Genomic DNA, 72,089 nt, shown 5'->3' with positions numbered 1-72,089 from the left:
TTACCAGATTCCTAATTAACTGTTTAAACTTTTCCTGTATTAAGCGTCTCAAAGCTGCGACTGGAAGACTTGGTTTTATTTGCCTGTACATCTTAAAACTTTAACTGAATACTCGTGAAAACTATTATCGGATTCGAAAATCAACGTTCTAAATGAGGATAATACTTTGTTTAGTAATTTTACAGTCTGTTTCCTGTAGACGATTTTCTTTCACTTTCTATTTCTCTCAGTGTTGAGTTTTGTTGCTGCTGTTGTTGTCTTTACTTATTTTCTGTGTCATCTAACAAACAAAGTATATTTTGTTGCCTTGAAATACACTCTCTTCCTTCGCCAGTCTCCGAGATTGTGTATCAGATTTTAATAATCTGCTCTTGCTATACTGTTACTTGTAACATTTAAGTAATTTCTTACTCCAGAATTACTGATGAAGTCTATATTCCATCAGGTTTTCTAGTAATTAGTTTTATCGTTTTCGGCACCACACTGCTTATTGGTTTCTTTCGTTACGGCTACAAGGTTCCTTATAACATATGAGTCAAACAAACAAATTATCCAAAACACAGTTAATCTCACTTATGATAATTCGAAACCCCTGTGTATTTTACATAAAAAATTAAGACTATCACCTAAGTGTTTATCAGTTTTTTTCACTGAGTGTGATAATAGAAAAAATATATACTGTTATTCTGTATTATCCGTAGAACCAACAGGGTGTGAACTGTATAAAAACAATTATTTCCAGTCGCTTTATTTTCATATGTTTATTCTTCTCACCTTTAATTAAGAACTGCATGAACTGTGTGTTTTTTGTTATTAAACCAATAAAAATATAAGTAGCCAAAATAATAGTTTCTGTTTTGTAAAAATAGCACTGAAAGACGGGCGGAAGAAAATCACAAAATCTAAAGGTTCGTGAAACATGGATTTCTGAATTTTAGTTTTTTACATATGATGAGTTATATTCATTGGCTTAAATTAGATAACTGTATGTTTTAAAACTCATGCTCATGGTTGTTAAAGTATTAATGCGCTGATTTTATGAGTTTCGAGTAATTGGAGAAATTGTTACAAACTCTCAAAACGTACGTGCTTCTCATTTCACTAATCATTATTATCACATACTACGACTCACGCCATATTAAGGTGAAGAAATCTCGAGGAATGTAAAGATTCGAATATAGTAAAAAAATGAAAACTATACATTTATAAAGATTGTTTAAAACTGGCTTTCATTTCTACATTAAACATGACTGGTCTGTCAGAAAGTAAATTTAAAACAGAAAGAATATTTTCCATACGATATATTTACTGTTTACTCCATCAAAATATCACCAGAGTGTAAAAAAAGTAATCCTGCAACTTGTCTGCCTCAAAATAAATGCCATAATAAAAAGAAGAGACGTACAGGAATCTTCTTCAGTTGCTCCGGTTTATAACCAATTTACCATTTTTACACAGCATCTTAAATAAACATAACCCCTTAACGCCAATTTAAGTAAGAGGCATTTTGCTTGGAAGACATTATATATATATATAACCTATATAAATTCTAATTCACGTGCCATTTTCGAAAACATTAGAACTAAATTATCAGATCTCCTAATTTTTTTTTTTCCAGTTTATAAACCTAAGTTTCATCGTTAATTTTTTGTTCGTTTCATTTTTTTGGTGCCCTTTTTATCGTTCATCAGTCATAAACCGCGACGAACAGTTAGAAAGGACCAGAAAGACATGGTTGTTTGTTTAAACTGTGTCGTAATAATATAAATAAGTTGTTTTACTGTATAAGTCCCATTAGAAAAAGATTTATGACACGATAGCCTCTAAATAAAGTATAGACCTGTGCTCGATTTATTTTAACTCACCTAAAAGCTCATATAATGGAATTTAAAAATTCAAATTTCAAAAGTATTCCTTACCTTAAAAACAATCAAAACTTTTTTATTGTTCCCCGTTTCTTTCTTTCTTTGTAGTTAAGCATAAATCTGCACAATGGGCTTCCTGTGCTGTACCAGGGAACAAGGTACTGATCTATGTTTTAATATGTTTGCTGGGTAGTACAAACTTGGTGTTTGTTTTCTACATGAGGCACAAGAATTATAAAGCATCTTCAAGTCTTTAAGGTTTGAATAAGTTAATTTACCTTTTGACATTAAGAGTCTCACGATTGTTTTGAGTATAGTCTAAGTAGCTAATATTGACCTGGACTCATCATAGAAAACACATAACAAAAATCGTTTGAAATTCCGCACAATACTAGTTCCTTTTTTTCTTTTTTACAAATGAAAACATTTTTCCCAGAGTTAGTAGAAAAACTTGGGTTATATATGCACTTACTGTAAAGCTATTCCTATATCTTCCCTTTTGAAGCAAACATTTTGTGCTGCAAGTTGAAACATTGCAGTTCCTCACTTTTGAAAAGAACATTCCTAACTAGTACAGCGGCAAATCTACGGATTTACAATGCAAAATCAGTGGTTTTATTCCCCTTGCTGGGCTTACCAGATAGCCTTATATGACTTTGCTATATGAAAACTCACACTCCATGAAGATTAATATATGTATTTCTTCTTTAAACAAAATATTATCGATCTTCTTTAGCAGTGAAAAGTTTTGGATAACCGATCAATATTTTTTTTTTATTTTTGGTTTAGAATTTAGACCGGACGTTACTGATTTTGTAAACAAGGAAATACGTGGTATAAATTATTTCCCAGAAAACTTCACTATCGCATATACGACGTCCGCCCGCCAGTGAGGCAGAAGTAATTTTATAGCCATATGTCCCAAAAATCTGGGGTTTGCGATCCTTACGGTCAATAGAGTGTATATATTTCACTGTGTAATTTTACTGAAAGAAAACAAAAACTTCCAGCAAAACTGAATACTTAAGATTTATTTTGAACTGTTTGCTCCCTTCACTACAGATAACTTATTCGTTATAGAAATAAAAGTCTATTTTAAGGTGTCCGCCTATCCTTATGTTAAATCTAATTGTATATAAAGACTTGTTTACTTTATAAAGCCAGCCTGTTTAATAAAAACTTTCAAAACTTCCTAGTAAGCATATTTTGGAGGTGTTAATGCCATTACATATATTGTCTTACTCGTTATAACAAATCACTTAGCTTATCATTCTTCATAAATTCTATTAATTAATACGTTAAATTTAAGGCACATACACGTATAAGGATGCAGTCTTCTGATATTAATTAAAGGCTTATCTTAGCAAGAAGTTGTTTATTTGTTTAGAATTAAATATAAAGTTAGACAACGGACTATCTGTGCTCTGCCATAGTTCTGCTTGGCCAGGTGGGTTAAGGCGTTCGACTCGTAATCTGAGGATCGCGGGTTCGAATCACCGTCGCACCAAACATCCTCGCCCTTTTAGCCGTGAGGGCGTTAAAATGTGACGATCAATCAGGCTATTCGTTGGTATAAGAGTAGTTCAAGGGCTGGCGGTGGGTGGTGATGACTAGTTGCCTTTCCTCTAACCTTACATTGCTAAGTTAGTGATGGCTAGTGCAGATGGCCGTCGTATAACTTTGCGAGAAATTCAAACAACAATCTTTTGTGTCCTGCCCATCAATTGTGTCAAAACCCGGTTTCTAGAGGTGTGAGTCCGCAGGCATACCGTTATTCTACTGAGAGGCCATAGCTAAAACATTCTGTACTTTAATGAACATTATTAAATACAATACGACAGTTTGTTTGTGTAAATAAATGTTGCAAGAAATCTCAAAAATGCTACATATGCACAGTCGTTCCTTATTTTGAATCGATAGATCAAAGAGTATTTAGTTACACAACAGTATACCTGTAGCAAAAAATCTTATCAGAACCGTTGCATTACTTTGTTTACAAGTGATATTTTTACAGCAATGTTTGTCTGTTGTTTAGTGCTTGTGACGTAGAATTCTGGTTTATATTCAGGAAACTTTCTACGCTATGTAGCTTCTTCTGTGACAATAATTATTTGTAGCATCGGGACTTTAATGTAGCAAACAACGTAATTCAGTCCTTTACTTCTTACCATTGCCGTTGATCTATAATTCGTCAGCTATTTTGGGGTGGTCAGTTTGAAAGGTATTAAATGTAAATACAAAAATCTATTCACTAACAAAAATTATCGTAGACCACTAATTAATTAATGTTAACCAAATAGATATTTCTATTTTTAATAGATTGAAAAAGTGAAATAATACTTTATTCTCATGAGAATACTACTTATTTGACAGTGAAAAGTGAACAAAAAGCTGTTTTGTTTTTTACTTTCATTTACGTTTCACTTATTTCAAAATGTTATTATTTTAAGTATGTTTCATACTCTTTCGATCCCCATGTGGCTCAGCAGTAAGTCTGATAGGGTATAACATTAAAGAGCGGGTTTCAGTATCCGTTATGGGCACAACACGTATAGCTCGTTGTTTCTCAACTAACAAACAAAATTTTCCTTGCTCCATAAAAAAATGAATGTCAATTTCACTTATTCAGAAACATTTCTAACTTTACAAAACGGTTTACCACATGTACTAAAATTAACCTTTAGAACTTATAATAACGCTAAACTTCAGGGTTCAATTTCTGTCTTAGATACAGAATGCATATTTCACATTTTCTAGCTACAACATTTCTGTTATTGTTTGTGTTTGTGTACTTGTTCTACCCCCCTCCCGTGACACAGCGGAATGTCTGCGGACTTACAACGTTATAAGCCGAGTGTCAATACCTGTGTAAGCAGAGCACAGACAGCCCATTGTGTAGCTTTGTTCTTAATTCCAAACAAACTTTCTCGTCCTTTCGGTAATTTGTATTTTTAAAGTTTATAAGCCTGAATTTCAAAACCCTGCGTATGTTCGAAAGATTTCAAGTCCTTGTTAAACAGCGGGCAATCTTCTAAAACTTAAGCGATGGCTTATTTGAAAAAAAAACAAAACTATGCCTTCAACAAGCAATTTAAGCTTGTTTAAGAAATTCGTTTTGACCCTCGTTTTTCAGTACTGTCTTTATATCACAACCTAAATTACGTATATCTGTTGTAGTAACAAAATAAAGAAGTAACCTTATTTGTTGTGTTCCAATACAAATAATTTTAATAACCACAATCTCAAAATGTATTTCTTTATATGTCTGTGTAGCCTTTATACTCGTATAAACTATTTTTTTAGCCTTTTAAATCTAAGGTTCGGTTTAAAATTATTCGAATCTATAGAGCAACAGAAATTATTGATATTGATATGGCGATCACCGTATCGATCGTTTTCTTGCATCTTCTTCCATTTTTTAGCCAGTTAAGAAAAGTTGGAATAGGACGTGGTAAAAAAAAATTAACATAGTAATTTTACAGTATAGATCTGAAAATAATTTGCCATCATTCATGGCTAAATTACTGATATTCACAAGTTCGAACATTAGATGTTACCTACACGAATGTTATCTGTACATTTTGTTGCAAACATTTAGTCACTAAACATTCCGTTGCCTCTACATTGTTTCTAGGTCAACTTATGAGGGGTGCATTATTGTTACACCCATTTTCTGTGACATAACAATTTTTTGTTACGTTCTTCAGGCAATCTTTGCAGGAAGATCGCCGCGGGTAGTACTATAAAGACAGCTTTGGGCCCGGTGTGGCCAGTTGATTAAGACGCTCGACTCGTAATCCGACGGTCGAGGTTTAGAATCTCCGTCAAATCAAACATTTGCGCTCTTGCAGCGGCGGGACTTTATAATGTGCGATAAATCCCACTATTTGTTGGTAAAGAGTAGCCCAAGAGTTAGCGGTGAGTGGTGATGACTAGTTACCTTTCCTCTGGTCTTACACTGCAAAATTAGGGACGGCTAGCGCAGATAGACCTCGTGTAGCGCTGTGTGACATTCAAAAACAAATTGGACAGTTTTTTGCATGGTGTATTGGAGGAAAAGGTCTAGTGCACCTGACCCTCCTGGGTATTCCACATAATTACCCAAATACCAACACAGAGGAAGCTTTGCCTGATATATGTGAAACCATTCGCAATGGCCTTATGCCAATTCCTTCAAGAAGATAGGTCTCATTTTTCAGACAACCATATCCATCAAAGAGGAAACTTTTGAATAAATGTTTAAAATTTTTATTTCTCTATGAAATAATTTTTTTTAAACTTGGAAACTTTGATCCGTCTCTGAGCAAAGAGGGTGAAATGGTATCCTCCGGTACTTGAATTAGGTAGTGGTGAATCTGGTAACAAAATTCATTAATCAGAATCCCCCGGTAGTTACCGCTAAAATCGGGGGTTTGATTCCCCTCGGTTGACTCAGCAGTTAGTCCAATGTGGCTTTGCTATAAGAAAACATACACATACACAGAGACACATAAATCAGAAGGAAAAACAAACACACGTAACGAAAATTTTCTTAAGGATGTGACGATGTCCAAATCTATCCGTAACGAAATGTTCCAGACTCATATAAATCACTTGTAAAATAAACAGTGACATCTCTATCTATTTCAACTCTTTTAAAATTCTAGATACTTTCATCAGCTAAAAGATGTTCCACCTTCCCTAAGTCGTCCTTCCTTTTCATAAGGTTTATTTCTTCATTTGAAACTAAATCTAACTGAAGTTGTCATTATTTCCGCACTATGAAGAAGACAGTAAGTACACGACAATTTCTAAACTGGGCAGACAAGTTACCTCGTGGGAAATTAACATTCAGATTTGTTGTTAAACGTCCTTTTAGAAAAGATCCGATTATTTAAATTTCATCGAAAAAGTAAAAGCAACACTCTATATTTCTCTTTCGTTGATAAAAAACAGATTAAAGGTATTGGAAGTATTTCGCTAATGCCACCTCAATCCGAGATCGCAAATAAATTCAAACCAGAATTCCACTGAGGCTTAGCTCTTAAAAATAACTTTTATAGACACGACGAGGAGGAAGCAATGCCAGTATTACATTTTCGCCCTTATTGCAGTTTAAATTGACACTATTGTATTGTAAAACAAAAAGAAACTCTAAACGGTTTAAGCAAATAATTCCTTTTGCGATTGTGTATGTGTGTTTTTTATACCAAAGCCACATGGGGCTATCTGCTCAGCCCACCGAGGGGAATCGAACGCCTGGTTTGAGCGTTATAAATCCGTAGACATACCGCTTTAATAGCGGGGGGTGAGCTTTTACGCCATAATATCTGACGATGAGCCGTTAAAACTAAAAATGTCCATTATAAATGTGTGATGTTCTTCTGCTGGAATTATTAATGTTTTCAAATAATAATTTTTTAACAAAATTCCCAAATTCAAGGAAAAATGTTTGTATGAATATTTTAACATTATTAAATTTTAGATAACTATTGAAGAAAATTTAAACTCTGTCAGAACTTTAAAAGAAAGAAAATTTTAAATTTCCAAATCGAGATATTGGATATATTTTTTATTTTGTCTTCTCTTTCTTTCTTTGCCCCCGGTAAGTCTACGGATTTACAACGCTAAAATCAGGAGTTCGATTTCCCTCGGTAAGCTCAGCAGATAGTCCGATGTGGCTTTGCTATAAGAAAAACATACACATTCTTTTCTTTTCGCCCCTCAGTGGCACAGCGGAATGTATACAGACTTACAACGCTAGAAATCAAGTTTCGATACCCATGGTAGGCAGAGTACAGGTAGCCAATTGTATAGGTTGTGTTTAATTACAAATATACTTTTTTTTAAATTTATTTTAAGCCTTTGTAAATTTTACACTACGATTGAAGAAACGTTTTAGAGATTTTCAAATACAGAAGTTTTAAATTCCCAAACTGCAAAGTTCAAAGCGTTTACGTTTTTTTTTAAATATAGTTATATTTTAATTCTGGATGATGACAAATCTCTCCTAAGCTTTTGCAAACATTTTCACCGGAATTTTTTTTAGCTTAATTAAACCTTTAAATGGTTGCATTGTTGTCGTTTCCACATGAACGTGTAATCGGAGAATTTTGGCTCTGCAAACAAAGGACCATTCCTTATATGGACCATTTTAGCCCTAAAATACAGTGGATGGTAAAGTATTAAAAACGTAACTGACAGCAGTTGGTGCTTTTGGTAGTTTCAATGTCCCCTTACCTCCCAGCATATCAATATATACTTTACCATTCACAATTTTCTGGCGTCTGATATTCATAATATTTGTTCCTCGAAATTGACGTGCAAGCATGCCTTAGCGTGGAAATTGTGACTACTTTGGTCGAAGAGAAGAATCCATGTTACCTCTGCGAACACTATGTGATTGTGGTACCCTGTTGGAATAACTGAAGAATAATGGGAACAAATATTTAAAAAAAATTGTAAAAAACCTGTGGGAAACATCAAATAAAAGCGTCAAGATAAGGTTTGTCTAGTGACAGTTTTTCAGCAGCACCATCGAGTTGTACGCCATCAAAACTTAAAGAGTCCTGAGAAGTTGAGAAATTTCATTCCCATTTTAAGTAGCAGGATACTGAGTCTTCAATGACTTTTTTGTGCTGATCTTGGACATATGATGGTCATTGTGGATTCCAATATTTAATAACTAAATATTCTTTCACATCACATCTTTGTGACACAGCAAATTTTTTTTAATTTGCGATTGTGGTTGTGTTTATCATTCATTTATTATTTCCTTCTATCGTTTAGTTTGTCTATTAATTTGCAATTGAATTAAAACGATAGATCGCCTTCTAGGCTGTTGTTTTTGTTTTTGAATTTCGCACAAAGCTACTCGAGGGCTATCTGTGCTAGCCATCCCTAATTTAGCAGTGTAAGACTAGAGGGAAGGCAGCTAGTCATCACCACCCACCGACAACTCTTGGGCTACTCTTTTACCAACGAATAGTGGGATTGACCGTCACATTATAACGCCCCCACGGCTGAAAGGGCGAGCATGTTTAGCGCGACGAGGATGCGAACCCGCGACCCTCAGATTACGAGTCGCACGCCTTAACACGCTTGGCCATGCCGGGCCCTTTCTAGGCTAATCATTTGTATTTTGAGTACATACCTTTATATGATGAAAGTGATACCAGCTTTCCTGGCGGTGAAATACAGCTACTATTAACATAGCATAAGTGTATAAATATTTATGATCACATGATGTTGTAATCCCATGAGTTACTCAGCGAATAAATACTTTACAAGAAACTTCACTTAGAGAGAGAGTCACGAGATAGTTTGTGAAGTACTGCTGTTTGTCACTCGACATTATTATTATTATAGAAATGTATTTTTAAATAATATATTTGCTATACTTTTTTAAATTAGTTTTGTTATTTCTGGTTCTCTTTCACAAATTCCATTATTTGAAACAATATTGATATTATTAATATTTCTGATATATTGTTTATTGATATTGGTGTGAAGTCTTGTCTATTAACTATGTCTTAGTAAGTGTTGAATAAATTGTCTTTTGTTATTGAAACCTGATTGTACGGAATATTTATTTTAAATCGTTAAATCTTTACGCTTATCTAGTTGTGCTTTCTCTGAGTTGTAGGAATAATATTGATATTTCACATGTATTCTCGATTTTCTCCCTTAATAATACTTTGATAAAGTAATCAAAGTTGATTGTTGCAGCTGGCACACGATGAGGTATCGTGTGTATTTTAAGGAACTAAGTTTATAGTAGGACCAAACGAGCCTTCTTTTTCAAAAGATGGCTCTAACATTTGCAAGCTCGGCAGCTTATACTCAGACTTTTAATCAATAATCTTTAAAACATCTAAAACTCTTCCTCAACCATGCTTGGTTACAAAAATAAACCCAAATTTATAGTCTTTGTTTTTAGTGACAGCGATGAGGTGGGATTATCATCTCATATTTTGATAATATGGTCGATAATGGTTGATTATATGTCATCTACATCCATGTTGTGGTTGTAAACTTGATGTAATTCGTGTGTAAACAGTCCATCATTTATACTTGTTTTTCTTAAGTTTTGTTTCACCCTTAATATCATTTTCATTTATGTTTAGTTGTTGTATGTGAAATAACAGATATCTCGTTAAACAGGTTCGATTTATGTTAGTGCAGAAACGTTTACGTGAACATTTATCTTTTGAACAGCTATGCCAGCTTGATTTTATGAAACATTCTGGCTCACATTTCTTGCTGACATTTTTAATCCAATGTTTTTTATCCACCTACCTGTAAAATCCAAAAAGAGGGACGTATCGTTTGTCCTCTGTTTTATTCTTTCTTCACAGACCAAAGAAACGTTAGTCTTCTTTGGGAATTTCTGCATTTTATTATATTTTCTATATATTAAGGGCATTTTTTATTTTCTTTAAATCGTTCTCTTTTCTCTACAGATTTTAAGAAATCCTTGACAGGGCCATCTTGGATTATGAAAAGCTACTCAATTAATTATGCATTACTTTAGTTGCGATATAATAATGTTATTTCCAGTGATGAGGGTTGTCAAAAAGCTACACATCATCACTTTTCTTATAATTTCCCTAACTCTTTCTTTTTCAAATCATTTTATTATTTTTAGTATATGTTTTTGCTTACCTAATCGTTTGGTATTTAGTTTGCTTACTGAAATGTTTTGCAACTCTAATATTTGTATTATAATTATTATTATAAAAAAAATTCAATGCTTTTTTGTTCAACTAAGAACTGTTTGGTTTAATTATTAAAATAATCGATATAATCAAAGCTTAATACAGAACAAAAATGGAAAAAAACTGGTTGTCTAGAAAGTCATTATATTCTCTTTTAATTTTACTTAACGAATGCCAAAGGGTGAAATGAATTTGAAACATTCATTAAAGTCATCATTGTTTTAAAATGTTTTTACATTTTCATAAAGTAAATTTTTTGCAGTTCTAATTACTTATATTTGTGATGTCATATTTTACTTGTCAATCCACAGACAAATGAAGAGAGTAAGTTGTACCATAAGAGCTATGTTTTGGTTTTAAAACATACTTTTATTGATATGGATAAGCTATATTTTTCTCTTATCACATTGAAATGTTATCTATTGTTTAAGCTTCCAATATGAATTCCTGTAAAAGCAGCCCATTCCAGTAATTAAAATATAATTTTTGTTTTGCTGATGTGATGAGGATAGAAAGCCTGGGGGATATAGCTTAAGTGACTTTTCTTTATCCGTAAACGAAGCGTCATCCATCAAACGAAATTAAAAATGCATACTCGAAATAGTTTGAGAAACTACATAATTTTTGTTATAATGATTTTTTTTTAATTTAGTGACATTTAAACACATGAAAAGACAGGAGTCTATTTACCAAATGTACACTACCGTGGCAAATTAATTAATGAAATTAATTGTGTGTGCATATGTCTTATTTCACTCGGTAGAAATAAAACATTCAAAACACATATGCTAACTACCTCTGTTCCAACATTTTAACCATTTACATTAATATGCTACTTAGTATGTGAAGTGTGAACAAAGTGAAATATATATAAAGTAATCTGGTGCATAAAATATTTTTTGCAGTTCTAATTCGCAAATACTTTCTATAGAGCACAAAAAAACAAAAATAAGCTGTTATTTTATATTCTATTTAAAGATTTCTCTTTTAGGTTGTCCTAGGCACTATTTCGAGCTATTTGTGAATACTATTCTTATCCCTTGTTCCTATCACTCTGGGTTGTTGTTGTTAATGTGAAATAATTTGGAACAATGAGTATGAATAGAGAAAGAAACAGATTCAGAAATAGTTAGCCTAAAACTCTTTATTTCGACTGAAACCAGAAATATACTTATTTAAAAAAATGTGGCATCGGAACTATTTTTTCTCTTGAACTAACTACATATGCATATGTATTTTTATTTCTACTAAAACTGATATATAGCCTAAAATATCTTGTTATATTTATATTTTGAAATTTCTTGTGGTTTTAAATTTCCTTATGTTCCCATTAACGCTATTTAACCATTTTCTTTTTATTTGTTCGGCAACATATTTACTTCAAAAATAGAGAAGCAAATAATGCTGTAAAATATTGTAATTACAATATATTTAGTTCCGCTAACTTTCATCGAACTAATTCTGTCACTTAGTTATCCAAAACTCACCTCAAGTTGCGAATGAATTGTTTTTATTTTGGGTTAGCGAATCTCAAATAAAAATCCAGCAATAAATAATTATAACTTTATTGAAGAGAATTTTCAAAGGGAGTTCGTGACCAGGAAGAAGAGTTTCATTAAATTTTCAAAAATATTTCTACAAATATGGTAATATTTTTTGAGAAAATACCGGCTTGAAAAGTCTGAGCTGAAAGAGCTTACATGAAAATATTACCTTTTTTTCAGACTTTTGACGAAAGTTTGAAGGACTAGAATAGGGATATTTAATAAATAGAGTAACTACTCATTGGAAAACGATTATATTTTAATTTTAGTAGCGAAAAATATAGTTACCAAAATTAGGATATACGAGCAAGCGTTCGAAAACCAAGCATTTATTCACTGATTTCTGATTTTAATTTAAATATACAGGATGAATGTCAGGAACATCTGCAACCATATGGAAAATTCCATTCATTCGATATGTTTTGGAGTTTTTGAAATTAATTTTCTAAACTACATTCATTTTTCAGAATTACTTTGAAAGAAATACTTTCGAAGTTTTAGCTGTAATTTATAACGACGTTAATGCAATAATCAAAGGAGACGAGAGCAATGACGCCATGATGAATTGTTCAATGAAAAGCTCAAAATTTAGATGACTTGGACGGCCATCCGTAATAAACTGTACTGTTGAAGATCATAGATGACAAATGATAAAGTATTTTACAGCCCTCAGAGATATTATTGGTTTTTCTTTATAAACAAAAAGAATACAAAATAATTCAAATACGCCATCTTGATCTGATTACATTTTAACTAAGCAGATAAGCATATAGTCATTTTTTAGATAGTTAAGTACAATGCAGTAAAATGTGATTAATAACTTCTGCAAGCTCCACTGTGAACTGTGCAACTTTGGTGTATTGAAGATCTCGAAAGTAATGCTCATTATTCAGAAATTAAACTTGCAAAATTGTTGCACTTTATTTATAAATCTTGGAATAAATTCTTAAAACCTGAATAATTTTTAAAGACCTGAATAATTCTCCATCTAATTCAAAACTTTATTCGAGAGCTAAGCTGCAAGCTGAACAACTGCATGAATACGATGACAATCGTGAACAATATAAGGTTGTTGAATATCTGATGTTGATTAACAATATAGGGATGGTGAATAATATTGGAATGGTGTTTAACTTTAAAGGCTTGTTTCAAGAATGGTTTTCAGTGCAGCATTAAAAAACAAGTGTTAATAAATGCTTAATACTAATAGTGATATAGTGAGAGATTTGGTTTAACGTACTGTTCTTTATTTTTATTCCAATTTCACATTTTTTGTAATCAATGGTTTCAAAAAAATGGGAACCACATCAGTTTCTGTTTTGTATGAGTGTTTTTAATAAATAAGAACAGCACAAACAAGAATTGCTTTAAATAAACGGATGTTTTACCTGTTCAGTAGACACCTCTCTACAAGTCACAAAAATTATAACGTTAAAAGCCAAGTTTTGATACCCGTGGTAAGAAGAGCACATATAGCGTATTTGCGTAGCTTTGTGTTTAACTTTAAACATACTAAAAATTAAAACCTATTCATTTATTTATATATATATAGTACAGTATAATATGTCAAAACGAGGGAGCAAGTACTACAACCCCATATAATATCATAACTTTACATTTCATAGCCAACTGAAATACATTTTGCAAAATCAAGCTTGACCAACAAAGAGGCAGAAAAATGCAGTCGAGGCAGTAAAACGTCGATAAGTTCTTTTTGGAGCCAATCAAAATTCATGTCATTCAAGATATGAATTCGTGGCGTATTCATATGATGATTATTCGTTTAAATCTGCTTGATTAGCTACTTCTAATACATAGAAAAGTTAGTGCGTTTTCATAACACTACATTTCAGCAATGTCCTTTATATCATGTTGCTAAAGTAACAAAGTATAAGTTAATATTGTTATTAGTCTCTGTACTGAAAGTGTAAAATGAATTGTATTGAGAACAAAACTGGAAAAAAATATTTGTTGATATTTTTTAGTCAGTTTCTATTTGTCTTTTATTAAAAACGTTGGTGATGTAACAGAAAATAGCCAGACAAACAGTTGAAGTTTGGATGGGCCCGGCATGGCCAGGTGGGTTAATGCGTTCGACTGGTAGTCTGAGGTCGCGGGTTCGAATCCCGATAACACTAAACATTTTCGCACTTTCAGCCGTGGTAACGTTATATTGTGACGGTCAATCCCACTATTCATTGGTAAAAGAGTAGCTCAAGAGTTCGCGGTGGATGGTGATGACTAGTCGCCTTCCTTTAGTCTTACACTGCTAAATTAGAGATGGCTAGCGCAGATAGCCATCGTGTAGCTTTTTGCGAAATTCAAAAACAAACAAAAAACAAGTTTGGATCAGTATTTTATTTCATGACAAATTTGAAAAATGTGGCTCCAGACTAAATGATCCCAACATTTACTACTCGCGACACCACTCTCACGGCTCTTCTGCACTCTCGTCACTGAAATCATAATGGGCCGGCAGTAGTCGAACTATTCTATCTGGATAAATACATTTGGCTTTTATGGCTCCTATTTCGAGATATTAAGCGTACTTGACGTGACGTGATACATACTCGCTTTTATGTAGGTTAGATACATACATATATGTTTTATGACCATAAAATATGTTTTCCACAGATTATGGGTATAAAACATATCAAAGAATAACAACAAACCTAAAAAAAAAGATACGTCTAAGTTATCAATAGATAATAATTATTATGAAAACAAATTAAAGGTTCTGATTATTATATATATTTGTTATGTTTTCCACAGATAAATGTCGAAATTCTCACGATGACACTTAGAAGTTGAATATTGAGTAACTTATCGTTGGTTGGTTCGTTTAATACAACTTTTGTCGCTTACAAGGTGTTTTAATTGTCAACTCTACTCAGAGTAAATTTCGCAAACCCTAAGGCAGCATGGACAAAAAGGACTTTCGTCTGAATTTCGTCTTCGACTTCAAACTTGGACGAAAAGCTACTGAAACTACACGGAACATCAACCAGGATTCAGCTATTGGTTTGTTACTGAATATACAGTTCAGCGTTGGTTCCAAACGTTTCAAAATGGAGATGAAAGTCTTGAAGACTATGAAGGTCGTGAAGAAAGCAATCCTTAGATGAAAACACAATAAGGGAAGCAGTTGAGACAGGTTCTCGCACAACAGTTTTATGTTAGATTGCAAAATAGCTAGGCACAAGGAAATGAAGCATTGCCAACCACTGAGTGCAATTGGAAAGACGAAAAAATTGGATAAGTGGGTTCCACACGAGCTGACTAAAGATCAACAAAATCGGCGTTATGAGACCTGTCAAGGATAACGCTCCAAAAATTGAACGAATTGGGAATCACGGTTTTGCCTCATCCACCTTATTTCCCAGGCTTTTCCCCTACATATTTTAATTTTTTCAAGCTCTTTGACAACTTTTTGAACAATAAACGCTTTCAAAACCAGGCAGCTATAAAGAAGCTTTCAGAGAGTTCATTGATCATAGAAATCTTGATTTCTACAACAGGATCATAAACAGCATCGTTACACGTTGGTAACGTAAAGTTGGTAAAGTAAATGGTGCTTACTGTGATTAAAGCATGTGTTACAACACTGGTTTATACTTTTCTAAACTTTGCAGTTCAAAACGACATTTATTTCTGGACAACCTAATAACTGCTTTTCACAACCTGTTATACAATTTAAAAATAATGTCTATTATAATAATTAAAAATAGAAACTTGCTATTAACTTGGAAACAAATGGTGAAACACGAACTATAGAACATCATTCTTTTACTTATTATTGTGTTTACTGGAAACCAATTTATGAATTATGTTACACGATACTCATGTTCAATCCTTATAGATAGGATAACTACAATTTTGAAGAATTAACAAAAAAAGTAGCTTTTATTAATTTCAATATATTAAACGTGCTTATTTGTTTATTTGTGCACATGTAAAGTGTATGCATCCGTATGAAATACATTTAATGCTGTTTTTTTATATTCATGTCTGATGCGGATCTTTCAATTGTAACAAAGGTATTGTACTTTAATAACATATAAACGTTTTGGTATGATATTGAAGATTATTTGCTAAAATGTTTCCTTCTTCAGTGAAAACTAAGTAGAATCTTATAGGGTAAATTAAAAAACAATGTGGGTTATTATCTAAGGAATGCATGTGTCAAAAGCATCATAAAATATTGCAAAGAACATCCACTGAACATGTTATATTCTAGGTGAGACAAGGAAATTTCATAAACAGATAGATTCGTTTAATTTTCTAAAAGTATATTTCCTTGACACTTCTTTTAAATAATAGTAGATAAAAATACAATTGTAAAACACGGGAGTTTCGAGGAAGTCAGAGGGACAAAACAGAAAATGGAGACGAGCCAGGAAAGCTCGACAGAGGAAAAAGCCCCCCAACGATTTAAGTACGAAATGACGCAACCTCCGGAGAATATCCTACTGCTTCTGGACAAATCTCTCAGTCAGAAGCTGAGTCTAAATAGATCGCAGTATGGTGGCTGCTCTGCTAAGTACAACACCTCGGTCTATTCCTAGGTCGTCTGCAGACGATTTGGTGCCCCCACATTTCAACGTGTGTTTCAATATCGAAAAGCTGTTGTCGTTGTTTCGAATTAGGCATAAAGCTACACAATGGGCTATCTGTGTTCTGCCACCACAGGTACCGAAACCCGGATATTAGCGTTGTAAGTCCGCAGACATACCGCTGAACCACTGGGGGGCATCGAAAAGCAACGGATACCATCTATCTTCCTATCCATCGGTCGGCCTCCCGCTAGTACAGGTAGCCCGATGTGGCTTTGCTATAAGAAACACACACACACTCGTATCCGTCGGATGCTCTCTTTCAGAGGACTGTATCGACACACCAAAATTAGATAAAAGAAATTCAAGTAAAAATAGGAAAGTATACAAAACATCTGGTTGCTGAAAAAATTCTTTATCTCTTCTATCCATAATTACAATTTATAAATAATATATTTGTCACTTAACATATATTTAATAGTGATATTTTTAATAAAATGAAACGTAAAAAGCTACATGATATTTCGTTGTTCAGCTAAATCTATTATAATTAATATTAATTTTATGACTAACCTATACATGTGCTCTTTTGAATTATTTTTATTTTATAAAAGCAAATTTACAGTGTGTTAATAAAAAAGTACATACATTTGCTGTGAATCACATGAATATCGCTATAAATTTTGTTTGTCGCAAAGTTTAGAGTGGCAAATCATAAGGGAAGGAAAAGGGGAAGTTCAGGTATTATAAGAATAAAATTCGAGATTCAATTTACATAACCAACACAATATACTTTGATTTTCATGTAAGCTACCGCAAAATTAACGTGAAAACGCAACATGCTTTTCATACTTAATTTTAAAAACAAACACATAAGGCAGCTTTGAATTAGGATAAGCCCATGTAAGTCAGATTAACAATCAGCTTTCAGCTAGGATAAACCCACGTAGATCATTTTAACAGTCAGCTTTGGGCTAGTATAAATCCATGTTGGTAAGACTAACAATTTTAACCTTTCACCCATAATTACTTATATTTTGGTGATTTTTACTACTACTAACAATTTCATCAATCGTGTTTTTTTCAATAGTTTTTTTCTGTATTTTTCCTAGTTCGTACAGATTCATAACCTGTACAAAGTAATCTGTAGGTTTATCATACAAATGTCAAATATGTACAATAGCACTTACTTGCAGCTTAAGTATACGATGATTTTAATTGTAAAATTATCATAAGTCAGTTGATATCAGCTTTAGAAAAACTATAGCCTTATGGGCGGCATTGGTCAACCTGTTGTTCCATGATAAGAGTTGAAATCTCCGTAATACCGCCACTAAGATATTGAAACCTATCTTTCGTAAATGAAGCATAAACTTTGAACAAGTTAATCAAATATAGTCAGTACTGTAGTAGAGAGAAAATTAGATACTTATCTATTTTAATAAAGTGTTTTAAAATGTATTCTTGTATGCATGCATACATACACGCATCAAACTGAAGAAAAACATTGCTTGACTCTCTTCAAGCCTTCATCTACATGTTATTCCAGTGAGTTTACAACTTTTATTATTCCATTTCCAATAACGGAAATGACCATTTAACTTCTTACTGTGGTGGGGCCCGGCATGGCCAAGCGCGTTAAGGCGTGCGACTCGTAATCCGAGGGTCGCGGGTTCGCATCCTCGTCGCGCCAAACATGCTCGCCCCTTCAGCCGTGGGGGCTTTATAATGTTTCGATCAATCCCACTATTCGTTGGTGAAAGAGTAGCCCAAGAGTTGGCGGTGGGTGGTAATGATTAGCTGCCTTCCCTCTAGTCTTACACTGCAAAATTAGGGACGGCTAGCACAGATAGCCCTCGAGTAGCTTTGTGCGAAATTCGAAAACAAACAAACAAAGTTACTGTGGCACATAGCGCACCTATTAATAAAGGAAATATACTGGATCTTTGCAGTTGATAATGAGAATAGCTAAATAGAACTGGTAGCTCAATTTTATGAAACATTCGTGTAGAAGTAGTTAAAATAACTTTTATTATCTATAAATAATGCCTACAATTTACTCGGTAAATAAATCGTCTGTTTGTGAATCATAACTATGCAAAGATTTTCCTGCAAACGATTCGCTGCTGTCACCTGTAGATTTTTTATGTAACTTTAAAATATATTCTCACTATGAAGCTCGTTATGATGGCTAAGTTTAAAAAGTAACTATTTGTAATTAATTTATTTTATTCAAAAAGACTAAGAAGAGAAGTAGAAAACATTTTAATATCCATGCCTCCTGGAATATAATCCGTTATAGACCATTTGAAACGACTCGATAGTGTAAATAAAACTGAAAAAAAAAATACATAAGTTAAATTATAACTAAATAGTCTGGTAAGAACCTTACAGTTGGAATACACGTCTGATAAAACACATAGTTTTTTTTACACTTAACATTCTATTTCTATAGATCAATTCTCAAGTATAACACTTATATTCTCTACATAAACATCGATAATATCTGCAGCCCATAATCATTTTTAATTATGATATATACATGTATCTAGAAAAAATATATCAAGAAATATACCTATCAGTCACAGTTTCTTTCGTATCAATTTTAAAGATGAAATAAATCTACATTTTCTTATTTTTTATAAATTTAGATTTTAGTGTATAAGTTTAAAAACAAATAAGCTGTTATAAATACCAGAAAGGCAAGAAGAAAAAATACAATATAATATTAGCTTCATCTCTAAGAAACAGTTGGCTGTGTTCTATAGTCCATTATAAAGAATTTATTATCTTTTCTTACATTGTTAATATTCTCGGTGGTTAGAATGATTGACTCGCAAATAGTTTAAATAAATCTTCATCACAGAAAATGCACACAATTTAAGCTATGGAAGAGTTATAATGTAAAAATCAATTACACTAATCTTTGGCAAAGAGTAACCAAAGAGCTAGCATGGTGACTATTAATAGCAGCTTCTCTCCAATCTATCCATTCAAAAAGAGAAAGGGCCAGCTCAGCTGGAGGCGTGACTAAAACTGTAATATTAGTTGTCAAATCTCTTTATTATGCCAGGCATGGCCATACGATTAAAGCACTCGACTCTTTATCCGAGGGTTGCAGGTTCGAATCCCCGTCACACCAAACATGCTTGCCCTTTCAACCATGGGGGTGTTATAATATGACGATCAATCCCACTATTCCTTGGTAAAATAATAGTCCAAAAGTTGGCGGTGGGTGATGATAACTAGCTGCCTTCCCTCTAGTCTTACACTGCTAAATTAGGGACGGCTAGTGCAAGGTAGCTCTCGTAGCAAACTAAGTTAGTTGCTGAAAAATACTAACTTCTTCTGGATGAAAATTATATTATGAGAGTTTCTCAAAAAAACTTCATCAAGAACTATTACAGCACTACAATATTTAGAATATTTATATTAATGGATTTTTTTCAAGATGTAGCAATATTAATAGCACTCAATCTTATATAACACAATTAATCCGTATAATTATTTTGTATTTATAACAAGGCTACTAAAGTTGGCTGTCGCCACTTATAATTTTGATTAAGAAGGCAGTCAATCCACAGCAATATTATGTCACTCTAAGGGACTGAATGTCACCCTTATTACAGACACAGAGCTTAAAGTTCGTGAAACATTATAGAGTCGCATGGCTTGAAAAGTGTCTCGCAAGTTCCAAAATCCAGTGCTTTAATATAGAGCTATGTCTAGTACATACCACAATGAAATAAACGATTAACAGTTTATCACTATAATTGCAGTTGACACAGTTGTTTATATACTTCAAATGCAAATAAATATAACTTTTTGTACGCTCTTTCAATTTGTGAATTTTCAAATCTAAACTTTTACTTGAGCAACACAAACAAATTGTTTTCACAATTTTCAGACGTGCTGTCACATTTTGTTGCCACTACAACAAAAAGTGCAATTAATATGATTATATTCACTGGATAGAAGAGGTTCATTTTTATCTTGAACGACATCAATGACACTAAAAGTGATCATAAAAAAACAAGTTACAGATTTCATTAGGTTATAGCATTGCCAAATATTAGTGGAACCTTTTCAACTGCCCATCAGTGGCACAGTGGTATGTCTGTGGAGTCACATAGCTAGAAACAGAGTTTCGTTAACTTTGTTTTGCAGAGCCAAGATAGCCTATTGTGTAGCTTTGTAGTTAATTCCAAACAAACAATAGGTTCTCCAAGTTATCGCTCTAAAACTGAGTTAAGAAGAATTTTGGAAACTAAGTATGAGCGCTATCAATCCAAAATGGAATAAAAATTCAAAGTTAAAGTACATGTCTGACACGAGAGCTTTTGTGATAAGAAGTTACGTGTCGTTCTAAGATTACTAGGATCTCTGGTTTCCAGAGTTCGTGTCATTTAGTCGGGTTAGGTGCGTTAAGTAATTGATTTCAAATTATAATACTATAAAACGTATTACTGAAACTGTTTTTAATATTGTGTTTAAATGGAAATAAAGAGCGTAATCAACCGCCATTTACTTTAGGTTTCTTTAATCGTCCAACTAGCAAAAAACTTATTAACAGAACTAAACCAAAAAAGAGATTCTAAATCAAATACTAAACTTAGGAATATTAACAATGCAGCAGCGACGTCTGTAGCAACAACGTAAAGGTGTCTGCAACCACAAACAACATATCAACTATACCTGCAACAAGCCGTAAAAATGGAAGTGATGGGACTGTAAGTGTTCCAAACACTTTTCACGTTAAGTACCTGGGCAAGCGTCCCGCCCTTGGACTGTGGGGAATTAAATACACTCGACAACCAGTGGATGAGATGGCTGCCGCTTATCATGCAAGTTTACCAAATATATCCCGACCTATCCTGAAACTTGAAGTATATTTTAAGGGTATGACGATGCCTCAAAACAAAAACCTTGATATTGAGGCAAAGAGGTTTCCCATTAACTCAATATCGTACTGTGTTCAGGATACAGTGTATGACCGAATATTTGCAATAATTGTTGTCCAAAATTCCACAACTGGCTTACAACAGCATCCTTTTGAGTCCCACGCCTTTGTGTGTGACAAACAACAAAGCGCTCGAGATCTTTCCTTTTCTTTGGCAACAGTTTTTCAAGTCTGCAACCACAATAACATGAAGCAAGAGTTACCCACGGTGACTGAAGACTCTGAAGTGTAACTTCTGTAGCTTAAAATTACTGATTTTTTTTTGTTAGTAAAAATATCACACCTGGATTGTTTAGTGTTTACTTTGTTCTATTTTGTTACGGATTTAACAGTCTCATATTATGTGATTTGGTAAACGATTTTTTTTCATATACGAAGTCAAACGAGTTTTATGAAACAGACAATTCAGTTACTAAAACACCATTAAACTTAGATATTTGTTTGCTCTGGAGTTAATAGAATAATAAAGTTGGTTTTGCATTTCTTACAAATGTCTAGCTGTAGCAATTTAAGATTAATTATACTCTGGTGATTACTATAACAAATTTTAATATATTTGTTATAACTTTTTTGCTGAATATAATATTGCACTATAATTATATTTAAATTTCATGTTTAATTGAGAAAGTGAATGTAGACTACAAACAAATGTTTCATCTTGAGAGGTTTTGAACAAAATGAAAACTTACAATCTAGTCATTTGAATAAAATATGTACGACAATGAAACTTTTTCTTATGCTTTTAGAATGTATCAAAATTATTAACGTAAGCACTCAACTTGATGAAATTATTTTTATGGACAAAGCCTTTTATTATTGCTTCTTCTTATTAGTTTTTAAAAGTTAACTTATTCAATTTGATACGAAAAATATATATATTAGCAGATATTTCCATCAATACTTACTGGTATTTTATTTTTGAAAAAAAGTGAATTAAAGTTTTGAAGAATCAGTTTTCAAAATCTTTCATAGCTTCCATATCAACATCGGCCCGGCATGACCAGTTGGATTAAGAAGTTCGACTCGTAATCTGAGGGTCGCGGGTTCGAATCCCGGTCGCACCAAACATGCTTACCCATCCAGCCGTGGGGGCGTTATAATGTTACGGGCAATCCTACCTACCTGGGTAAAATATTTGTCCAAGAGTTGGCGGTGGGTGGTGATGACTAGCTGCCTTCCCTCTAGTCTTACACTGCTAATTTAGGGACGGCTAGGACAGATAGCTATCGAGTAGCTTCGTGTGAAATTGAAAAAAAACAACAAAAGAAAACCATATCAACATTACAGAAATTGATCTATTCCTGAATATTGTTATTAAACATAAATGAAAATTGTGGTGCAGTCAAATAAGTCTTTGGCTTACAAATACGTGGAATTTTTTATCCTTTTCAACGTTTTTTTTTTTTTTCTGTCAGGGTGTCAAATAAAATTCGTATCAACTGAATCCTGTGTAATTTAATAAAAAAAAAAGAAAATGTGATTTGTTGTACGATATAGATTTAATTTCAGCACCCTCTGTGCCTAATTAATAAATACAAATGTATTTGTCATATAAATAAAGTGTTTCTGAAGGATTCAATAAATTGTATAAAACCAAAATGAGTCACTAATGTATAAAGGTTTTGTTGTTAGACAGACATTGACAAAATCTTTTGATTCCTTACTAATTCATACGATATCTTTATATAACTAATGCAAACCTAACCGCGATAACTAATACTACTATTATTTTTAACTTAGTTTTCTTAAAAAAGTATTGACATATCTTGAAAACATTTTCTTTTACAAAAGTTCTTGTACTGAAAAATAGCAGAATCTGACGTTCTGGTGACGAACTTGATAAACGTTCAACATGAACACACTTTGAAGCATATTCGTAAAAATTATGTGTGGGGAGAGGATGTGTTTTCATATAAGAAAGCCATTTCGAGCAACTTACTAAGTCCCCCAAGGGGTCTCAAATCCCTAATTTTGCCTTGTAAATTTTTAGTGTTATGGTACTAACGAGGGACCGTACGAGACACACTGTTAAAAAAATCAACCGAAAGAAGCATAGAATCTTAAAAATAAGCTAGCGATAGGTTCTAAAGTTGTTTGCACTTCAATTGAATATAAAGAGGATCTTGAAAAAGTTGGAACTTAAATAAGAATTGTTTCTTGTTTTTTTAATACAGGTTGAGTGTTGTCATGAAAATAAAATTAGGTACAAATACACCCCAGAGAACAACAAATAAATTTCACTTTCAAGGTAGAAAATTTCAAAGAAAACGTTTCATGCGACAGACCCCAAACACGTCAACTTTTTATTGTGTAAATAATAACATAAACCTATTTCTTGTGATAACATTTGACACAGTTATATAAACAAGTTCTTTATAGTAATTACAGGATAAATTATATTTCAGGCATTCCGTTCAACTAGAAAGTTTATATATATATATATGAAGTTGACCAGCTTGACAGTTACTACAGCGTTATAACAACAATAAAACACTTTGTAGTGTATGGGCTTTGGTTTAAAACACTCGCAGCCATTCACTTCGTACTGTCTAGGCTTCAATTCAACTTACCCATAATTTTCCACTTGGTATGGTTAAACCTTTGTTCGAACCAGCTTCTAACCCTTTATTTTATGATATCAAAACCTCAATTTAACCCATTCCCTACCACTATGCCAAATAAGCCGGTACGCAGAATGCTTGTAAGAAAGGTTTCTAATTTGTAAAATCAAAAGCCAACACATTGTGCGAATCACAATCAGAATGTTAATGTTATAGGGAAAATGGGTCATGCGCACCCAAAAAATTGTAAAAATATAGAAACTATAAGATTAAACCTGTAAGCAATTTTTCATGAAATTTGACTGAAAAATTGCGTATCTGTCCACAAACATCAATGAAAAATCATTAAATAATCTTTCTGATGTAATATGGTTCCCACTCCAATTAAAAAGTGTCAAGTAAGCAAGCTACACAAACTGATAAGAGTAGAAGTAGCCTTTTTTCATTCTGTTCTGTAGTGACGCAGCGGCATATGGCTGTGGATTTATACAACTAGCAACCGGATCTCGATACCCATGAAGAGCAGTGCACAAATAACCTTTTGTGCAGCTTTATGCTATATACAAAACAGTTTCTCTTATTCTGTGTCAAATATTCTAAAGAGATATGTTAAAGACAAGAAAAATGGTGGTTTATTTCTGAAAAATACTCCTGCACTAACGTTACCTTACAGTGATTATCTGGTGCAGATGATTATTTATTACCTGAAGTAGTTATTTTGGTTTGTTATTTTGTGCTTGTTGTCATACATTTGCCACAATAGAGATGTAAGAGTAGTTTTATCTCTCTCAAAAAGTTCACTTTATGAATTTTTTTTCTCGAATCAGTTTGCATTGGAATTATATGTTATGCTGTTTTTAAGAAGAAATTTCATTTCTAAAAGTTAAAATTAAAAATAAAAATCTAGAAAGGACAATCATATGCATCAAGAAGCCAAACTTTTATTATGAAAAATCGTGACGACAAATTGAACACAACGGATCTTTTTCCCTTGATCTGCCATTAGAGGTGAAGTCATCATCTTTTCGGGTGTAACATGATGAAACCAATTTACTTTGTGGTTCAGAATGATAAAACATTTTATAATATATCAAAAAAAAAGAGAACTGCAAAACCTCATAATATGTAGAATTATGGAACTTTTTGTACAATATTTGTTTGTGCTTTCTCACTGTTGACAATCTGTTTGTTTGTTTTGGAATTTTGCACAAAGCTACTCGAGGGCTATCTGTGCTAACCGTCCCTAATTTAGCAGTGTGAGACTAGAGGGAAGGCAGCTAGTCATCACCACCCACCGCCAACTCTTGGGCTACTCTTTTACCAATGAATAGTGGGATTGACCGTCACATTATACACCCCCACGGCTGGGAGGGCGAGCATGTTTAGCGCGACGCGGGCGCGAACCCGCGACCCTCGGATTACGAGTCGCACGCCTTACGCGTTTGGCCATACCAGGCCCCTTGACAATTTGTAAGTATTTTTTCGCATTTTGGTTTAATATGATAACATTATAATGTCCATGTTTCCAGCAATATTTTCTCAAGCATAATAGTCCCAAAAACAATATTTTTAATGCTTTATACCCGTAAACCGAAAAGGGACACTAATATGTATAAAAACATACGCAAGTTTCATTTTCACGGTTTAGGTTAATGTTTCAAATTCTCGTAGGTTTCGCCATCTATGAACGATTATTTGAAGCTGTTTTTACAAAATAAGTAACATCTAAATTCTTTAAACCAATAAAAGCATTTGATCTTATTTATTTTACCTTTCTAATTGTTTGAGCATTTCATCTATTGCAAATTCGTAAGATTGTAGATTTGGTATATTAGAATTTTTAAAAAGCATTTGTAGGGGATAAGTTAAACTGATTACAAGAATGGTTAGATGGAAGATAACAGAGATTTGTCAAAAATGTAGTTCAGTCAAACTGGATTAATGTCACAAGGGGGGGGGAGGTACTTCAGGAACCAGCCTTAGAACATTTGCCCCGTTTATTAATTACATCATTTATATTGATAAAAGAATGGTCAATAATTATTTAAATTTGCAGATGATATTAAGCTCTTGGATCTTGCTATTTGTGAAGAAAATGCTATTGATTTATAAAAGGAATTGGATCATTTAGTGAGTTGGGCAAATAAATGGTAAGTGGGTTTTAATTATAATAAATTCAAGGTAATGTATGTTCATTATTCTAATTTGAATTGTAAGTACAATTTGGAGGAAAATTACCTTAACAGTGTTATGAAAGAAAATGATATTACTGTAATAGTTCAGCTGTCTTAAAAGCCATTCGAGCAGTGTGTTGTTGATAGTCATAGAGCGAATAGAATTTTAGGTTATATATACAGAAATACTGAATACAAGTCTAAATAGGTTAGAATTTTATTATATAGGTTACTGGTTTAGCCACATTTAGAATATTGTGTTCAGTCTTGGGCTCCTTATCTCAGGAAATATATTGAATTGTTGAAAAAGTTTCACAGAAGGATTACTAGAGGTGATGCAGAGACTGTCATACGAGAAGTCAAAATTTCTCAAATCGTTTTATTTCGAGAAAATAAGAGCTAGAGGACCTAATTGAAGTGTTTAAGATCATAAAGGTAATTTATAGTGTTGACGCATCATCTTTTTCATATTTTACAGTTACAATAGTGGAACTAGGGGACAAACATATAAATTTTTGCAGGATATTAGTCGTATTCAATTAATGCAGTTTTATTTTTCTAGCGGGGTGATTAGCCATTCTAATGGGTTGCCTTTGAATGTTGGGAAGCCAGTAAAATTAGGTAAATTTAATGGAAAGCTTGAAAAATACACATATGAAAATGCTGGTTTTAAGACTTTTCTGCTCGCCATAGCCAGGTGGGTTAAAGCATTCGACTCGTGATCTGAAGGTCGCGGGTTCGAATCACCGTCGCACCAAACATGTTCGCCCTTTCAGCCGTAGGGGCATTATAATATGACAGTCAATCTCACTATTCCTTGTTAAAGAGTAGTCCAAGAGTTGCCTTCCTTCTAATCTTACACTGCTAAATTAGGGACGGCTAGTGCAGATAGCACTCGTGGCGAACTACGTTAGTTGCTGAGAAAAATTACATCCTATGGATGGAAATTATATTATGAGAGTTTCTCAAACCACTTCATCAAGAAGTATTACAGCACAATGATATTTAGAATAGTTATATTAATAGATTCAAGATGTAGCAATATTAATACCACTGAATCTTATATAGCACAATTAATCTATATAATTATTTCGTATTCATGAAAAGGTCACTAAAGCTGGCTGTCGCCACTTATAATTGTGATTAGTAGACTAAATAGAAGGCAGTCAATCCACAGCGACACTATGTCACTCTAAAGGACTGAATGTCACCCTTATAACGCACACAGAGCTTAAAGTTCGTGAAACATTTTTGGAGTTGCATGGATTGAAACCTGTCTCGCAAGTTTCAAAATCCAGTGTTTTAATATACAGCTATGTCTAGTACATACCACAATGAAATAAACGATTAACAGTTTATCACTATAATTGCAGTTGACACAGTTGTTTATATACTTCAAATGCAAATAAATATAATTTTTTGTACGCTCTTTCAATTTGTGAATTTTCAAATGTAAACTTTTACTTGAGCAACACAAACAAATTGTTTTCACAATTTTCAGACGTGTTGTCACATTTTGTTGCCACTACAACAAAAAAGTGCAATTAATATGATTATATTCACTGGATAGAAGAGGTTTATTTTTATCTTGTTACAAAACGACATCAATGACACTGAAAGTAAGCTTAGAACATTTCCTGATATCTTGATAACAATAAAAAAGTTTCAGATTTCTCTAGATTAAAACATTGCCGAAAATTAGTGGTCACTTAACAACTCCCCAGCAGTGGCAAAACGGTATATTTGCGGAGTCACACAGCTAGAATCCGGGTTTCGTTAACTTTGTTTTGCAGAGCCAAGATAGCCCATTGTATAGCTTTGTGGTTAATTCTAAACAAACAATAAATCCACCGACTTATCGCTCTAAAACTGAGTTAAGAAGCATTTTGCAAACTAATTATAAACGCTATCAATCCAAAATGAAATAAAGATACAAAATTAAAGTACATGTCTAGCTCGAGAGCTTTTGTGATAACAAGTTGCGTGTCGTTCTAAGATTAGTAGAATTTCCGATTCCAGATTCATATCAGTTCATGTCATTTAGTTGGGTTAGTTTATTTAAGTAATTGATTTCAAAGTATAATACTATAAAACGTATTATTGAAACTGATTTTATTCTTATGTTTAAATGGAAAGTAAAGAGCGTAATCAACAGCCATTTTCTTTTAGTTTCTTTAATCGCTCAACTAATGAAAAAACAAGTAAAGTAACTAAACCAAAAAAATCGGAAACTAAAAGAGATTCTAAATCAAATACTAAACTTCGGAGTATTGACAATGTAGCAGCGACGTCTGCAAGCTGTAGCAACAACGTAAAGGTATCTGCAACCACAAACAACATATCAACTATACCTGCAAAAAGTCGTAAAAATGGAAGTGATGGGACTGTAAGTGTTCCAAACACTTTTCACGTTAAGTACCTGGGCAAGCGTCCCGCCCTTGGACTGTGGGGAATTAAATACACTCGACAACCAGTGGATGAGATGGCTGCCGCTTATCGTGCAAGTTTACCAAATATGTCCCGACCTATCCTGAAACTTGAAGTATCTTTTGAGGGTATCACGGTGAGCGCGTTGCCTCAAAACAAAAACCCCAAGATTGAGGCAAAGAAGTTTCCCATTAACTCAATATCGTACTGTGTTCAGGATACAGTGTATGACCGAATATTTGCAATAATTGTTGTCCAAGATTCCACAACTGGCTTACAACAGCATCCTTTTGAGTGCCACGCCTTTGTGTGTGACAAACAACAAAGCGCTGGAGATCTTTCCTTGTCTTTGGCTACAGTTTCTCAAGTCTGCAACCACAATAACATGAAGCAAGAGTTACCCACGGAGACTGAAGACTCTGAAGTGTAACTTCTGTAGCTTAAAATTACTGATTTTTTATTGTTAGTAAAAATATCACAGCTGGATTGTTTAATGTTTACTTTGTTCTAAATTAGACACTATTTTTCTCTGGAGTTAACTGAATAATAAAGTTGGATTTGCATTTCTAGCTCTAGCAATTTAATATTAATTGTACTCTGCTGATTACTTTAATAAATTTTAATATATTTATTATCACATTTTTACTGAATGAAATATTACACTATAATTTTATTTACATTATTTTTGTTTCTCAGAAATTTCATGTTGAATTGAGAAAGTGAATGTTGACTAGAAACAAATTTTTCATCTTGAGAGGTTTTGAACAGTATAAAAACTTACAATCTAGTGATTTGATACAACCTATGCGACATTGAGAATTGTTCTTGTGCTTTTAGAATTTATCAAAATTATTAACGTAAGCACTTAACTTGATGAAATTATTTTTATGGAGAAATCCTTTTATTATTGCTTCTTCTTATTAGTTCTTAAATGTAAACTTATTCAATTTGATACCAAAGTGTATATACTAGCAGTCCTTAAGTTAACTACTTTCTGGTATTTTACTTTTAAAAAAAGTGAATTAAAGTTTTGAATAATCAGTTTTCAAAAGCTTTCATAGTTTCCATATCAACATCACACAAATTGATCTATTTCTGAATATTGTTATTAAACATAAATGAAAAATGTGGTGCAGTCAAATAAGTCTTTGGCTTACAAATACGTGGAATTTTTTTTTTTTTTTCAACGTTTTTTTTTCTGTCAGGGTGTCAAATAAAATTCGTATCAACTGAATCCTGTGTAATTTAATAAAAAAAAAAGAAAAATGTGATTTGTTGTACGATATATATTTCATTTCAGCACCCTCTGTGCCTAATTAACAAATACAAATGTATTTGTCATATAAATAAAGTGTTTCTGAAGGATTCAATAAATTGTATAAAAGCAAAATGGGTCACTAATGTATAAAGGTTTTGTTGTTAGACAGACATTGACAAAATCTTTTGATTCCTTACTAATTCATACGATATCTTTATATAACTAATGCAAATCTAACCGTGATTACTAAGACTACTACCATTTTTAAGCTGTAAGAAATACCATTTAACTTAGTTTTCTTAAAAAGTATTCACATATCTTGAAAACATTTTCTTTTACTAAAGTTTTTGTACTGAGAAATAACGGAATCTGTAGTTCTAGTCACGAAGTTACTAAACGTACAGCATGAATATGCTTTGAAGCATATTAGTAAAAAATATGTGTGGAGAGAGGGTGTGTTCTTTTATAAGGAAGCCACATCGGGCTATCTACTGAGTCCACCGAGGGAACTCGAACCCCTAATTTTACCCTTGTAGATTCTTAGTCTTATCACTGTAGTAACGAGGGACCGGAGAGGACACATTGTTAAGAAATTAACCGAAAGAAGCATAAAATCTTAAAAATAAGCTAGCGATAGGTTATAAAATTACACTGCACAACAATTTTGTTTTAAAGTTTTTGCTGATTGTTACAGGTACCTGGTGGGTATGCACAAATATAGATTTGGGTTTGCTTAATCACGTAGAAACACTGAGAAATAGACAGTTAACTGTTTACCGGCAATAACGTATATAATTGCGTTTATGTCTCTAATACGCTATTAAGTTCAACATAATTAAAAGTGTTTTGCTACTGATTTTCATTTGTATTTAATGTCTGGTGCATCACGTTGCAGTGTCCAACCGTTGTCAGCAAGCATTGATGGATTCCAGTTGCCCTGATATTGTTTTTCCGTTGTAGCAATGTCCTGGTGAAACTGAAGATGTCGATGAAACGGTACGTGATGAGCAAATTTCGATGTGAATTTCGTGATCAGCAGCTGAAACTCTATAAGTAACACCAAACAGTGTTCAAGAAGCAAAAACTTTGTTGTGTGGTGTTATTTGAAGTTCAATTCATTATAAAGGGGATCTTGAAAAAGTTGGAACTTAAATAAGAATTGTTTCTTGTTTTTTTAATACAGGTTGAGTGTTGTCATGAAAATAAAATTAGGTACAAATACACCCCAGAGAACAACAAATAAATTTCACTTTAAAGGTAGAAAATTTAAAAAAAAATAGTTCGTGCGACTGACCCCAAACACGTCAACTTTTTATCATGTAAATAATGACATAAACCTATTTCTTGTGATAACATTTGACACAGTTATATAAACAAGTCCTTTATAGTAATTACAGAATAAATTATATCTCAGGCATTCCGTTCAACTGGAAAGTTTATGAAGTTGCCCAACTTGACAGTGACTGCAGCGTTATAACAACAATAAAACGCTTGGTAGTGTATGGGCTGTAGTTTAAAACGCTCCCAGCCATTCACTTCGTACTGTCTAGGCTTCAACTCAAATCACCCATAATCTTCTCCTTGGTATGGTTAAATCTTTGTTCAAACCAGCTTCTAACCCTCCACTTTATAACATCAAAACCTCAGATCAACCCATTCCCTACCACTATGCCAAAGAAGCCGGTACGCAGAATGCGTGTAAGAGAGGTTTCTAATTTGTAAAATCAAAAGCCAACACATTTTGCTCTCATCACATTCAGAATGTTAATGTTATAGGGAAAATGGGTCATGCGCACCCAAAAATTTGTAAAAATATAGAAACTATAAGATTAAATCTCTAAGCAATTTTTCATGAAATGTGACTGAACAATTGCGTATCTGTCCACAAACATCCAATGAAAAGTCATTAAATAATCTTTCTGACGTAATATCGTTCCAGCTCCAAGTTCCAAGTACGCAAGTTACAAAACTGATAAGAGTAGAAGTAGCTTTTTTGTTTGTTTGTTTTGAATTTCGCGAAAAGCTACTCGAGGGCTATCTGTGCTAGCCGTCCCTAATTTAGCAGTATGAGACTGGAGGGAAGGCAGCTAGTCATCACCACCCACCGCCAACTGTTGGGCTACTCCTTTACCAACGAATAGTGGGATTGACCGTCACTTTATAACGCCCCCACGGTTGAAAGGGCGAGCATGTTTGGTGCGACCGGGATTCGAACCCGCGACCCTCGGATTACGAGTCGAACGCCTTAATACGCTTGGCCATGCCGGGCCAGTAGCTTTTTTTCATTCTGTTCTGTAGTGACGCAGCGGCATATGGCTGTGGATTTATACAACTAGCAACCGGATCTCGATACCCATGAAGAGCAGTGCACAAATAACCTTTGGTGTAGCTTTGTGCTATATACAAAACAATTTCTCTTATTCTGTGTCAAATATTCTAAAGAGATATGTTAAAGACAAGAAAAATGGTGGCTTATTTCTGGAAAATACTCCTGTACTAACGTTACCTTACAGTGATTCACTGGTGCAGATGATTATTTATCACCTGAAGTAGTTATTTTGGTTTGTTATTTTGTGCTTGTTGTCATAAATTTGCCATAATAGAGATGCAATTGTAGTTTTATTTCTCTCATAAAGTTCATTTTATGAATTTTGATAATTATAATGTCCATGTTTCCAGTAATATTTTCTCAAGCATAATAGTCTCAAAAACAATATTTCTAATGCTTTATACCCGTAAACCGAAAAGGGACACTAATATGTATAAAAACATACGCAAGTTTCATTTTCACGGTTCAGGTTAATGTTTCAAATTCTCGTAGGTTTCGCCATCTATGAACGATTATTTGAAGCTGTTTTTACAAAATAAGTAACATCTAAATTCTTTAAACCAATAAAAGCATTTGATCTTATTTATTTTACCTTTCTAATTGTTTGAGCATTTCATCTATTGCAAATTCGTAAGATTGTAGATTTGGTATATTAGAATTTTTAAAAAGCATTTGTAGGGGATAAGTTAAACTGATTACAAGAATGGTTAGATGGAAGATAACAGAGATTTGTCAAAATGTAGTTCAGTCAAACTGGATTAACGTCACAAGGGGAGGACTTCAGGAACCAGCCTTAGAACATTTGCCGTTTATTAATTACATCATTTATATTGATCAGAAAATGGTCAATAAATTATTTAAATTTGCAGATGATATTAAGCTCTTGGATCTTGCTATTTGTGAAGAAAATGCTATTGATTTATAAAAGGAATTGGATCATTTAGTGAGTTGGGCAAATAAATGGTAAGTGGGTTTTAATTATAATAAATTCAAGGTAATGTATGTTCATTATTCTAATTTGAATTGTAAGTACAATTTGGAGGAAAATTACCTTAACAGTGTTATGAAAGAAAATGATATTACTGTAATAGTTCAGCTGTCTTAAAAGCCATTCAAGCAGTGTGTTGTTGATAGTCATAGAGCGAATAGAATTTTAGGTTATATATACAGAAATACTGAATACAAGTCTAAATAGGTTAGAATTTTATTATATAGGTTACTGGTTTAGCCACATTTAGAATATTGTGTTCAGTCTTGGGCTCCTTATATCAGGAAATATATTGAATTGTTGAAAAAGTTTCACAGAAGGATTACTAGAGGTGATGCAGAGACTGTCATACGAGAAGTCAAAATTTCTCAAATCGTTTTATTTCGAGAAAATAAGAGCTAGAGGACCTAATTGAAGTGTTTAAGATCATAAAGGTAATTTATAGTGTTGACGCATCATCTTTTTCATATTTTACAGTTACAATAGTGGAACTAGGGGACAAACATATAAATTTTTGCAGGATATTAGTCGTATTCAACTAATGCAGTTATATTTTTCTAGCGGGGTGATTAGCCATTCTAATGGGTTGCCTTTGAATGTTGGGAAGCCAGTAAAATTAGGTAAATTTAATGGAAAGCTTGAAAAATACACATATGATAATGCTGGTTTCAAGACTTTTCTGCTCGCCATAGCCAGGTGGCTTAAAGCATTCGACTCGTGATCTGAAGGTCGCGGGTTCGAATCACCGTCGCACCAAACATGTTCGCCCTTTCAGCCGTAGGGGCATTATAATATGACAGTCAATCTCACTATTCCTTGTTAAAGAGTAGTCCAAGAGTCGCCTTCCCTCTAGTCTTACACTGCTAAATTAGGGACGGCTAGTGCAGACAGCCCTCGAGTAGCTTTACGCGAAATTAAAAAACAACAACAAACAAATAAACACTTATAACTCAACTTTATCTTTCATATTATATAACAAATAGTTGAAGTTATATTATGAGGCGGATCTACATGAAGTTAGCTCACGTGTGATGCTTAGCCCTAATTTTGAGGAATGTGAAAGTTAAAGCCTCGTTTTGGTCCAGATCCTACTATGTACTTCATGATTTGTTTACGTATCATTTGTCTACCTGTCTGTTATCAAATTTACTTTCATGATGAGTTGACTAAAAATCATCCAAGATTTTAACATATCAAATTTTAGAAATACATCAATGTGATTAAAAGCTTTGTTGAAGATAAAAATCATGAAAGTCAAGGACAGTTATTTAAATATATAATGTTATATTGAAGGCTTATGAAACTGCACAAGAATTTTGACATTTCACTGAGAAACTTTAAGCGCAAAAATTAAATGTTCCATTATAAATTAAATATAAGAAGATTTTTAAATGACATCATTATTAAGTAGTGTGTGGTATTCATTATTAAGTAGTGTGTGGTATTCATTATTAAGCAGTATGTGGTATTCATTATTAAGCAGTATGTGGTATTCATTATTAAGTAGTGTGTGGTATTAATTGAATGAACCTACAAACTTGGCCCTTTGTGTAGCTTTGGGCTTAATGACAACTAAACAAACTGCTTCTAGTATTACAGGAGCTCAACATAGGGGTAATTTATAACAGTTTTATGTTCATTGAGTTTCATAAGATCAGGCAGTAAAGTTAGAGATGATAGTTATTGGTTTCGTTATCAGTGTGATATTTATCACACATTTCTCGTATTTACTTTACTTGGCAGATTTAAGTATTTGCTGACTGTGTAAACATTATTCTTGCTTCCGTTATAACAAAGCATGAGAAATAAACGTGTTACGAAAGATAAAACGACTTTGATGGAATATGAAGATTTAGTTGTTTATTCAAATATTTTCTAAATGGATAGTATTTGTTTGTTTGTTTTGGAATTTCGCACAAAGCTACTCAAGGGGTATCTGTGCTAGCCGTCCCTAATTTAGCAGTGTAAGACTAGAGGGAAGGCAGCTAGTCATCACCAACCACCGCCAACTCTTGGGCTACTCTTTTACCAACGAATAGTGGGATTGACCGTCACATTATAACGCCCCCACGACTGAAAGGGTGAGCATGTTTGGCGCGAACGGGATGCGAACCCGCGACCCTCAGATTATGAGTCGCACGCCTTAACACGCTTGGCCAAATGGATAGTAACTGTGTGATTAAATCTTTATACATAGTCAGAAAGAGAATTAGTTTGATCAGTAGAAAATACTATAAACAAATTTAGAAGTTTAAGTTAACAACATAGAAATTGGTAGGTCATCTGCTTTAATGTATTTGAGACACGTTTATTCAGATGTTATGACTTTTGTTTGAAATGAACGGTTTGTTTTGAATTTCTTGCGAAGCTACACTAGGGCTATCTGCGTTAGCCGTACCTAATTTAGCAGTGTAAGACTAGAGGGAAGGCAGCTAGTCATAACGACCAATCGCTAACGTTTGGGCTACTCTTTTACCTACGAATAGTAAGATTAAACATTACATTATAACGCCCCTACGGATGAAAAGGCGAGCTTGTTTGGTATGACAAGGATTTGAACCCACAACTCTCGGATTACGAATCGACTTCTTTAACCACCTGGCCATGCCGACACTTGAAGTAGAGGGAGTTGTTATTAGTAAATTATAAACGAGATTTCAAGACTTGCATACATCATGACAAACAGACTTCAATCAAAAAAGTAATTATGCGAATTAGGCATGCTTTAACGTTATAAAAATGTGACGACAGAAACTGTAATTTAGAAAACTGATCACAAAGTTCATAGAAAAGAAAAACAGTTATGTCTCTGTAAAGTGAAAATGTGTGTAAAAGCCTTCCAATTGCGACAAAACAAAAGTTCAAAATAGCATCCTCTTAGTCATTAACTAGAACGACACAAAAACGTTTATTAATGTATATTTAATCAAAAATGAAAGAAACTACATGTTATGCATCACGTAAAACTATTGGTATCAATAATTATATATTATCTATGAAATTGACGTGAAACCATTTTAATCAATCTATATCTATAATCAAACAATCAATAATCAAGTATACATAGAATTGCTATTACTATGATAAACATGCATTATCGAAATCTAATGTAGTCACAGTAGATAAGTTTAATCAAGGATAATATGACTCATTTTCAATCCCATATGTAATCAGTATCATACCCTCTGGTGGTCAAATGTAGAACTATGTCATTTCTTTTCTCCATATAGGAGACGTTAAAACAAAACACGAGGCAATGGTAAAATTTGAAAGCGAAACAAGAGACATTGCAGAAACGAAATAAAACATAATTTGAGTAATTGGAACATAAGATATTCTAGAAATAAAATGAGGCAGAATGTGGACAACGGAACACAATATATCGTAATAACAGAATTCCGCATAAACTGTTGAACAGCATAGAATGTATTATAGAATCAGGATCGTGTATGAACAGGATAACTGTACATAAGATACTACAGAAAGAGGATAAAGTCTGAACAGGACAAAGGTGTACAATATATTTTAGAACCAAATAATATTTTTCTCACTCTGGTATTGACAGATACTTTATATAACAACAAGATTTACGGTATATATAAATTGAACGTAAAAACAACAACAGGCCAACATAAGTTTCGTACTTATCATATAAAATTATAGCTACATTAGAAGATGAGTTCCCGACATGAAGTCTGTAGGTTTGTAACGCTAAACATTGGATACTAATATCTGCGGTGGGCACAACATAGATAACCCATTGTACATCTTTACGCTTAAAACTAATAAACAAGCATTAAGAGTCGAGAGTTGATAAAACTTATAAACATAACCATTAAATATTACTTTCACCAAAACAGTTATGTGGAGTTTAGTCTTTAATTATCATTTCTTAATTTTAGCATTCTGTGAACGTATAAAACAATCATCTAGCAGCGACTCATATTGAGAGATTTACAGCATTTATGATAAACATTTTGCGCAATAATAAAACTGACAGGATTTCAGTTTTATTTACACACAATTAAAACACTTTAGGTATGTATCTTTGTAAGCATAAAGGTACACAATGAGCCATCTTTGCTGTGCCCATAACTGGTATCGAAAATAGATTTTTATTGTTATAACAATTAAACAAATATACATACAAGATTAAAAAATATGGGATAAATTATCAGAAAGTATACCAGAAAGTACTAACAAAGTGGCAGCATTTGATAAGCTTTTCATGATTTTTACCGATCGTTATAAATTTGTCAGACACACTTAGAATATTTTTAATTTTTTTCTTTACAAAAATAATTTATGCTCATACTACGTAAAAAATCTAGCTCTCAAGTGCTTAATACCGAAGAAAAAATATTTTTTATCTAAGCTCAAGATTTTCCTGTATTATTTTTCGAATAACGCATGAATTTGGTTTGTTTTGAATTTCGCGCAAAGCTACACGAGGGCTACCTGCGCTAGCCGTCCGTAATGAGTAGTGTAAGACTAGAGAGAAGGTAGCTAGCTAGTCATCACCACCCACCGCCAACTCTTAGGCTCCTCTTTTACCTAACGCATAAGTACTGGTTGTACTACTATATCGTTTGGGAGTAGAAGTTTACTTATTACTTCGCTTTTGTAACACAAATCAAACTTTGGTTGCTCAGCAGTGAATATGAGGGCTTATGTCGCTAAAAAGGCCTGGCATGAGTCACCCGACTCATAATCCGAGGGTTGCGGGTTCAAATCCCCGTCATACCAAACATGCTCGCCTTTTTTATCTGTGAAGGCGTTATATTGTTAAGGTCAATTTCATTATTTATTGGTAAAAGATTAACCCAAGAGTTGACGGTGGGTGGTGATGACTAGCGGCCTTCTCTGTAGTATAATGCTGCTGAATTAAGAACGGCAAACACAGATAGCCCTCGAGTAACTTTACGCGAAATTGAAAAACAAACAAACAATAGCACTAAAATTAGGAATTCGAGAATTTCAGCAAACACAACACAGGTATAGTATTGCGCAACTTTGTACTTAATAGAAAAATACAACATCTCTTCTGTTACACAGCAAGTTATCGTTTTATCGAAAATTATGGACACGACTACTAAATCAAACTTACGAAAGAAACACTTCAGTAAACTAAAATGAAGATTACCTTAACTCTTTCTCGCGAATTTTAATCTCCTTTAATTCCTCTTGTATCCTTAATTTGATGAAGTTTATCGATTCCCTCTTCATTGTAAATGTTTTTGCAGATGAGCCTTTGTTGTTTAAGTTCTGATAACCATTTCTTTTGCTGATAGTGTAGCACTGGATTTTTTTATATGCTGAAGTGGAGATGGTATGGATTTTGTTGCCTTCAGTTAAAATAATCTTCTGTATGTTGATGTTACGAGCAACTGTATTATGAGAAATATATTTTGTTCCAAGTGATAGTATGATAGAAGAACTACTAGGAGATTCAACCTCATGCAGAACGATAAAACTAGACTCGTTTAGTTTCTCATTGTTGTCGAAAAATGATTTATCAGTTATCGGTGACGAATAGTTTACAGCAACGTTTCCTGATGTTATTACCAAACTGAATTGTCTCTCCCATCCCAATGACCTTTCCATCAGTTCGTTCTTGTGAAATCGTTAGAATCTGTCCTGTTTCTTTAAGTGACATCTTTTGTTGAGTTGGTTCTTCGATTTCTTCTTGAATTCTTGAAGATACGAGTGAATTTTGTGTATCTTTATGTCATTCAACAGTTGAAGAGTGTTAGGTTTAAAGCTTCTTACAGAAGGTAAATATGACCCTGTCTTCTGTTCAGTTGCAGATTGTCGAATCCCTCTTTCTTTTCGTAATTCATTTTCTCTTTCTATTGGTAATCGAATTTCTCGTTCTACAGGAGACTCCTTTAAAAACTGGAAAGAAGGCTTTACCTCTTCTCTTTCTTTATAAATAACAGGTTGTACCTTCATATTAACTTTATTTTTGAAAAATAACGAATGTGTGACATTACTCCCATTTGAATGAGAGCTTTCAAAAGTCATTTCGGTAGTTTTATTATGTCGAATTAACAACATATAAGAGGTTATTTTCTACAGACAAGTTTTCGAAATTGGTATTAGAGAGATAATAAACACGTTTTTCCTGTCTACAGAGCTCTTCTTTCCTTTCTTTCAATTCTTGTATTTCTAAGGCGATTTTCGATTCCGCGCTGGTATCACTATAAGGTTTCTCTATACTGTAGTGTTCGATATCCTGGCTAGAGCAGGTATTAAGTACAGATTTACTGGTTTCTTTCTTATATTTACCTATACGTAAACTCTCTATTTGCTTGTGCTCCCTCAGGATCGCTTCTTCCCAATCACTTTGATATCGGATTTCTAAATTCGATGCTCTTGGTTTCATGGCCATTCTCTCTGTATTTTCGTGTTCTGTATTTTTTTTTCAATAATTGAAGAAAACTGTTGTACATATGAAAGGTTTCTTGATTTTTTCTAAGTTTTATAAAACGTTATTTTAAGACATTTCTCTTTTCTTTATTATGTTCATGTGACGTTATTTCTGTTCCTATTCTATGAAGAATATAGCTCTGGGTACCTTTTAGAACTTGTTCAAATGTTCTTTGTACAGTGTGATAGCCATAGATTCTGACAACCCTGATTTTTTGTTTACTTTCATTATTGATTAGAGAGACACAAGCTGTTTGTACTTCTATATTTCTGCTTAAATTTTCTAATGTGGGTTCTTGTTTTCCTGAAAGGATTGGTATATTTCTTGTGGCTCGTTTCATAGAAAACCACATGTAATGATCTAAATGTAATCTGATTCATTTGTTTAAGTGATAGTTCTCATACTTCTAGTGATAAAAACACTTTTGTTTCCAAGCCCTCTTCATACTCAGTAACTGCTAAAACATGCTGCTTGACAGTCAAGGTCTTAGAGTGTTCAATCGGCTCGCAAACAGACTCTAAAGGAGAAAAACGAATTATTGAAATACATGAATATATTAAATGGATATTTAATTTTGGACAGTCTAGAGTACTTTGAGTCTCTAAATTGAACTTGGACTCACGAACACTTGAGGTTTCAAATATAGTTCCTGGAAAGCGAAAATCATCAAACATTTGGATGAGAAGAAACTTTCTTCTTCTTTTGTTCTAAATGCTATAATATTTTTTGGGGTTATGTGAAATAAAAATACCAACGAATAAATCACTCTTAAGTGATTAATATTCAGGGCTTAAAGAATTTTCTTCTGATGTACCTGATGTTTTTTATCTTTGTTATTATTTTTATTTTCTGAAATGGTTTGGTTTGTTTTGAATTTTGCGCAAAGATACACATAGGGCTAGTATTTTAGCAGCGTAAAGCTGGAGGAAAGGCAGCTAGTCATTACCACCCACCGCCAACTCTTGGGCTACTCTTTTACCTACGAATAGTGGGATTGACAGTCACATTATAACGCCCCCACGGCTAAAAGGGCGAGCGTGTTTGGTGTGACAGGGATTTGAACCCGCGACCCTCAGATTACGAGTCGAGTGCCTTAATTTCTGAAATATCTAGTATCAAAGTTTCATAATTTTCACATATATTAAATAGAAGTAATTTACAAGAGTTTCTTGAAATTTTTCATTAAGAATTAAATGTTTTGAATGCTTTAGAAGTTCCAGAATGGCTTTTCTGTTACTTTTGTTAGTTTGTTAATTTGTTTATCACTTTACTTGTGTTTAAACAGTCTTCGTTAGCTGCTGTGAAATCGTTACAAACATTTAAGTTTTGATTTTACCCTCTCAGCGTGTGTGTAAGGTTTAGTAAATAACTATGCTGCGATATATCTATGACCAGGCCTGAAATAATCAAAACTGTAATTACATTTATAACATTTCTAATTCATTAACTTATTTCTAATGTACCTAATCATGAAACTGTTTGGGTATCTGTTAAAATTTAGATACTAAAAATTACAACTCGGTTGTTTAACCAATTCTTCGACCCCCGCTAGTACAGCGGTAAGTCTTAGGATTTACAACGCTAAAAGAAGGGTTCGATTCCCCTCGTTGGGCTCAGCAGATAGTCCCATGTGGCTTTGCTATAAGAAAAACACAGACAAACCAATTCTTAAATATGAAAAAGAAAGCAAAGCCAACTTTACGTCACTGGTCTTAAAAAATTATGAAGAAACAAAAAATATGTAGAAAATTATACTAACTTGCTTGAAGAGGATTGACTGTTGTTTACTTATCAACGTCTAATAAAAATATTTTCAATATCTTCCTTGATATTTTTTATTTTGTTATCGACAATATTCGCCATCTAAATTTTCATTAATATAAAATATAGTTTAAAAATATATATAAAATGTGTACAAAATCTAAAATAGCTATAGAGAGTTCAACAGCTGATGCATGGCCCCCAGTGGCTCAGCACTAAATCTGAAGGTTTACAATGCTAAAAATTTGACGTCGATATACTCGTGGTGGGCACAGTACAGATATTCCACTGTGTAACCACTATGCTTAACAATAAACAAAGAAAAAAATCCTTTGAAGATAAAATGATGAGCAGTGAGCACAGGCATATCTTGTTCATCCCTAACTTGTCATTTTATGCCTTGTATTAAACAATGAAAATACAGTAAAGTTCTAAATGAACTGTAAAAATAAACTAAATTTTACACCTCTGTTGCCATGTGTTTTGCCTTTGCATTGTTTCATATCAGTTTATGAATTTTTTTCGTTTGCGACGAATGTACACAAAGAACTAGTTTAGAAGACATTGGTTTCTGTATTCACAATAATAGTGTTACAGAGTATCAGGTTTTATTAGAGGTACCTAACAGCCATAAATACATAGTATAAACTGAAATAATTTGGGAACTTCCTGGAACTTCTGTGCACTTCGATTTGTTGAAAAGATTAAGGCAATTGTATTATATCTTAGTTAATTTGTTTATTTCTGTTGAAGTCAAACTCTTGCTAAACACAGTACAGCACAGTTATTTAAAACTAATTTTTAGCATTATAACCTTTAGACTTGTCACTTAGCCACTAGAGGTGATTATTGTGTAAATAACTACACTGAGCTACTAAAGCGTTGTATTACATCACTTGACGTCTCAACTTGTGTCTCAAAATTACTAGCTTAACAGGGTGAAGTTAATCAAAGTAAAATAAATACAATAATTTTAATAGAAAATCATAAATATATCCTGTTGTGTAATTACTTAAATACAAGTAATAAAAGTTACAACTCATCAGCTTAATTTATTTCACACCTAAACAGTTGATTTAGTCGATTATTTGATTATATAAAAATAGTGTCTCGACCAATATTTTGTCTCTCATATTTTTCCCCTCCTTATGAGACTTGATTTTGGGCAAAAGACCTTGTCACCATTGAATATATAGGCCCGCCCGGCATGACCAGGTGGTTAAGACACTCGACTCGTAATCTGAGGGCTGCCGGTTCAAATCCCCGTCGCACCAAACATGCTTACCCTTTCAGGCGTGGGGGCGTTATAACGTAACGGTCAATCCAACTATTCGTTGGTAAAATAGAAGCCAAAAGTTGGCGGTGTGTGGTAATGGCTAGCTGTCTTCTCTCTAGTCTTACATTACTAAATTAGGGACGGCTAGCGCAGTTACACCTCGTGTATCTTTGCGCGAAATTTAAAACAAACCAAACCATTGAATATAACAGATATAATGTGTTTAACAAAGTATTAAATTCTTTTTAACTTCACTCGTAAGTTCTAATAATTCGTACAGTTTAGAGAGCATTCTGTCACAATTCACAAAAATATATAACCTTTCCAAATTTTGAAACTTAACAAATTGTTAATTATCAGATACTCACATATAACAGTAGGTATTATACTATGCCAGCTGAGAGACGAGGAACTATGTAGACTATAGGCTTTACTATGTTTTCTACACGAGGAATCCTAGAATATCTCGAAATCGAATTGTATGTTGTTAAGGGATATTTGTGCTATGTTGAATAGCAAGTATCGAAACTCTATTTCCAGCGTCATAAACTCTCACACTTACTGTTGAGCGGCTACTATGTAAAATAAGTGATTATGATGTACCGCTGAACTCAGATTTAACTCCATAATAAGTGTATAAAGATGTGTTATAAATCAACAGCAGAAGTGCAATCAACTGGTTAGGTTTGAAGACCATTACGTAAAATAATTGTCAATAATGCTGTACTCAGAGGCGCTTGGACTCATGGGAGCGGGAATTTTTGGCGTTTCAGCGCAGTATTGACCATGGATTTCTATTCTGATTATTCAATAAACCAACTGGGGATTCAAGGGACTGCCAAGTAGATTCAAGACACTGGCCCCGTGTGCCAGCCCATAGCAACGTCTGTGGCGGTGCTGTGTCAAACAATACAAGGAGGAAAGGTATTATTATGAAAGCACAGCTATTTTCAGTAAAAAGTGACATAAAATAGTTTGCCCATATCCTCGTTCGACATTTTTGTAACAACTATCTGCCAGATTTTCTGTCCATTGTTTTTTTTTTCAGATATCGAAAAGAGCTCGTGTACTTTCTATTTTTTTTTTAATCTGCAACAACATAAGCAATCTGGATTGTGTCAGCCACGAGTATAAAACCTAGTTTTAGGGTTATAAGCCTTCAGGCTTACCACTGAACTATTAGCGTAGACTGTAGAACACATAAAGTAATCGAAAAATCAAAGGAAAAACAACATTTATATCTAAATTGTTTTCCAATGACATGAATATCAGATTGAAATCAGAGCATACTTTTCACTGAACATACGGTTTGAGAACCATTTTCTTTGACAATTTATCTTTAGTTACAATTATGGAAAATAAGTATTCGTAGTCTCGAAATGGTAAAAGTTAGGACTGAATAAGCCAACTTTTTGAAATTCAAATAAATGATGCTCATAATTATGATCCCACCTTTTACAACGAGACAGTTTCCACATCTGCTGGATACACTTCTAATCATTCACAGTCATGATTTTCTTTTCTATCTAGTTCATGATTTCTTTATTTTATTGTAATGATCTTTGCGGTATGATAGTGAGACCTCATCCTGATACTCATACAACTAGGTTCAATATTCAGTTAATATATCACCCCTACGTAAATATATTAATCGAAATCAAAATAAGATCTATAACTTTTTTTATCCTTATACTTCCAAGTCTCATAAGACTAGGTGATTCTTAGTGGGTAGAATGTTGGGTGATGAACCTTAGGGCCAATGATTTGGGTCTTTTGTTTTGGTTCAAAATCACACTCCGAACTTCGGGGCCTTGAAAGAGTTATACGAATGGTGGCAAAAACCCATAATCCAATGCAGGTAGTCCATCATGCTGTAACTTGAGTTCTGAGGGCGTTACAATGAAATAGTTAATTATATTATTCGTTATTGAAGAATAGCTCGCGAGTTAGCAGCGGGTTGTGTTGACTAGCTGCTTCTCTCTAGTCTACAACTTCCAAGTAAGAACAGCTAGTGTAGATAGTCATCGAATATTTTTGTGCGAAACTGAAAAAAAGCAGACAAATAATGTAAGAATTGGCGTTGGGTTTTTATTGGTTAGATGACTTCCTTGTTGTTTACCTGGTTCAAAGGTAGGAACGGCTAACGTAGATACATCTTTTTGTAGCTTTTCATGATTATGTATATGAAAATATACACTACCATATAACTAAATTGTCACCGATACGATCATATTCACATATTTGTAAGTAAGCAAAATATTAATGTGTAACTCTCTAGACACGAATTTGTACTTGTAAGTCGTTATATGAGAAATAGAACCTGATTAATGTGTAAGAAATACTTTTAGTAGCATTGATACTAATTCTAACAATCTTTAAAAAAGTATAAATAACTTGTGTGCTTAATTGTAAGTATGAAACTAAACTTCTCAACTTGTTTGGATGACATTTTAAGAAACTGGTTCCTTGAAGTGTTTAGTCACTAATAATTGTTTTTGTTGCTCACTTGAAACTCATATGGAATTCAAGAGCCGTAAATTGGTGATCCCTAGTGAACACGTTAGTATTGATTTTGTGGTTCGTTGGTTTACCAAAAAAAAAAAAAGAAACTGGATTCATAAAGTGTGTTCCTAATCATTTTTGTCACCGAAAACCTTTACAGTTGTTCATCTAGAGCCTATATCGAATCCACGAGCAAAAAATTGTCAGTTGTTAGAACTACGTTGTGTTGTTGATTAATTAACAGTACTTATCGTTAAAAAAAGAACTCTAAACTAAAATTAATTCTATTATAATACAACTATGATGAAATAATGTTGATAAGAAACTTACTGGAACAGATCAAAATGAAATATCTATACCTTCTTCCTTCCTACGTGAAGAAATAATTTAATTGTTTGTTAACTCTAGAACGTTGTGGTAGCTCAAACTGTAGAAAAGATTTTAATGATAAGAACACTAACTAATGTCAGTGTTTTCGAAACCGATAAAAAGTTAATAACTGAAAGGTATTATGTTATGGGATATTTAGAAAGTGGTAATCACAATTTTTTTCTGGGGACAAACGTTTGGTTTTTCCCAATTAACTTATTAGTCTTTGTTACATATTATTGAAAAACAAACAATAATGTATAAACAAATTTTCACCGTTTACTTACAATTTGTTTCACATGATTTACTATGAAACAAATTCAATAAAAACGTTATTAAACTAAATAATGACAGCAGAAAACAAGAGGGAACCCTCAGCAGCCGCGGCTGTAATTAATCTCAAATCGGTCAAAAAACGAGGCTATGAGCTAAAATTTTGTGAGAAAAAATCAGAACAGTTATATGAACAGCTATGCAGCGGCTAAAAACAGCGTACTGTAAACAACCAAAATTCGAAATGAAACATATTTTTTTTTAGAAATTGGAATACTTGGTTTTTATTTACTCTGCATTACTTAGATTTTTCTTCTTATTAAGTACAGTAGTAATATGGAATTCTCTGTATAGATCATTTATACAAAAATCTGCTACATATTATGGTTTAATTTTCAGATAGTTTAATAATGTTACCCGAAAATACTTGTAATAAATAACCTCACTGAAATAAAAATTACCAAATTATTATGCATAGTGCTGAAAAATATATAGCTCACTATCAGAAGTATTTTTTTTTAAATCTCATGCCTTAAGTTCATTCACAAATATAATAAATGAAACATTACTAAGAAGTCAACATATGGACAAGTGGATGCTAAAACGACTGGAGAAGTGACTTTATGTAACTAGAAATAGTTTTACTTTACATTTGGTCAACGTATACTGAATAATATTCTGAAATCTGGTAAACATTCAATAACTGAAAAGCTACATTTTCAAGGAAGTCTTTCATTTCTTGCTTGTTTAGAAAAACTTCTAAAAACAACAACACAATTTTGAGCTTCCATACACATCTACTAAGGTTAAATGTTTCCTATATTATAATTATTTAGATTAAACACTTTAAACGAATTACATAGAATTTATTATACAGATAATAATTTAATTACTAAAACTATTTATTTAGGTAAAAAATATGAAACAAAAATGCTTACCAGTTTGGATTACGTAAAAATTTAAAAGTGATGGATGAGTTTTTAAGTTTTAGTAATACACTGTTTACTGTTAATATACGTATGCTCCAGTTCGTTTATAAATTTTTATTAGTTATTTCATTATATTTAGTGCAAAACTCTTTCCTTCTTTTAAAGCAGCCCTTAAAAGCCATAAGTATGGAAGAACTGTTTTATTTTCTCATATGTTTCGTGCTCCAGCGGATATATGTGTGTTTTTCTTATAGTAAAGCCACATTGGGCTATCTACTGTGTCTACCGAGAGGAATCAAACCCCTGATTTTAGAGTTGTACATTCAAAAACTTACCGCTGTCCCAGAGGGGGACTCTCCATAACCTCTTAACTACTATTATTTAGATACATTTATATCACATTTAATTAATAATGTTGAAATCGTCAGCTATACATAATTTACCCCGCCTGCAGATTCTAATCTTTAAACGACCTGTTCAAATTGATGAGACAGGCGGCTGTTTTGTAGAGTTTTGTCTTATGCATATAGAATCTAGTCGTATTTTCTCCTATTTAAATTTATGTTGACATAAATGAGTCAGTCAAGCAAAACAGGGGCCACGTAAATGAAAAAAAAAATGCACATATGTTCTGCCAAAGATCTGTGATCATAATTTAAGAAAGTTTAAACTTTTGGAATCGAATATTGTGCCTCATTACTTTAAGTAAGCCGCGTTTGGAAACACAGCTTTTAAATTTAATTACGTGATTAACTAGATGGACAAACTTCTGATACTTAAGGGAGTGATTTAAACTTTATAGAAAAATAAGCTCCTAACTGTCTAATAAAGTAGAAACAAAAATGTTATACGGTGATGAAAAAAAAAGCTTAAAGATAGAAAGTTAAAATGGCATATATAACATATTTTGATATTAATGTATAAGTATTGTGTCCGTAATCATTTTAAAGAACGTCTGCTCTTAAACCATGTATCAATTTATCTCAAATATGCCGGTACAAAACATGTCTATAAACAATTGCTGTTGGTAGATACAAAATATCTACTTCAGCATTTCCAGCTGTAATACATAAGGGACTTAAATAAGTAATTAGTTACAGAGTTTTACACAAGTTTGCTCTTTTGAATATCTTGGATACGTTTTACAACGACAGTAACAGCTACTAAATTATCTTCTAACAGTAAAAAAGTGTGACTTGTCTATCAAGGCATAATTTCATTCAGAAAAAAACGAGTCTAATACACTCAGTCATAAGAAGTGGATTTAATTTGTTAAAGATATTCACTGAGTGACATCAAGGAGAATACGAGGGCTGTTCAAAAAATACGCGGACTGTTTGAATTGCGCGGCTCCAGTTGGTTCCAGGGGAATCCGCTTGGTGTCGCTAGGTTCGCACAGATCAGCTGATTACGACGCCATTTCCCGATTGCAGATATCTTCATTTGTGTATTATCATCAAAGTTATTGATGAATTTTGCGCAAAGCTACATGAGAGCTATCTGTGCTGGTCGTTTTTAATACAGTAGTGTAATACTAGAGGAAAGACAGCTAGTCATCACCACTCATCGCCAACTATACTTTATTCAACGAATAGTGGGAATGACCGTCACATTATAACGCCTCCACTGCTGAAAGGGCGACCATGTTTAGTATGACGGGAATTCGAAGCTGCTACCCTTAGATTACGAATCGATCACCTTGACCACCTGGCCATGCCGGACCTTAACTTATATGATGAAGTGTGTTGTTTTTGTGTCTCTTCGTAATACGACTTTCCAGTCTTCTCATCCTCAGATCATCATAAAATCATCATGTTTTTCTTAAGTACGCATCTGCAGTGGTCTATTTAGTAGGTACGGGTTAAATAAGGCTCAGCTCCAGGGCCCACTGATAATTTTATTCTATGTACAATTACACTGGATGTAGGGTTCACAAAAATTATTAGCCTCTGAGCCCACATAATGTTAAATGCGCCACTGTGCCTCTGGTCGATTCTTAATCCCATTACTTTATTAAATTTCTTAATTTTTTTACGAGTTGAACAGTCTTTCAGATTTCCTCTTTACCGTATTGCCTCCTTCACAAACTCTGATCACAATAAAGTTTTCAGAGGTTATTGGGTATAACCCAGATATCCAGGACATCTTGAAGTACAAGTTTATAGTATATATAGAAAAATAGTTACACTAATAATAAGTGAAATGTGGAGAATTACGTGATAGACTGAAATTCATATTTTTTTCTAGTTTCTGAGTAATGAATAAATGAAAACACTTATATAGGTATAGATTCGCGTGATAAGACATCTCAAATGCTTCGTATTTATCCTTGTAGAGGGTTGTTAAAGAGGGGTGGAACCTTCCCAAACTCACCTAACTCAGTAATGAGTGGTAAGTTAGTGCTAGATTAGATTCTTTTTTTTTTTCAAATAAAACGAAGATAAAAATACGCTGAGACAACATGTTGCTGTTGGTCGCCCCTACAAAAAGTCTGCTGTACCTCCTTCCAAGACCAGGTTAAATGCGGGTTCAGGTAGTAGTACAGCAGTAGGCGAAGTGACCCAAGGTTTTCGTACTACTGTATACTCTCTCCATTAAATTTATCTTTTGATTGGGTGTGTTAATATGTATTTACACAAGAGGTACTATTTTCTCTCAAGCAATTTGATTTACTAAAACATACAGGGTTCTCTGAAATTTTATACTCAGAACAGTTAATCCACAGTCGAATTCAGTATTGGTAAATTTTATTAATTACAACTCATACGACATGAATAAACACTTTCTGTTTCTTATGATAACGTTGCCAACTATCGATAGCTTGTGTAAAAGTCTGTCAAAAGAATATTTTAGTTGGTCCCGTTTGTCCGTAACAGATGTTCATGATAATGTTTCATGGCAGCTTGAAAAAGCGTCTTCTTCTCAGAAAATAATGGAATTATGAGAGGAATCCTAAGAAGAGAGATATTAAGTCGTGTTAACCGGATGTAGCTCTAGATGGTACTAGTTAGTTGCATACCAGATGTGTATGAGTAATCAACTATCTTCTCATGAGTCAGCTTCTCATTTAAATTACAAAACTCAATAATTGGCGAGCGATAATATATCGTAAGAACAATATTATAGTTCCTCACCCATGAGATATTGATGTTTTGGTTAAAGAGACACGTGGAACTGATGAAATGCAAGGCAGTGGAGACACAGAATCGATGGAAAGAAAGTTTCGTGGAAGAATAATTAAATTTTATTATTGGGTTAAATGGTGACGTTAACAAAGTTTATCGACAGCAGTTGTATCACTATTGAATTTTAAAAGTTTTAATAAAACAAATACTGTTTAGGCCGGGCATGGCAAGCGTATTAAGGCGTGCGCTTCGCAATCCGAGGGTCGCGGGTTCGCGCCCGAGTCGCGCCAAACATGCTCGCCCTCCCAGCCGTGAGGGCGTTATAATGTGACGGTCAATCCCACTATTCGTTGATAAAAGAGTAGTCCAAGAGTTGGCGGTGGGTGGTGAGACTAGCTGCCTTCCCTCTAGTCTTACACTGCTAAATTAGGGACGGCTAGCACAGATAGCCCTCGAGTAACTTTGTGCGAAATTCAAAAACAAACAAACAAAGAAATACTGTTTGTATGTAAACAATAAATATATAAAACTATCACTGAGAAGGGCTTAACATACGCATAAATAAATATGCGTTACTTATGTATCTCACCAATTTTAAAACATACCGAAATTAAAGTAACGTATAATATACTATTTCTGCTGATAGCTAGAAGGCATCCATCAGTATCCACTCTTTAAAGAAAACTCATGGGTAATCAGCGACAATGAACGTGAAGAAGAAAAAGAAAATATTTTTATCGCAATGTAAGTTTTTGGTCAAGTATCTTGTCATTAGTAATTTAAAACACATAATAAGTTGAATACAAGAGTTTACACTCATGGCTCACGAGATTTCCTAGGCCTTTTGGGCTATAAGGAAAACTAACAGACACAGCTACATACTTAAGCCTCTTCTATTATGTAGAAAGTAGAAAGCCTGCTGCATCTATTAAATTGTTTATAATCTCGTTTACGGCACTATTTGAGACGATCTGTTTGTAATTTAAAATAGTTTTCCCCAGTAGAGAGTTGTTATTCTGCTTCCGCTATGTACGAGTTCTTGCGCCACATTTATGCATAAACTAACATAGACTGCGCGCGCACACACACACACATATACACATACACATACACAAATATATATTTTTCTTTACCTTTAATTAATTAGTTAATCGATCTATTTGTTATTTTCTATTACACTCACTATTATTCTATTTTCATTTTTAGACCCCAGACCATTAGTTATTTTAAAACTTTAGAAACGTGACATTGTAACTCAGCAACAATGCAAAACACCCGAGTATTTATTAATACTATTGATATTATTCCAAATAAGATAAAATATAATTTAAACTTATTTTTGGATTTTTATATACTATATATTAGCAGGGTATACCAGCTTTTAAGAATACTAAGGTGGTCTGGGTAAATCAGCCATATTAATCGTGATTTTTGCAAAAAAAATCAAAATTATTTCCTTACCTAACTAAATATTTTGAATGAAATCAATAAATGTGCGAAAAAATAAAAATTTTACTCAAGTTACTTTGATCAAAGCAAAACCGGGTACACTACTCCTGCTTCTTGCACGTACTTTGCATGATGTTTCAAATTTTCAAAATAATATTCCCTATCTTTTGGTATCTTGATTTTCGTTGTGTGATCAAGCGTATCATTTGCACCGTATTATTACTTTATTATCCTTCTATTTAATGAAGAATTTATTTATTATCTTCTCGTTGCAACACAAACCAATTGAAAAATTTCTCCATACCAAACGTTTTTAATAAAGTCATCGTATAAGTGATTCTTGCGAGTACATGCAAGCCAAGCAAATCATTTGGCTGAAGAAAACCTATTTACGCGTATGTTCGAGAGAAAGCACAGTTTTTTATCAGTTAAGAGGAGTCAGAGAGTAGGCATGTGTGTGTAAAAGAAATAGATAGGGAGTACAAGTGGAAGCTCTAAGAAGTTTTTAACACGTTTTAACACATAATTGATCGTGAATAGAATTATTAGATGAAATTATCACATGGGGAAGAAATGTAAATAATAACCTTATTGATCATATATTACAAAGAAACCTGGCTCTTTTAATCTGAGACCAATTTGAGACCTGCTTGCCAAAAATTGCTATATTTATCATTTTGGCCTCAAAACGGCCTCTGTGCTTGAGATCTAAATCCACACAGAGAGAGAAATACAAAAGAAACAATGGTTCATTCAGCAACGGAAGTTTTTCTGCACTACTTCCCTATGCTTTTCAAGAAGTAATATCAAGTCTTCATGTTTGCGGGGAACATAAAAAATCTAAGAAACACATACAAAAGTGTGAAGTGTGTTTGTGCTTTGATGAATGTGAAAGGTGAAAACTGTTCTCCTGCGTAAATAACATGCTTCCTAATAATTGAAGATTCGAACTTCATGAGAATCGTAAAGTTTTTGTTATAATTATTGCTGTTATCAAGATAACTGGAAACCTTAATGTTCCATTTACAAGATACAGAGGTGATGCTGCACGTGAATTTCAAAAGCTATAAAATGAATCACGAATTGATAGAACTTCTGAGTCAGTATGACATGCAACTCTCACAGCATTCGAAGAAAGTAACTGCTAAGTCCAAAGAACACAAAAAATCTGGATCAACTGGAAGAGATGCTTCAGTTACTTTCGTTAGTAAAGCAACAGTTAACAAACTGCTTATTGTAATGAATAATATGATCTGAAACATTATATCGGATGAAGTTAGTAATGTTGATATGTATTCAGTAGAGATAGATCCTAAACAAAGCATCACTACAAGTGACAAGTGTGCTGTAATAGTTGAGGGTGTGAGTGGAAGAGGGTAATTAAAAGGCTGCTATGGCGGTGGATATAAGAGAAATACATTCGCACGTATTTATATATTATCATTTCGTAAAAAAAAATATTATTTTGCCAGTGTTTTATGCGTATGCTACACTAAATATGTCAGATAAAGTCAATTTCAAAGTTCTATGCTTCTTAATATTTGTAACATCAAACATTCTGTTACACTAAAGTTTAAAGTTACCAGAGGAAGAGTGTTTCAGTCCGACATGTTGTGGATATTAGAACAGCTACTGACTTACTTTTGTTTACCAAGATTTTAAATTTATCAAATAATGATTGTATCAAATTGTATCAGAGGTATTAGACAATTTAACAAAAACGCCATTTAACTTCTCAAATAAAAATATTTTAATATTTTCAGCTGTGCTAACTTTATTAGATAAATTAACAAAAGCTGCAATTAGCTATTTACGTAAAAACATATTTCAATACTTTTAAGAGACAGATTTAAAAATTATACTTAATAGCAAGTGCATGCCGTTAACGTTAATTTCTTTGTAAATAGTGTTACATTTTAGAATATATGTGTTTCCTGTCTCGTTATTACTTGTAATCCTTATAAAATAACATTAGTTGTATTCTGTTGTTGTTGTTTTTGTAACTGGGACAATATAGAGCGACAGGTTGCAAGAATGGTATTTGGTTACATGTTTGAACGTTATTACCTTAGTACAAACTATCTATCACCTGGTGTTTTTGTTATAGCTCCAAACCCTTTATTAAAAGGTAAAAATTAATACGTCGTATGTTTAGCGCCATGTAATTTAAAATTTGGCTCACATGTTCACAATTAATTTGTTATGCTTACAGTGTATAAATTAGTTCGTGCATGAAAGGTAAACATAATAATTACATGCAAACTTAAAGTTAATGGCGCAAAAATATTGCAGCCATCAGATGTCATTTCATTAATCAAGTTGCTTATTTCCATCTTCTTTAATTAAAAGCAACAATTACGCTTTTTTTCACAAAATAAAAGTAGGAGAGTTGGCTGGTAATACGCACAACTAAATTCCTGCAAGACTGAGGTACCTCTACTCTAATAACTCCAACAACAACTCTAGCTTTGCTAACTTTGATGGTTGATCTGAAAACAACACAAATGTTAATTTACATCACTGAGAAGTGATTAACTTTGTCAACTGAACACAAAAGCGGATGAGATATATCACATAAAAATGTACATCTCATGTATGTAACAACAAACCACTGCATGTTGACATAAAAGTTTTGTGATGATTCTTCTTCTTACTAAATTACAAGTTTTATAATGTCTGGCAACATCTTCGTTACAATGGACCTATGTTATTTTTAAAAATTTGGATGCGTGACGCCAAAGTTGTTCTATAAGTGATAACGGTCTTTAAAATATCTATGTTAATTGGGCAATAAACTATGAACGCACTAGTTAAAGTATCCATATCATTAAAACAACTTATCTAAGTTGGATCATTCAGGACATTCTAGTTAAGCAATTTTTAGTTAACACAGTCTGCAGTCTAAAAGAGTATGGAGGATTTTGTTAGTACGAAAACAATGAACGGCTTATGTAATTAGTTGAAAATGTAAGAAAGTCGTGAGTGTTGAACTCTATTAAAATGAAATTAAAACTGAAAATGATAATAGCTAGCTCGTTTATATATGAGGTAAGTATTTAATACTTGACAAAAATAGGACAAACCAAACTAAAAACACATCTAGTATTAACCCACGAAACCTGACAATACATCATAGCTTCACCTGCATGGGCCAGTTACATTAGGGGTGAGCAAAACTGGTTCCTACAAATGACTCACATGCATTGGCGGACTGTTCTCCACAGGGGTTATTTGAAAGACTTATTCGAGGCACTCCATTGGTGCCCTATTAATTTGTGAGAATTATATGAAATTGTACTGCGTATTGTACTTAAATGTTATAAGACTACGATCATGAAATTCATAACATGCAAAGAAGAATAAAATCAATTTGCCGAATAACCTTACGTTCATTTTAAAGATAGTCTCTAACCCTTAATTTAAAATAGTAAACCCTTATAAGTGTCGGACATTAATATGTAAGTGGTTACAATAGTTTTATATTTCAGAAAGCCATCCAACATCCCTCTGGTCCATATTTCCGAAGCAGCATCATGTGACTTCGAATGCTGCAAAATAATGAGATACTTGATTACATCTGTAAAAACAACTTAGGAGCCGTCTGTAGGTATTTTGAACACAAATGATAATGCACGTGATTGTCCTGACCAGTCAGCTTAATTATCATCAATTTGTTAACCTTTAACTTGTTTTTAATTTACTTTTCTCAAATATCCATTTGCTTGCACGAAGATTTGAAGAAATCTGCAACTTTACCAACAGATTGAGTAATAATATTGTTGCAACACATTCCTTTGGTGAATGTATTACAACTAAATTGAGTACATGTATATAGCACCACATGAGAATGTCTGTTTTCACAGTTGAGGGGAACTTTACCTGAAATCCAAATGCAAGCTACTGCTCCCTCTGTTCTGCTTGAAACACACTTATTGAAATCAATGTTGTAATTTCCAAATAGTTTTTTTGCAAGACCAAACACTCTATATCTACCACCATAGCAGCCTTTTAATTACCCTCTTCCACTCACACACTCAACTATTACAGCACACTTGTCACTTGTAGTGATGCTTTGTTTAGGATCTATCTCTACTGAATACATATCAACATTACTAACTTCATCCGATATAATGTTTCAGATCATATTATTCAGTACAATAAGCAGTTTGTTAACTGTTGCTTTACTAACGAAAGTAACTGAAGCACCTCTTCCAGTTGATCCAGATTTTTTGTGTTCTTTGAACTTAGCAGTTACTTTCTTCGAATGCTGTGAGAGTTGCATGCCATACTGACTCAGAAATTTTATCAGTTCGTGATTCATTTTATAGCTTTTGAAATTCACGTGCAGCATCACCTCTGTATCTTGTAAATGGAAAATTGAGAGACTCACCAAGTCGATTAGTCCTAAATAAAATATGTACGTTGAGTTTATAGCATTGCATTTTCATGGTATTATAGAAGTACAAGCAAGTTATTTTAATTGGAATTTATTAATAAAGGAAAAAAATATATGTATAAAAAAGTGACTTGAGGAGCTCCAATACAGCAAAGAAATTATTGAAAACAATAAAATAATAATCAACAACAAAAATACTACTAATTTGTTCGTGTGGATGATACAACTGAAATGATTTAAAAGCGTAAGAAAAACACAGTAACTTGGTGGAAAATAAAAAACAAATAATGGAGAGTCAGTGGAAATGTTGTCACGACATGGCTTACTACAGATAAGCAGACTGGAAGTCTATAGGCGGCTATTATGCAAGTATAAATAAAAAATAAATCTAAAGTTGAATAGATTCTGGTTCTCCAGCGTGAGAGAGGATGATGATAAAATAGCACATGAAGACCACTCAGATAAAGTCATATAACAAATAGGCTGTATAATATAATTTGATATATTAACACAGTGTGTACGGAGCACGAGTTTACTCGTGTTTCGTGCAGAACGTCAAGTGAGTCGGATGCGTTTTATTTTGTTCTGGATGGATATTATTTTCTGATTTTTGCTTACAATATCCACATTTTTATAAATGGCTTCTCGCAGAAAACATAACTTGTTGAGTGAAAATGAGATGATTACTGAACTATTTGGTATGATTTGTCAGATCTTCCAAATAGAGGTGAATATTTTGATGTACACGTGGATATTGATTATTTTGACAATGAGTCTAGCTACACTGACGTTGTTAGACCTGCAAAGATACGCAAAGTTATTGTGCTCTCAACCGATTCTGAATGAGAAAGTGATAATTCTACAGATGTTTCTGTTAGTTATTTTTTTCCTGTTTTGATAATTGGTCAAAAATAAATATTTCACCGAACTTGGAAATGTTTGAAGTAGATCCATGGGTCGCTATAACTCCATCAGAACCTGAAAATATTGCTGTTGTGACCAGTCTAATGTTTGGTGATGACTTGGTTGAAATGTTTTGTCAGGAAATGTGTACCTACCGTAATCGAAATGCAGAGAAACATAAAATATCATCTAATGAACTTCAATGGTCTGAAGTTACACCTAAACATATGTAGAAATTCCTAGGCCTTATTCTAGTGATGGGACAGACAAGAAAATGTAACTGGAAAGATTATTAATGAACAGATCCTCTTTTGATTAGCCCTATATATTTGGAATGAGCCAAAAGAGATTTTGACATTTTGGCATTTCAATGATAATCAGAAAATGGATGAGTCTTCAGGGAAGCTCTTCAAAATTCAACCAGTACTGGATTATTTCCTTAATAAATTCAGAACACTATACCGACCAAAGCAGCAATTGTTATTAGATGAGGGCATGATTTCATGGAGAAGACGTCTTAAATTCCAAATACAAGGTTCTGCGAAAATGGTAAAATATGGCCTGCTGGTGATAATGATACGAGAAAGTGACTCACGTTATACTTGCAAAATGAAGATTTATATTGGCGAGGGGAAGAAATTGGAGGAAACTATTCTTTCAGTTCTTCTCAAGCTTAAATTGTGGAGAAAATTATATCAGGACAATTATTATAAAGTATTCACCTTGCAAATCTGTTCCTAAAACATGAAACAAGAGTCTGTGGAACAATTAGAGTGATGGAGAGTTACTTCCAAACTCGAAGACTAAAGTTTTAACAATCAAAAAGGTGAAATAGCTTTCCGTAGAAAATATGATGTTCTCGTTTTCGTATGGAAAGATAAGAGAGAGAAATGAGAGTGGTTTCAGTCATCCGTGACTCATCTGTTTGTACCGTAGGAAATAAAACTAGAATAACTAGAGAAGAAATGAGAAAATCCGTGTGTATTCTTCAATACAATGCCCTCGTGAAAAGTGTTGATCGTGCAAATATGTACTTTTCATACTGCACCATTCTCAGAAAGAAAACAGTGAAATGGGCAAAAAAGATAGTACTCTATCTAGTAAATTGGGCCTTTTCAATTCATATATAGCCTACAAAGCCTCACATCAACAGAACAAAATAAAATATAAATAGTTCTTCCTCTATGTGGTAAGGGAATGAATTACTGATAGAGAAAGAAGACTCACAAAAACTAAAGAGGAATAACCTTATCCATCACCTGAAGGTACAAGGAGATCTCCACTTAAGAATTCCTCAGTAGATTTTTCTGATGACATAAAGCAGCATATTCTACAGGAAGAAAGAAAATTCCTACCAGAGGCTGTAAATTTTGCACTGATTAAGAGAAAAGAAGTGAAGCGCGATACACATGTAATGGACAGGCCCTTATGCTAGTAGTTGGAGCTTTGACTTACTGCTAATTACACCTAATTTATTTAATTGAGGAGTGTAGAGGGAAGTAGAGCTCACAGATTGCTCACTGGAGGAAATTTATGGTTAGGATAGAGAAACTGATTTTGAGAGTGATAGTAAGAAAAAAAGTCAAGTTTATTAATTCTTACATTGACTTACACCTTTAATAATAAATTTTTAATTATTTAAACTTTGAGGTAAACGTTTTTCACATATATCACACTAAAACCACGTTATAGTTATCAACTTCTTTAAACGTTTACTTCTTCCTAGAGTACATTTATTGTATAAGAGAAATAGTAATATTTCTTACAACAAAGTTAAAAAGATATTCATCATTATAGTACTCGAGAACCGGAGTTTGGTATCAAATTTCAAGTGGTCTCACAGAACTGCACCTCAGGTTCCAGACACGAGTTTTTAAACGATATTTTTTTCGTATTCTTACGAGTTACCAAGTAGTATGCATAAATACCCGCAAGTAGTTCTCACACTTCATTGGTTAATTTCTACAACTCCTCGGGCTTTCTTAAAACAAGAACCAAAACTCTCAAGCAATTGGTTACTGTAATAGTGAGTGAGCTAGTCGCCTTCTCACTTGTACCACTATTACAGTCTGTAGTAATGAATCGTGCTTCAAAGTGCTGATTTTAGGTTTTGTCATAATCTTTTAGTAGCTTTTACTATATTACCAACTTAGCGTCAGTGTCAACTCGTGACTAACGCCTTTATTTCTCTTAGTGTCCTCTCTGAGATGCTATGTGTTAGAATTATTTTTAATAACTCTTCAAATCGTTATTCTCAATACTAACTTGTTATTTGCTTATGATTTGCCAGTTGCTTAAACCAATTTTATAAGATAATCGTTTTCTTACGCCATTTTTCCACGTGTGCGTACTACTTGTAAAATCGTAGGCTTGTTTAGTTGGTTTTTAATAGTGAAGCAATTGTCTAAAATATTTTAAAATACCAACTGCTTCACATATGCAAGTTTTGTGCACTTCCACATAGAGAGAAATATTTTACAAGAATACCACACTTTGAAAATTTACTAGGTGTCTTCATGTACATACACTGTAAGTTTCAAATAATAATAAAGAATATAGTTAAGTGACAAATAAAATAAAATTAGTCCTACTCCTTTTTAAACTTAACGTTTTAATAAATAACACGCATAAACCTTCTGCACGAAACACAAGCAAAGACGTGACTCAATAATCTGATCAGTCTGTGGAAAAACCTAACAGTTGATTCAATAGTCCATTTACCAGAGTCAAGAAGATTTTAGTCTTCACAAGTAATTACTAGAGATCTTTTTCTTTAAAGCAAGGTTTATCCATTGTATGGACTTCTTTGTTGGTTTGTTTCTGAAACAACATTTTGTTTTCTAATTTGATACTTCAGCATACTATTGATGTAATATATTTCTTACTGTGTGGTAATCATACACATCATGAGAACAAATGTATAGTTTGTGCCATTTATTAATCAGAAAAGATCATGTTATGGATTGTGCTATGATGTTCGTTTATTTACAATATATTTTGTTTTACACACTCTCGCTTATTAATCTCGTATTTCATATATTGATTCTGATTAATTATAATTTCATTTTGCAGTATCTATAAGCTCCATGTGACACCTTTTGCTTTCTTTTGAGTATCAATTATTTTACCTTCAATTATATCATATTAGATGAAATGATATTAATATCGTAAGCTATACTGAATCTGTTGAATGAGTTGTTGAATTAGTAAACCTGCTAATCAGTTTGCATAATTATGCATATATTAAGTTTGTGTTCTCGATGTAAAAAAGAATGACCACACGTTTTGTAGAGCTTGAAAAACTAGCAAGTAGTCCTTTTATTGCAAATTTAAACAGTATGTTATCTTATTTCGGTACACCGTAAAAAAATCGAATCAAGGGCACGATTAACAAGTAAGTGAAGTTATTTATTTGATAGATTGTTTCGGCAGGATATTCATGATGAAACTTTGTAGAATGGATAGCAACTGCCTGTTGTGAAGACACGAGTGTAGAGGACAGTGTTTTGAAAGTTTTCCGCCTTTCGTATTAAAGTCAGTGTGTGTGTGTAGGTGTTGTCGATCTTTCATAGTGTTCTGATGGATTGTGGAGAGCGTGTTGTTTTTGGTTGGATTATCCCTGTTTCTGGTTGGAGGAGAGATTTCCTATAGATTCAACTAATGGCAGCCAAAGGTTACTCACCTCTAATCTGGAATTTCTGTTTAGTGAAGGATTAATATTGCTAATATGAAATGATTCTTTGATATTTCTTGTCTTCCAGAATTTGTCTGTGTCGATGATTCTAGTCTTTTCCCAGTTTATTCTATGTCCAGTTGACGTGGCGTGCTCTGCAATGGCTGAATTTTGTGTTTTCATGAGTCTTGTACTATCTTTATGTTCTTTTATTCTTGTCGCAAGTTTTATTCCATTTTTTCCAATGCATGTATCGTTACACGAACACGGAATTTCATAGATGACGTTTTTGAGATTATCTTTGATAGGTCGCTGTTTGTTTTTACCAGAATAGACGTTAAGGTATTGTAAGATTTCCATTGGAAAAGACAATATTCAGGAATTATGGAGTTACCCATATGACTTAGATGTGTAGATGTATTCAGTATGGACATAAGACGAACAGTTATTGCAGATGATAATTAAATAAAAGAAAGTTAAACAGAATTCATACTAAGAATATGAAAAAAAACATTTATTTATTGCGATATATAGTAGTTAAATAATGTTACTTTTAGTATTTAATAAAAAATGAATAACAGATTTTGATATTTACAACACGTGAGCTGAACATTCAGGCCACGGACATCAAGGCTCAAGTATAACTATTCGAAGCTCAAGTCAAACTGTTGACCAGAATAAGAAAAACAATTAGTAGCACCCACTGCATTTTGGGTTGCTCTTACCAGTTATAAAACCGACAGAAGTGAAGGTTCAGCTTCGTAACATTGCTCGAATCTTGGACCTTTAGATCAGCGTCTTGTTAGGCTTAGCATTATGCCACGTCTTGTTCATCTAGATTTGCATATTACCTTAATTTGTTCTTTAGCTATTTCAATTAAATATGCTAAACCTAAATATAATGGGAAAAAAATATTACTCTTGACGCCAATGAACTTTTGAGTTCTAATTAAAAGTAGATCGGACTTTATAATAATTATATTCCAAATCCCATGTTGCTCTTGAAAGTACTACCTATATCATTGTTTTCAAGTTAATGGCTAATAATATATATATATTACTGGCTTATCTTTACTGTAAGATCTTCTATGAGGCCATACACTGTCTTCGTCCAGCTCAAGTAAAGTCCAAAAGTGCAAACATTACCAAAACAGTTTTTGTTACATTTGTGGAAAATATATGATAGTTTTACGAAGTAAGAACGTCACACACAAGGTAAAGCTAGCATACTACAACTATTTTAAGTGACCAAAATGAATACTGGGCTTCATATGTGTGATTTACAATTTGCACGTGTGACTTGAGACAATGGCTAAACAAGAGGAGAGCAAGTTTTCGTGATCTGGTGTGACCTCACAGGCTACCTCTCTAACTGAATGCTGCTTTTTTATTGCAAATATTTCTTGCTATTTAGACAAAACTAAAGAATATATTAAATATCAAGATATCTATAATAAAACTAATACCTTATAGAGATGACCTTTCAGTTCCACATCCATTAGCGAATTAGGAAACAAAAGAATTATCTTTCAACAAAGACAATTAATTATTTTTATCCTTATTCTCTTCAGCTAGTAATTATATTCCTGAGATACCTCAACATACACTACCTCCTCTGATCACACAAGAAGAGTTAAATGATGTGATTTGTGACTTGTCTCTGTTAAAGTAGCATGGGAAATATCTTGGATCTTATTTAGAGTAATGGAATTTATTAGCTCCAGGAACTAGGAGTTTAATTTACCGAAGTCGCCATTAAAGTCTTGCTTCTCGTTATAGCTTAAAAGATAGTTTCTGTTTGTGTACACATATTGATACACTGGTGAAAGGATTAGGTATTGAATATCATCGTCGAGATTGTAGACTTTTAATTCATTCATCTAAAGTTAGGCTGAAATCTTCCATATCGGGAACACTAAACCGTCTCTACCTGTTACTCCTGTTGTAAGTACGAAAGCAATTTATCAAATTATTCAGATTAAATTTTAAACCATCAAATGTGATAACCATAGGTAGAAAATATCTAGTGATCTAAAAGTTGTTGAACTCCTGTCAGACCTGCAGAAGAGGGAATAACAAACATTATTGCTTTCTGTGGCTCTAGCACACCTGAGATGATAAAACATCATTTCAAAAAGAAGGAATGACCAGTGTGAGAGAGAATTACATACCAGGAAAACCGAATACCGAGTATCAATCCTTAAAATGTGTTTCTGATTCTACTTCATACTAAACTGGCACTCATGAATTATTTTCAAAAAGGAATCAACAAAGGTGGTAGTGGTTTCACATATTTTTTGAGAAGTTTTCAGAAATAAGTGAAACAAAAATTAAAGGAGGTATTCGGAAAGTGCTTGTTGGATGGTGATTTTGAAACAGTACTCAATTAGCTTTTGCTTGCTGCCTGGCAATTATTCAAATTGATTGTAAAATATTTCTTAGGAAATCACAAAAATGAAAATTTTGCTGTGATTATTCATGACATGCGTAAGAACCACGGGAAAATGAGGTCTGGAATGTCGCTGAACATGTATCTTAACACTTCGATTTATATTTCTTTCTAGGCGACCTAGGCACAGTGAGTACTTCCACCAAAATATTTCTGCTATGTAACAGGGATATCAAAGACGATGAAATCCTGCAATAATGAGAAATTACTCTTGGTTCTTACAACGTGAAATTGAAGTCAAACAAGTCAAATAGGTATTTTGTAACAAAAAAAAAATGAAAATGAATAACACAGTGAAAGTTTTTCAGTATATAATCTTGTCATACTCATTGCTTTTATACTAGTATTTATGTGGCATAGCAGAATGTCTGCAGACTCACACCGCTAGAAACAGGATTTTTATACCTATAGTAAGCAGAGCACAATTAGCCTGTTGTGTAGCTTTGTGCTTAATTTTAAACAAACATACCATGATTTATTGTTTTTGAGCATTCTGAAATGTTTTTTTAAATAAATAAATAAAGTTATTAAATATCATTAAGAAAAAGTTGTTTTTTTCATGAAATATAAAAATAAAATTGTGAATAAAATTATCACAATTCGAAAACTAGAGGTGATCAGTAAATTTCGATATGAATTTTAGAATGAGCGTATTCATGTTACTCAGAAACAATTGATTTTTTTCTAGTAACAAATATTCTTTTTGTGCTCGGTATTATCAGAGATATGGAGTTTTATTGTATATCACAGAATATTATATTGTATAGAAACTGATTTACACATATATTAAATGTTAGTTTGTGTTATTACATTATTACTTTAATATCGCTACTGATATTAGAGTTTTGCACTTGCCCGTCTTGTCTACGTGTCTTATTGCATGTTTGATGTATCAAAAAACAAACTGTTGTGAACGTATAAGTTGTGCACTTTTTATTATGATAATTGGATTTAAAATTAATACAGAAAAAGCGTATAAGTAAAATACAAGGAGAAACGTAGTATGTACAATTTTGTATGTGTCTAATTTAGACCAATTGCGTAATGCTGTTGATATGCTAGGGTCCTATGTATTGCCATAGGTCTTTCCCTTTTGATGTAACTGAATCTTTCCGTGGAAGATTTCATTGTAGAACTATATGGTTTAATATGAAGTAGTTTTGTAGCAAGATCAAATAGATAGGGATTTAGGATGTGTTCCCTATTTTTACTAATAATTTGACTTGTGACATGAGGCGGGCTGATTCTATTGTGTTGTTTATATAGTGATAAATTGTGTAATTTTGTTCAGATTCTATTCTAATACAAAGTCTTCTCAAGATTCCAGAAAATAGTGTCATCTAGTATCTTTATGCACTCATATCTTTTGCTTGTGATGATTTCAAATAATAATTATTTTCAAATTATATTACATAGTGTGTTCAGATTGAACTCTGTAAAACATTTTATATCATTTTTCTTGTTGTCGTTGCATCGAAAACATAAATACAAATTATTGACCAACCTAGGTTTGTTTCTTGGAATCAGTGTTAAAATGAACAGACAGTGATAGCTGTGGTACACTTAAGAGTCTTGCCTATAAAATCTCAGAGTGGCTGTGCTGACGAACACCTTGATGGCAATATTCAACCAGTATCTTCTCTGCAGTTATCTGTCACTGTAGACTAACATTTTCAACTACTTTGGTTGAAGTTCAGTAGTCTTAAGTTCGTATCTAAACTGGGAAGCTTTGTCCTTTATAATTTGTTGTATTGTCACTGAGGGAATTTTATCTAGGTTGATAGTCGGGAAAATCACCAAGATTAAGGCCACAAGCAGACACAGACACAAGCAAAGAGAACCAACCAACAGCTATGTAATTTCTGCTAATCACCATCACCAGTAGGTAACGATTTGAAGCACACATACTGGACAGATAACAGTACTAAAACCAACACTAACACTTCCAACAGCTAGGAAGTAAAAATGAATAACGGTTCTCCATTTCAGTGGTGGTTCAGATGGAGAATAACCTTAGCTTCAACAGCAGTAGTTGAGAATTGACCTATCAATGGTCCAACCAACCACTATAAGCACACAATCCATCTTGAAGAAAATCCTAATGTTGAAGTGGTATTTTCAGGAGATGGTTAATAAGAAAAGAGAACAAAGACATAGGTCATGTGCAACCATGAGGATGAGTGGTTATGTCAAAAAGACACTTTACCCTCCTGTCTGGAAGAGGAGATTTGCTAGCTATATGTAAAGCTACCACAGATAAGACTAATTGTGCCCAGAAATCTGACATCATTATGTTATCATGCCCAGCCAAACATCAAATGTTGTCACTTTTACAAAGGTTTTCAGCAAGGGGAGCTGAAACGTATGCTCATCATTGGGTAAGTTTACATTATGTATATTTCCTTTGATTCAGTTGTATATATATGTTGTATTTTAACGTGTGCCTGAATTTTTGATACCAATTTGTTCTTGTTTCAACGACTGTGTTAAAAGTTTTTTTTTTTTAATTAACGTTATAGAGTTCATTTTATTTTGTATCTTGAAATATTAATTTGACATTATAGCTGCCATCTATTTTTGACAGAGTTAGTTGGTCAGGTGGTGTGTGTATTTCAATGTGTTTTGGGTTCTATTTTCTAGAATTAGAAATTCTAATTACAATTTAGTTTCAGACAACGTATTTTGTACATATATGTAGTAACAATAATACAATAATTTAAATTGTTTGTTTTTAGTACAAAATGATCCATGAAGCTGACAATCTTATTGTTGAATTTAAGGGATTTGTTCATTTTCTTTTACTCTTTAATATGCACTGTGTTCAGATGTAATTATTATCAAACGATTTGTTTTATTTCATGTTTTGCAAATCTGATTTAGTACTCTGACTGTTTTCATTGTTAGAGGGTCATTATAATATGAAATGATAAAAACACACTAATCTAAGTGCTTTCGAAAGGGGAACCTTTCTTTTTAAGGGGAAAACATTTTACGTAACATAATAAATTACTTCATCAAACGTTTTGTATAAAGTTTAAGAACTCAACAAGTAGATACTTTAAACAGGCCTTTCACCAACGAAACTTAGTTGAACGGATGGCAATCGCCTGTTGTCGAAACACAAGTGAAGAGGACGACGTTTATAAAGTCATCTGCCTTTGGTCTTCTGGACACTATGTATATGGTGTATTCGGTATTCGGTCTTTATAATATTCTAGTGGATTGTGGAGAACGTGTTATGATTGGTTGGCTTATTCATCTTTCTGACTGATAGAGAGAATTTCTGTTAATTCAATCAATGGTAACCACGGATTACTCACATTGGAATCTCTGTTTAATAAAATTTATATTGTGTTAATGTAAAATTATGCTTTAATTTTTCTTGTCTTCTTGTGGGTGTCAATGATTCTAGTTTTTCCAGATTATTTTGTGCCTTATTGACATAATGTGTTCTACAAAGGCTTAATTTTGTGTTTTCTTGAGTCTTGAATTATTTTTATGTTATTTTATTCTTGTCACAAGTTTCATTGTCATTTTCTCAAGGTACGATTTTTTGGAGGAACTAGAAAGTTCATAAGTTACGTTTTTCGATTCTTATTGTTAGATTTCTGTTTGTTTCTCACCAAAGTGAATTTAATGTCTTGTAGGATTTCCATTGAATGTCTATGTTGAATTTCTTGGCTATGCGTTTGTGTTTCCAACTGAAATTTTGCAGGTGTGGAAAGTAAATGGTAGTGTTTACGTTACCTTTTCTTTCTGTTGTGGTCTTCTTCCTATCGCATATGTGTTCTGCTCTCTTGTTTAGGCATTGGATTATACCACGTTTTATTGAGGTTGGATGATAGAAGTGGAAGTTCATGCATGTGTTCGTGTGAGCCGTGTTTTCTGTATACAGTTGTGGTGATTTTCTCTCTTGTCTACTGATGAGTATGTCAAGAAATGATAGAATGTTTTGTTCCGCTATTTATATGGTGAGGTGTATTCTTTTGGTTATAGCTTTAGATTTTCTAAGAAGGTTGGTAAGTATTCATGACCGTGGGGCCAAATAACGAAAGTGTTGTCAAGATAACGTTTGTAGAAACAATGTTTTATACTTATGATGAAAGGGCTCTTTTATTAAAGCCTTCCATAAACATATCAGTTATGAATGGAGAGAGGAGTGATCCCATGGCCAAACAATCTGTTTCTTCATATATTTCCTCGTTATATTGGAAATAAGTTGATTTTAGGCAAATAGTTGTTAGTTCCATGATGGCGTTCTGTGTGATAAAGTTATCTTTTAGCAGTTGCTCTCTGCCAATATGAATGTTCTTTTAAGGATGGAACATTGGCCTTTAGGTTACATTGAAAGTTTGTTTTGTAACTCCACAGTAAGTTACAGTATTGTACATTGAAATGTTGTCATGTGCGTTAAAATACGACTTTATAATTTCCATTGCACTGAATTTGGGTTTAGGTTTTGTTATTGTTATATTATCTTTCAAAGTGTGAGCTTCTTTTTTATTCTTATTAAATTAAAAGTTCAGTTTGTTATTGTCTAAGTCATTGTTAAAGAGGTTGGAATATAATACTGTTGGATACTGATATTTCATTTTGTGCTCTATACTGTGTTAAAACGTATTTGTAATTTGTATGATGTCACAATTAAAGTATATTTATTTTGTATAATCACCAATGAATAGTGTTATAATTTTCAATGTAGAATTGAGTTATGTGTATTGCTGAGGAAGGGTTTTTCTTCATTGCATTTCTTTGCTAAAGGTTTGTGCCGTCTGTATTGTTTTTAAATGTTTAGGTGATAGAAAGCTACCATACCTCTTGACCTAAACAAATGTTCATAAAGTTAATAGGGTTGGAAAAGTGTGATATATAGGACTAAAATGTACTTTCTGTTTCCTTATTTTAATATAGTAAATTTCTAGCTAGTTAATTGCTCTGATGTGTGCAGTTTTCACGTATCACATGGGTAAGAAAATTATGAAGCTGCTTTCGTTTTGTTGTGTCTTTGTATTTTTGTCAATCTTTTGAGTTAACACCTACTCTGCCCATGGTGGCTTTACTTTTACCCAAAAATAAAACAGCTGATTACCAATGAATTTTTATAAATTCACTGTAGGATACGGCTGAAGTGCTATATAGTATTCAGTGATGTTGTCGGTGAAGTCCTGCAGTAGCAGATTAGGTTATGCGTTGAGGGTATGTGACTTTCCCTAAGTTTGAATGAAAATGTTGATAGTGTTAACTGCCTTGGGCAAATCTTGTGTTAACTTAATAGTAAGTAACATTACGCTTAAAGAGACTGTTAAATGAAATCAATCAATACAGCTTGGAGAGAAATATATCACAATATATCCAGTAACAAAGACTGTCCAGCATCCTAACTATAAATACTATATTTTTGTTATTAAACAAGGATTGTCCATTGTGTCTTATATTGTGTATATTTTTATTTCGTACTGACAAACACAGTTTTTGAAAGATACAGAAATTCCCTATAACTCATATCTTACCGAATTTCCTGTTATTCAGTTGGTTTGCTCTATTTCTTTAAGGAAGATCAGTTTCACTGATAATACTTCATACAACATTAATTCACAAAATGTGCCAAATATGTCTCTCCTAGGAACAGTAAAACTGTTAATTTTAATGAAAAATGTACAAATAACTAATTCCTCTTTGCTCATTTCCTATAGGCACTTTACCCGACATATACTATAGTTGTTGTTTTTTCTATGTATAATAAACCAAAGCTAACGTGAAATTAATATAAAATCGAATTAAATGACACATGTGGCTGGCGTTTTATACAGAGACATCAGAAATAGAGATATTCCAATAAAGTGTCAGCATAAAAACATTGTTTTGATAGTTATGAAATTCTTAAGACTTTAAACTGATGATGTATAAAAATACACATTTATTGCTGCAGTTTATGTATTCTTAAAAAAAAACATATTTCATAATGAGTAACCACAAACGGGAGAAGAGTTCACGGAAGTACACTTCACGCATGGACCTAAAAGTCACTGTAAAAATTATCTAAAACATTAAATTATATTTTCTTCCTAAAAGTCCCTCAATGGCACAGCGGTATGTGTGCAGACTCAAACCACTAGAAACCAGGTTTCGATATCCGTGGTGGGCAGAACATAGATAGCCCATTTTGTGGTTTTGTACTTCATTCTAAACAAACAAACTTGTCAAAACTCCACACATTCTGGTTCAGTTACTTCAGAACCCAATTGACAAGATGAATAATTCTTCCCTACTCTTTTATCACTTACGTTACCCCGTGGGTTATATAGATATCTAAATAACTCTACTGTCCGTCAAAAGTCCACATAGGCTTGTTCAATCATTTTAGAACACCTTTTGACAAGACAAATTATTCTCCTTACCCTTATCAAAGAGTAAAATTCATATTAAATGTTGTCCTTTACGGCAAAACTAACATTCACCCAGTTAAACTTCACTTCTACTAATTTAACGTTTTCTAAGCCAACTTCTTTATAAATCGTCCATCACGACTAAACTCCCAAACACCCAAACTAGATTTGTCTAATTAAATCTCACTAAACCTACTTTCTTTACTTACTCTCTGTATAATACGCGATAGAAAAATCTAAAAGCATCTAGTTCTTTAGTGAGAACAATACAGCACACGACAAGAACTTAGAAGTTTGGAGTAAGATGGCGCTAACAATATTACGAAAGCCAATACAGCAATTGAACTAGATACATAACATACGACTCGTATCAAGTTTCCTAATGAACGTGTCACAACTATCGCTTTAAAATAATTAAGATTTTACACTATTTTTATGAAAACTAAATAATCATTAAATATTAAATCACTAAATAACTTAAACATTTCTTTATATCCAACACGAATACTTTTTTCACTTATCAAAGAGAGAGATAACTAAGAGATCATAGTATCATACCTATATTATAAGATTTAGTTATGCAACTTCTGCTAAACTTGGTTGGTTGGTTTGATGTTTTATGGAGCAAAGCAACTAGGCTATCTGCGCCCCTGTTAAACTACTGGACTTGCAAACTTTTAAATGGTACCAAATTATTTATCTAGGCCCTGAGGTTCGCACAATGGTAAAACTTTTTACTCACCTTTAGAAAACCCTGTTATTTCGTGGAGACAACTACTTTTAAGCCAAACTCAAATTTGGCACTGATTCACGTTGTGACATATAAATAAATAGGCCTACTAATTAGCCTTAAGTTTGCATTATAGTGGTAATGATAATTAAAAGTGCAAAAAGTGCATTATATCCACCCTATAAATATACACCATAGACCTACGAGTTCGCTAGTCTTTATTTTATAACGAAATATTCCAAGGAAGAAAACGCTACCTATGTCTTTTTTTTATCACAATGAAATATATGAGAGATTACAACTTTTAGATATTACCCGATTGACTGCTAGATGATACTGTAGTTTTACAATCATATCAACTAATGTCCCAAGGTATTAGAGATATGATTGTTTAAGTTAATGTGAGTGTTATTGTTTAAATAATTTAAGTATAGCATGAGTGTTGAAGTCAGTTATCTTTAGGAGCGACAATATATTGCATGTTTGTTTACTTAACTGTATTGTTCATATGTCACGTGGCTCAATTGTGAATCGGCTCTCGTATTATCGTGGAACCTTTTAAATTTTTCTTGTGCTTTGATTGAGTATTATTGCTTCATAATATCTTGTAGCATTTAGAACGTTCTAGGACTCAGGTTATAAATACGCATGAAGTAAGAAATTTAAGTTTGTTATATAGTAAGATATATTTGAGATAGAGCTTTAGATAGCTCTAGACTGTGTGATTGCGAGCTCAACCATAAATAGCATATAGTGACAATTTCTAAATTGAAATTATCACAAATTGTATTATAAATAACAGAGTAGAGAAGAAATAATTTGTCTTGTGAATTGTGTTGTAAGATACCTGAACTAATATGAAAAATAGACAATTATTTAAAGTTCTGGATACAACTCTGATCATAACCAACATCATAAAGAACATTTGTATAACATTTACAAATCCGTCCTCTGTCGTTTCTTAAACCCTTCTCCACCTAGATTATTTTAAAAGCTTTGTAGTCGAATCAGTGTATGTTATTTTTGAAGCTTTCTAGTTTCAAGGTGGTTTCTTTGATTTAAAGTCTAATGGACGCGGTATTTACTCTGTATTGAATCATTTATAACTATTTAACACACAAATTTTGGAATCTTGGTCATGTGAATATTCATGGTAATGATAGTAAAGTGGATGTGCCAGAGCTACATAGTCTCTGACCTTCCTTAACTACATCACTTTATCAATGGTTGTTACGTATGGCAAAAGTGACATTAAAGTACACCAATCAATGTATAACAAATCGTTTACATTAATACTTTCTAATAATTGAAAGTACTTTAATAAACACATAAAATACAAAGTATTAATCTATATTTCCTCTTATAATAAGAAAATCTCTCTTCTAAGCCTTGTACTTCTTAAATGTATCAAACATCTACTTTTCTGCTCACTCCTGTTCAATTAAATGTGCCACTAGCCCTTACAGCCAGTCTTAAGACACAGCTCATCTCAAAAAGCTCATTTGTTTTGGAAAACCATAACTCTTCACTTACAAATATTCCTAATTTTAAGAATAACATAAAACTATGTACATTTCTAGCAATCTTGATGATAATAAATAATTTTCAATCATGGGAAAATGAACTAAATTCTTAACATTAGACACATAAACAATTTTTCTTAGAAGACACTTCTCAAGTTGAAGTTGATTTAAAACTTTCTGCAACCGAGATTTGTTGGGCTGCAATAAACTGCTACCATTACAACTTTCATCAATAAAATAGAATAATGTTTCATATAATCTTATGGTTGGGATAAGGTATGCTGAGTCAAGCATATCACTGGTGTAGCATTTACGATTGTCACACCTATGTGCATGCCACTGGATTTACGATTGTCACACCTATGTGCATGCCACTGGATTTGCAACACACATGAAGAACTATAACAATGTCTCTGAATTATATAGCATGAATTCTCGTTCATATTTTCATCTTCCAGTGGAACTGGTATGTTCACTTAGAATTTTCGTTTCTTTGTTTTCTTTTGATAGAGATACATTTTATCGTAAACCAGCCCTTAGAAACTAGTATTTCATCACAG

The 72,089-nt window shown here is 33.0% G+C and overlaps 2 protein-coding genes across 4 annotated transcripts; one reads left to right on the top strand and one right to left on the bottom strand.

Annotated features, from left to right (window-relative positions):
* Positions 1 to 16,487: 16,487 nt before the first annotated feature.
* LOC143233103 (uncharacterized) lies at positions 16,488 to 30,013 on the top strand. The gene is made up of 4 exons (XM_076469012.1): positions 16,488 to 16,645; positions 21,292 to 21,846; positions 26,916 to 27,050; positions 28,490 to 30,013. The coding sequence occupies exons 1-4, from the start codon at positions 16,488 to 16,490 to the stop codon at positions 29,208 to 29,210; spliced, it is 1,569 nt and encodes a 522-aa protein (XP_076325127.1). The 3' UTR covers positions 29,211 to 30,013.
* A 6,268-nt stretch (positions 30,014 to 36,281) lies between these two features.
* LOC143222618 (uncharacterized) lies at positions 36,282 to 70,221 on the bottom strand. 3 transcript variants are annotated; one of them, XM_076449322.1, is made up of 2 exons: positions 60,451 to 60,914; positions 36,282 to 40,302 (listed from the first exon to the last, which is right to left on the bottom strand). In XM_076449322.1, the coding sequence occupies exons 1-2, from the start codon at positions 60,799 to 60,801 to the stop codon at positions 40,264 to 40,266; spliced, it is 390 nt and encodes a 129-aa protein (XP_076305437.1). In that variant the 5' UTR covers positions 60,802 to 60,914; the 3' UTR covers positions 36,282 to 40,263. The 3 variants fall into 3 exon arrangements, 1 of the variants encoding a protein (XP_076305437.1); XR_013012387.1 differs by lacking the exon at positions 36,282 to 40,302 and adding an exon at positions 49,716 to 49,847 and having other exon boundaries at positions 60,451 to 60,972; XR_013012391.1 differs by lacking the exons at positions 36,282 to 40,302; positions 60,451 to 60,914 and adding exons at positions 49,721 to 49,847; positions 70,019 to 70,221.
* Between the last annotated feature and the right edge of the window lie 1,868 nt (positions 70,222 to 72,089).

Source organism: Tachypleus tridentatus, chromosome 1, assembly GCF_004210375.1.
Source record: "Tachypleus tridentatus isolate NWPU-2018 chromosome 1, ASM421037v1, whole genome shotgun sequence".
NCBI lineage: Eukaryota > Metazoa > Arthropoda > Merostomata > Xiphosura > Limulidae > Tachypleus > Tachypleus tridentatus.
Note: the sequence above shows the minus strand (reverse complement) of the source record. Positions and strands in the feature narration are given on the sequence as shown.

Bases quoted from the DNA above. Each gene is read 5' to 3' on its own strand.
- LOC143233103 (XM_076469012.1), top strand. From the start codon at position 16,488: ATGGAGACGAGCCAGGAAAGCTCGACAGAGGAAAAAGCCCCCCAACGA. The intron at 16,646-21,291 runs GTACAACACCTC...TTAACAATGCAG, and splicing joins TATGGTGGCTGCTCTGCTAA to CAGCGACGTCTGTAGCAACA. The intron at 27,051-28,489 runs GTGGGTTAAAGC...TTAAATGGAAAG, and splicing joins TTTCTGCTCGCCATAGCCAG to TAAAGAGCGTAATCAACAGC.
- LOC143222618 (XM_076449322.1), bottom strand. From the start codon at position 60,801: ATGGAAATCTTACAATACCTTAACGTCTATTCTGGTAAAAACAAACAG. The intron at 40,303-60,450 runs GTGAGTAACCTT...TTTCTCCTTTAG, and splicing joins ACAGAAATTCCAGATTAGAG to AGTCTGTTTGCGAGCCGATT.